Genomic DNA, 72,089 nt, shown 5'->3' with positions numbered 1-72,089 from the left:
TTCCCATTTGAATTGCTAATTGGATAAGCATGTCACTAGCTTGATATTTGCATCCCTTTATCCTCACAAGCCACTGGTTAACATTAGCAAAACAGTGGATTGTGTAGTGTTCCAAATGAAGACATCACCCCTGGAGACACAGGTGGATGTTTCTACCAGCTGAAAGGTGACAGCACATCATTAGTGTACCATCTGGTCTACCATAGCAACTGCTGAGCAGCAGTTTTGGTGCTGTCCCATGCTGATGTGCTGTTGGCATCCTTTAATTGATGCAGTTCACCTAGGATATCTAAGATTATGTTGAGTTCCACAATCAGCCTGTTGAACTTAGTTTCCTACTTCGTCTGGGTACATGCGCAGTTTGCTCCAAAAAGTGAGCAGACAAATGCTGCAACTTGCAGAAAAACTTCATTTACATAGTACAATCAACGTAAGCATAAGTGTGACAAGGGCACCTGGGTGCATTTCTAGGGGACTGGTTCTTATCTGGAAGTGTCACTGGAATTGAACAAAAACTAACACTTAAATTACTATTTTTGTTTATGGTTAGCTTATAGTGTTTTGTTATATCATCCAGGGTGTCATTTTTTTGGCATTAACCATGCACACAACACAGAATTCTCATGTCCCTTTAGGATGGGCCAGTAAGGGGAGATTGTTGTATATATAAACACTGTCATGCCATGAAGCGATTTCTGCTCAATGCTATCTATGTATGAGCCATTGAAATGAAAATGTTATCACATCACCACAAAAGACCCACAGAGTTCATCCTCCAAGTATGTGGCACAGATGGCAAAAGAAGTTTGGACAACTACTGTCAGAGCTTAAGGGTCTTCTGAGTTCTTGTCACAAAGCTAAACAGAGCAGGGCAAATGCCATGCTGTTTGCTCAGTGAAGCCTCTTTTGCTGTTGGCTAAATTTCTGTAAGCTTTCTCATATTTTGTTGTTTGATACTCTTCACTAAATAACTTCTGTGGATAATCGTTGGCTGGCATGTCATTCTGAAGTAGTTGCAAGTATCTGATGGTTGAAACTCAAGTTCTGCTGACTAGTTTAGATTGGGTATGTAGAGGACTTCATATATTCATGGTGAATCTTCTGAGATATTTAGCAGGCTGAGCCTGGCAATCTAAAGTCTGCATCTGAGTCTGTCAAGCTAGCAGGTGGAAAGCTAGATGTTCACTGCCTCAAAGCTATTAGTTTAGAAGGACTTAAGTATTTTTTTTTAAATTTGCTTATCCCTATTGCTAACATCAATAGACTGTTTCCTTCAGAAGGCCAGGTTTTAAATTGTTCATAAAGATTCACCATCCAAATCCAGAAACTGTCAGACATGTCTGACTTCTTCCAGAGCAAAGTAAAAGTCTGCCTGGCGGGCGGTGTTCCCGTCCCATTCAGTAGGACCAAAAGTGGTTGCCAACAACTCACTGCCAGATCCCATCCCACAGCTCCTTCTGGCAATGGGACTGGAATGTCCTTTTCTGCTTGCTTGTGATCCTTCAGATCATAAGGCCACTTTGTGTCCAAGACTAGATATAATTTGCTAGCTTTGATTTACATATTTGAGCATACATCATACTTTTCAGCCCTTCCCCACTGAAAAAAGGATGGGAAGGTGAAGTAAAGGATGGGTAAAGGAGAAAATGGTTCTGTCCCTCTTTTAAAAATTTTAATTTATGAATTTTTATCAAAAAATGAAACCCCATTTATTTACAGAAAATTTCGACTGGATTTAGTGATGGCAGCTAGTATCAACCTAAAGTCCCAGAAAGCTTCAGTGGTGGGGCATTTATTTATGGCAGAAATCCAATCACATGCATCAAATTCCGTACAAATTTCAGTGCAGTTTTAATGGTGTATTTCTGTGGGGGGAAATGTATAGGTTACTTTCCCATAGCAAGAAAACGAACTGAATATATAGCATGAGCTCTAAAATGAGCTCACCACAAGCCATGTTTGAGTGGGTTATCCTTACAGTATTAGATGTGGGGATATCCTACTTCATGTTGAGTGAGCTAGATTCTAAAGATTACCTTTAGGACCTACTCCTGTTGAAATTCATGAGAATTTTGCAATTAATGGGAGGAGGCTTTTCATACCGCCTTCAAAATGGGGTGTTTTTATGCCTCAGGATGACCTGTGCGGAAAAGAAGATACCTGGGCAACTTTTCTTTCAGGCTGCTCAAATAAAGACTTTAGGGTAACTACTATCTCCTGTTCATCAGTGTCATAGTAATCTGCTTCAAACATTATCTGGATGGAATTTGGGTGCTGAATCTTTGTAGTCTACATGACCTCTGGGAAGTTCCCTTCACCTAATGCTTTATAAATTCAAGAGAAGTCAGTGTCTGGGGGGGAAACGTCACTGTGCACCTGGCACAATAATTCCTTTTCTAAATAAGCTGCTCGCAAGCACCGCTCCCACAGCTCCCATTGGCTGCAGTTCCTGGCCAATGGGAGCTGCAGAGTCAGCGCTCAGGGCAGGGGCAATGGGTGGAGACATCCCTCCCCCCTAGGGGCCGCAGGGACATGCCAGCTGCTTCCGGAAGCAGCACAGCGCAGAGGGAGGGAGGCAGAGCGGGCAGGGAGCTGCCTTAGCCCTGCTGCACTGCTTCTGGCATGTCTCTGCAGGCCCCTTGGGGGGAGGGGGACAGCGGGTCTCCGTGCGCTGCCTGGGGGGGGGGGGCAGCGTGTGGAGCCACCTCCCCCTACCCCCACCAGGGGCGCGCAGAGACATGCCAGCAGCCAGCCGCTTCTGAGAGCGGCACGGGGCCACCAGCCACTGCACGCAGGCAGCCTGCCTGCCTGAGCCCAGCTGTGCTGCAGTATTTGGGGGGGCCTCCTGTTGTTGGGGATCCCGCGCCACCTCACGGTGTGTTTACTGGTAAATCCACTCCTGGCTCTGTGTATCTGATCAGTCTCTGTAGGGACTAATGTGGCAACTTATCTGACAATACCCTCCTAGAGAAGCTCTCCGTTTTTTAGTGTGCAATGCATATCAATGAATACAGGAGTAAACAATCCATGCAGCAGTGGCAAATTGTTTATGCATCATCACATCAATCTGTTCAGAAATGGGTCCTGAATTACAAACCAAGAATCAGTATTGCTTGTATTTTTGCTCCTGGGGAGGAAAAACTTGGGGGAAGGTCAAATTTCAAGTCAGAAGGGCTCTCTTTCTTCCATCAATATACGCAAAGAACTGGTGCAGCTAGAGCAGCATTTGTTGGCAAATACCCAGAGGTACTTCACAGAAATCAATCTTTGAGAAAAATTGCATAAAATATAAAAACTACCAAACCGAAAGACAGGCCTTATTACTCTGCGGGGGGCGGAGGTCCTGAATTTTGCAGAGTATTTCTCATACAAATGTACTTTCCAAGCCCTAAGAACCATACCAGTTACAGATATGTTCAGTCAAATTCAAGGACAGGCGAGATTGCAAAAAGGAAAACAAGTGAAATTGGCTACAAGCTACAGAAATACGTATCTAACAAGAATTTCCATATTGGGGCAAACTGGGAGGAGAATATTTCTACAAAAAGCAAATGACTTGGCTGGTAATTTTCCATGCTCCTTTTGGCTACATCTGCACTGCCGCTGGGTACATGCTTCCCAGCATGTGTAGACAGACACACACTACTTCTGCTTGAGCTAGTGCTCTAAAAATAGCAGCATAGCCAGGGATAGCATGGGCCGTGGCTCAGGATACCTCCAGGAATCTGGGCCAGTTTGTACTCAAGCAGTTGGCCCAAGCTGCTGCCAGTGCTACCTCTAGCTACACTGTGATTTGTGGAGTGCTATCTTGAGCAAAGCTAGGACATGTCTATTTACCTGCAGTAGGAAGCATGCTCCCTGCTGCAATGTAGATGTACCCTTTGCAACTGTGATAGACATCTTTGTGCATCTCAGATGCTCACTCCCATTGCCACTTAGCTAAGCCACTCTTCTCGAGTGATTGGTGAAATCCTAATGCTGGGTCTATGATGTCACACAGCATCTTGCCATGGAAAGGACAGTGATAATATAATTTAGCATGATGCCTTCATTGTGGGACAGGGCAGAGGACAACAGAGGCCGTGAATAAATACTGTATTCATTAATGTTGCATTTGATTATGATAATTTGCATACCTATTTTGCGTACTGTTATCTTTGGCAGTGAATTTTTTTAGAAAGCATGTTAAGGGCTGAGTGGGTTTAAATTTAATATGTAAACAACACTGAAGTTTCTATGTCACATCTTCAGGATTGCACAACTCCAACTTTTACCACCTCTCTGCTTTCACCTCCTCCTATAGCTCCCCAAGTCCCCAACACTGCTCCCCAGCCGCTCTGCTCACTCCATCTCCTTCTGCCACTCTTAGCTTCACCCCTTCTGAGGAAGTATGGTCTACAGGTCAGAGCACAGGACTGGGAATCTGGAATCCTGTCTTCTGTTCCTAGCTGTTCCACAGACTTGCTGTGGGACTTGCCCAAGATCACACAGTAACTATCTGGCAAAGCCTGGAACAGAATCCAGATCGCCTTACTCCCTGTCCCTGCACTTTACACACAGAACCATTCTTCTCCTCAAAAAATGGTTGGAGAGTTAATGTTTGAAAAAAAGCTTTGAGATGTCTGGATGGAAGGCACTGTAGAAATGTAAATTACCATTTCATGCCACCTGTTGTGCTACTGGCTGTGTGTCCTACACCCTCCACGTCCACCTTCAAATCCTTCCTTAAAACCCACTATCACAAAACCTTGACATTTTGATCCCATTGTCAGGGATATCTATGAGTCTTTACAAGCTAGAGTTGTTTTCTGTTATAACTTATTTGAATTATATATTATATTTGAATTATATATTACTTGGGGTCTGGTGTAACCAAATTTTATTCCACTCAGAGTGGAATCAAGTAGAATCTGAAGTGAGCAGGACAATAAAAAGTCTTAAGGTGAGAGGAAAATTCCATTTAGACTGAGAGACGGTTGAACATCAGAATATCTAGAGGTTGAGTTCAGAGGAATGAGTTGATGTTTGATTGTTCACCCAAATCTTCAAGTCTGCAAAACTGGGATGGAATTTCTATCTCATGAGATTTCAGGTACTTCCTCTTCCTGGTTATTCCAGAAATAGCACAAGAACAGACTCTCTCAAGATGTCTTATTTGGGTTATTCCTGCTTCTGGTGCTGGCCAGAATCCAGAAACATGGAGATGCACAAAGATAAAAAAGAAGGGCAAAAAAAGATAATTTAACAGACTCTCCTTTCAAATTTCAAAAATGTTTCAATTCCAATTATGGGTGAAGGTTCGAGTTGTTTTATTGATTAAAAATTGAGTGTTGGGTGGAATTCATAGTAGAAAGGATGTGAGATTTTTGCAGAGGCTTTTGGTAACGATTGATTCATATCACTAAGCTTTAGAACGCTAAAGGAAATCCACACAAAGGATGTGGAAGGTTTTCCAGGTCTCAGAGACCATCAAGGCCATAAATGCCCTCATTCCTTTTAGGAAGTGATAAACAGGATGTTTTAAGGCAACCTGATGTTCCAGCATGTTTTATTGTTAAGTAAACTGTAGCTTTCAGTGTAGAGTTTAGCTTTCTTTTGTAATATCTATTTCACATTTGGTCTCTCTTTTCACCACTGTTTGGGGGTAGTAGGAAGTTGGAACAGAAGAAGCTCAGAAGCTACTGTTCTGCAGTTTAGAGCTGTTTGTGGCATGAGAGCCACGAATGGGAGAGTGTGTGCATAGTGTGTGTGTGTACACACACACACAAAATTCCAATCAACATTTCATATGGAGGAAACTAGACAAGACAGTCTTCTCACCCATCCATTCCCATTACCTACATCAGATTTGTACCAGTAAATGACTCAGTGGAATTCTTTGTATTCTATTATCAGTCTCCCGAGCAATCCACTCTCCTGATCAGAGCCAGTTTTAAACCAATTAAAACACCCAACAGGTGACGTTTCCTTCCTTTTTTTCTCAGGGTTTTTTTTTTTTAACTCTAGGTGTTAAAAAGCAGCAAGAGAAAATTCTTCAATGTGCCAGGAGCACTGCATTTTTCTCCCACACTCACACATAACAGGAGTAACTCCACCAATACCCACGGAGCTACAGCAGAGTAAACTGCTACCAGCAAGAAACTATACTATAGAAACTACTATAGTTACTATAGAAAATTCTTTCCTGGGTATCTGGCTGGTGAATCTTGCCCATATGCTCAGGGTTTAGCCGATTGCCATATTTGGGGTTGGGAAGGAATTTTCCTCCAGGGCAGATTGGAGAGGCCCTGGAGGTTTTTCGCCTTCCTCTGTAGCATGGGGCATGGTTGACTTGAGGGAGGCTTCTCTGCTCCTTGAAGTCTTTGAACCATGATTTAAGGACTTCAATAGCTCAGACATGGGTGAGGTTTTTCATAGGAGTGGGTGGGTGAGATTCTGTGGCCTGCGCTGTGCAGGAGGTCGGACTAGATGATCAGAATGGTCCCTTCTGACCTTAGTATCTATGAATCTATAAGAAGAGACTTAAGCCCCCCGTTGTTTGTTAAAAAGACACAATGGAGCTGTCTTAGATTTCTTTTCCTCTGACAAATTTTACAGACACAAGGTGCAATTAAATTTTCTCCAAGCATGCTATTTGGCCAGCCTTCCTGCCCCTGCGCCTTCTGCCCCATCCAATGTGTGTGCCGAAGTCACTTATAACGAGGTAGCAAACAAGGATATACTGAGCATGAGAAAATGTTTCTTAGTGGTGCCTCATGGAACCAGTTTCATGGCTCAGTTCCATGGTTCCTTAGCAGTTCAAGTTCTCTAAAATGTGGTAATTAAACCAAGATAAAAATACAGTTTATAGAGTGGAACAATTCCTGGGGGAAGAGGGACTATCCAGATGGGCTTGGTTCCAGCTAACGTGGACAGTAATCTGCAAAATAATTTCTGATCTAGGCAGATGGCATTTGTGTAGTTTGTCACTTGTGGCATGTGGAACCAATTTCTAATGGCAAGCATTGAGTTTGGCTTGGTTGAGAGTTGTAGCATTAGGCTTCCAGAAGAGGGTGTGCCACCAAGGACAGTTTTATTAACTTGCTTTTATAATGATAATTTCTGTTATCTCTAAGGTTCCCAAACCATTTCACAAGCCTTGCCAAATGATTGGACAACATGTTTCCACTACCCTGCTGCCCTTTCACTTTCACAAGCAACAACTCAAGCAACAAAAGAAGACAGAAGACGGTGATATCCATTTGAAAAGAGGTGACACCATGTAGCATTTGCTGTGCAACTTTTATCCACTTCCCTATGCCATATCCTCCAGGACTACTTCTAACACTCCACCAACTCAAAACACTGCAGTTTTTTAAAACACCATTTGTCCGAAAAAAAGGTTGATAAACACAAATGGGTATCTTAAATACTGGTTATGAATAAGAACTTATTGATACTTGTATGGAATGTTAATAATGAACAAATACAAAGTTTAAAAAAAGTTTCCTCCCTTCCAATAATTGTGGCATTTCTACCTCTACTATGGAACTGACGTGGTCTGAGGTGCACAGCAAGCAATATGTGGCCAAGATGCAAGACCCTAAGTCCCATCAGGGCTAGAATTAGGCAGTGTATGCCTCTGGGGAGCTGGAATCCTTCTCTCCACACTGTTCCAGTGGTGTGGGGAGTTAGTGAGATCTTGGATCTTAAATTCATCACATTCGGGTTTAGAAGAAAGCTATTTGGGATTATGCACTTTTAAACAAGTATTAGTTATCATTTCCCCCTCCCACTGAGGCCTGTACCCGGGGGTCATGGTATTAAGGCAGTCTGGCTTTACAGACTAAGAAATGAAAAACTGTACCAATAAAAACATTAATTCTCTCACACATTTCTAAAAAGATTTGTTTGATGGTTTTTCCTGGTACTATATCCGTGTAAATATGGATTAAAGGCATTTTGGGCTTGAGGGGTATGAGACTGATGGAGCATGGGGTTGGAGCAAGCAAAGTGGACTCCAAGTTTAGAAGAGGTAAGGGAAACCTGTGGTTGGAATGAAAAGGAGATATGGGGGACTTGACCACCACTCAGGAAAGGTGCAGAATAAAGGAGAGACCAAAGTTATGGGAGAGAATGTACACAGAAATAAAATAGCTAATTACTTTAATTATTAAACTATTTAATGAAAAAAAATGGGAGGAGTGTATTTTAGGCATTCTTTCTAGCCACGTGTTCTTTTTATTATTGTTTCTTCTGTTTCCCCCTGCGTCTTTTTCTTTTGCTCTCCTTCCCTCCTCCTGTGTGTGGGAGTGATTAAGATATGGCTATTCAGTGTGTGACTTTCTGGCCCTTTGCACCACCTTTCTATACTGTGTATTCATTTGTATAACATCATCTGCTGGCGTTTGACATAAACATGGTTGAAGCAGAACCACAGAGTACCAAAGTTCTAAAATGGAACATTCCTAATGTTTTGTGGGACAATGTTTTGCAGATTCCCTCCTGCCTGGCAGAAAGGCGTTATCAGAGTTGTTCACATACTCTCAGGTATTGCTAAGCTTCACTCTTTGCTTCTTACCTTTCACAGTAATAATCATGGCTTTATAACATTCCCCAGCCCTGACCCTTTAAAGTTAGCCAAGATTTTCATTATTAAAATCTAGTTATAGAAATGATTTAACTATTTTGCTTTTAATGCAGCTCCAATAGAAGAAAAAAGCCTTTTCCTCTTTAGACATGGCAGGAAATTAGCAGTTAAATAAGTGAATATTATAAGATGAAAATCTTAAAATGATTACAACTATGAAAGGAGAGAATACCAAATTGAAAGAACCATTTAATCAAGCTGAAGTATCAAAATCCAGCCCTTGACTAGTTTCCATGATCTAGTGGAGGTGCATGGAAGCGGTAGCTTAGTGTAGCACTTATGGTACAAGTCAAGTTCTGCTGAATATCAATACCTCAATCTTTACAGCATTTAACATGCAAAATATCTTCACTTGTGGGTTACACTTTGTATTAAATGGTTGTAATTATACTGCAACTAAAATAAAAAATGAATAAGTAATTACGATTTTAATTGCTCTGGTAATGGCAGGAAGTTCAAATGACTTAAGTATTGCAAAGTTAGCAGCAAGACTAAGTTTGGTAAAAGGCCATTCCTCAGTTAGAAAGTTTCATGGAGGATAGTTCCATCAATGGCTATTAGCCGATATGGTCAGGGACACAACCCCATGCGCTGGGCGTCCCCAAGCCTTCAACTGCCAGAAACTGGGACTAGATAACAGGTGACAGATCACTTGAAACTGCCCTGTTCTGTTTATTCCCTAGGCAGCATCTGTCACTGGCTACTGGGAGAGATGGACCATTCATCTGACCTAGTATGGCTATTCTTATGTTATATTCTCTAGAGAGGGAGGGGAAACCATCTTCTACACTCTTTTTCCCCTTAGCAACCATACCAACACATACCAACTCCTAAAATAATGAGACTGTTTGGCTTTATGAGATAGTGACATATTAAAACTGAAGCATTTTAGCCATAAGCAGTTTTATGGTTAAGAGATTTTCTTGTAATTTATTGGGCTTTTGTGCAGTTCATCAACTTGAAATGTTTGCTTACCCTAAATGTCTGTGGCATATGCAATAATAATCCCTTGAAGACTGGCTCTGAGAGATTCCCACAATACAGTGGGAGGTTTTGGTGATGGTGGCTATTATACAGGGAATATAATATTGTTTAATTGGCATCGCCTGCTGGCTAATGTACAGCCTAGTACAGCTCTGCAAAGGGGAGAACTTGATTTAGGTGCCCCATCATGTATAATCAGCATTCTTTCTTTTCATCCATTCTGGCTGATTATGGAAACAAGCATTTCAGAGCAGTGAGCAAATGGAAAGGATTTTTCCCCCCCTCTTTGCATTTAATGTGTTCATTACACTAAAGGGTAGGTGGAGGCTGCTCACCAGAACTGGCATTGGCTGTGATAAGTAGTGACACTGTGCAATCATTTATATTTGAGGGAAGTTTCAAAACCTTAAATAGGTTGTCATTAATGCCACCTGGGGAATTATGATGAAACCCATTACATGTTAGTGCGAATGTATCACCCCTGTAATTCTCAATCATCACAGTGCTGGTCCTTTTAATTTGCTACTGGAATGGACTCATGTTGTGCTTTTTTCAGTATCTGTTACCATCTCTATTACAGTGGGGGTTTTAATCCTTCACACAGATGACACTACAAAATAAGATTAAATTCTCACAACTGGTATGCAACTTCTCCTGTTCCTATACCACCTAACAATGTACAAGGCAGAAAGAATTAGTCAGGAAAAAGACAAGAGTCAACAGAAATGCAGAATGAGGCTACTGACTCATTTCCAGATGTGAGGTGAACAATAATAAAAGAGTTCAGACTAGATCATAAATGTCCCTTCTGGCCTTAAAATCTATGGCTCTGTGAATGCCAATTGTAACATTACAATCCGTACTCAGAGGCAATACATAGCTTCATCCCTCAAAGAACAGACCAAGGAGGGATTTGAGCCACTATACTCTCCTTGGTTGCTGCCCGGCTTGCTCCTGAGTGTCTGTGGCCAAGGTGCCAGCTATTTCCCACTTCTGCCCATCCATATAAGTGAAAGAAGGTGTCACAGCTCCAGGGAGTCTTCACTCCAGTTGACCCTGTGGTTTGCAATATGGGTAGCCTGTGCAAAGGGTGGCATAAAGGTGCATCTTGCATCCTTTTACTCCCCTACTCACTGCTAAGGGTAGCTCAGAACAGATTGTCAGAAGCCCCAAGAAATGATTAGCCCATCCAATCACTAGACACTAGGCCTTTCCTCCTAAACTATATGCACCACACTTCAGAAATGCAGCCCCACCTGAGGTGCAGGGTGGTAATTAACTAGTGCCTAGCTCTAAGCACAACAGTGGGAACAAAAAAATTGTGATCAAAGGGTCTCCTTATGAGAAGTGCCATGGGAATCCACACAGAGCAGACAGGAAAGGAAACTTACTTACCATGTGCAGAAATTAGCATTCTTCAGGTTGTGTTGTCCACATGCACTTTCCACTGATGGTACACATGGACTTCATGGGTAGGGATCGGAGTTTTGGGGGCTAGCAGAATCTGTAGGTACTGTAGGGTGTGCATGTGCTTTTCAGTCCTCATGCTCTGCCACAAGGGTATAAAAGGCCGAGGCATGCCTGCTGCCATATACTAGAACCTCTAGGAGAAGATTCAGTGTTAGAGGGGATGGAAAGATGAGATGTGGAATATGCATATGGACATCACATCTCAAAGAACTCCAGTTACTGTACACAGTAAGTAACTTTTCTTTCTCCTTCAATTGATTGTCTATATGCTCATTCTACTGATGGTGCCTACCAAGCAGTTATCATACAAAGGAGGTGAGAGCTCAGAATAATTAACAAAATAATGATTGAAGGACAGCTTGCCAAATGCAGAATCTCATCGAAAGGCTTCTGTCAAGGCGTTATGCCAAGTAAATGTATGAACTGATGCCGAAGTAGCTGCATTACAAAAGTCTGATAGTGTATGATTTGGATGGACTATCCACATGTTAAATGGAGAAAGGACTTGCAGGTCTTCCATACAGCTCAGCGTTCTAGGAGGCTGATATGCATTCACCTCTCCATCCGAGACCATAGACCTTGAACTGTTAGTTCTCACACTGGGCTCCCCAACCCTGAAGAGATATGTCTGAGACTATGGCTTTGGAAGGCAGAGGTGCTCTGAATGGGACCCCTTTGCATGTATTTGATGGTTCTTCCACCATTTCAGTGTTGAGGGGAACAACAACAGGCTGGTGAGGGGGGTGTCTGTGTGATGTTTGGAGAGTATGTAGACTGACTGCAGCCAACAGCGGTGAAGTATGGCACACCCTTGCATAAAATGTAGCATTTAAACCTGGGTGAACCGGATGATGTCATAACTAGTAAAGATTGCAACACAACTGAACTACTAACAAACTACTAACTATTCAAACACTAAAATTCTAGCTGTGTAACTAAAGGATAACAAGAAAACATTCTACAAATACATTAGAAGCAAGAGGAAGACCAAGGACACGGTAGGCCCATTACTCAACTGGAGGTTTGGGGGGGGGAGGAATCACAGAAAATGTGGAAATGGCAGAGGTGCTTAATGAGTTCTTTGTTTTGGTTTTCACTAAGAAGGTTGGTGGTGATTGGACGTCTAACATAGTGAATACCAGTGAAAATGAGGTAGGATCAGAAGAGGCTAAAATAGGGAAAGAACAAGTTAAAAATTACTTAGACAAATTAGATGTTTTCAAGTCACCAGGGCCTGATTAAATGCATCCTAGAATACTCTCGGAGCTGACTGAGGAGATATTTGAGCCATTAGCAATTATCTTTGAAAAGTAATAGAAAACTGGAGAGATTCCAGAAGACTGGAAAAGGGCAAATATAGTGCCAATCTATAAAAAAGGAAATAAGGACAACCTGGAGAATTACAGACCAGTCAGCTTAACTTCTGTACCCAGAAAGATAATGGAGCAAATAATTAAGCAATCAATTTGCAAACACCTAGAAGATAATAAGGTGATAAGTGACAGTCAGCATGGATTTGTCAAAAACAAATCATGTCCAACCTGGTAGCTTTCTTTAGCAGAGTAACAAGCCTTGTGGATGTGGGGAAAGTGGTAGATGTGGTATATCTTGACTTTAGTAAAGCTTTTGATACTGTCTCACACGACCTTCTCATAAAAAAAACTAGAGAAAGGCAACCTAGATGGAGCTACTATAAGATGGGTGCAAATCTGTTTGGACAACCATTCCCAGAGAGTAGTTATCAGTGGTTCACAGTCATGCTGGAAGGACATAATGAGGGGGTCCCGCAGGGATCATTTCTGGCGCCGGTTCTGTTCAATGTCTTTATCAATGATTTAGATAATGGCATAGAGAGTACACTTATAAAGTTTGTAGACGATACCAAGCTGGGAGGGGATGCAAGTGTTTTGGAGGATAGGATTAAAATTCAAAATGATCTGGACAAACTGGAGAAATGGTCTGAAGAAAATAGGATGAAATTCAAATGCAAAGTACTCCACTTAGGCAGGAACAATCAGTTGCATACATACAAAATGGGAAATGATTGCCTAGGAAGGAGTATTGTGGAAAGGGATCTGGGAGTCATAGTCGACCACAAGCTAAATGAGTCAACAGTGTAACGCTGTTGCAAAAAAAAAAGCAAACATCATTCTGGGATGTATTAGCAGGAGTGTTGTAAGCAAAACACGAGAAGTAATTCATTCTTCCACTCTACTCCGTGCTGATTAGGCCTCAACTGGGCGCCAACTGTGTCCAATTCTGGGCGCCACATTTCAGAAAGGATGTGGACAAACTGGAGAGAATCCAGAGAAGAGCCACAAAAATTATTAAAGGTCTAGAAAACATGACATATGAGGTAAGGTATAGGATAAAGGGGTATGTCAAGGTTCCTTCCCCACTCTGAATTCTAGGGTACAGATGTGGGTAAAATTTCCCCAAGGTACAAACTATTTTTCCTTTTGCCCTTGGACTTTCACTGCCACCAAACATCTAACTGGTATTATATTATTAGGAAAGTCTGTTTGGAAATGTCTTTCCCCAAAAAATCCTCCCAAACGTTACCCCCCCCTTTCATGGGGAAGATTTGATAAAAATCCTCACCAATTTGCATAGGTGATCACAGACCCAAACCCTTGGATCTTAAGAACAATGAAAAGCATTCAGTTTCTTAAAAGAAGAATTTTAATAGAAGTAAAAAGAATCACCTCTGTAAAATCAGGATGGTAATTACCTTACAGGGTAATTAGATTCAAAACAGAGAATCCCTCTAGGCAAAACCTTAAGTTACAAAAAGACACAAAAACAGGAATATCCATTCCATTCAGCACAGCTTATTTTCTCAGCCATTTAAAGAAATCAGAATCTAACGCATATCTAGCTAGATTACTTACTAAGTTCTAACACTCCATTCCTGTTCTGTCCCCGGCAAAAGCATCACACAGACAGAGAGAGAGGCTTTGCTTCTCCCTCCCCCCAGCTTTTGAAAATATCTTTTCTCCTCATTGGTCATTTTGGTCAGTTGCCAGCGAAGTTATCCTAGCTTCTTAACCCTTTACAGGTGAAAGGGTTTTTTCTCTGGCCAGGAGGGATTTTAAAGGTATTTACCCTTCCCTTTATATTTATGACAGGGTGTCTTTTGTCTTCCCCTTATATACCCCAAAATTACTTGTTTGCCTCCAGAGACAGGGTAACCCCCTGTGATTCATTCTCTAGTATGCTCCTTTCCTGTTGACTCAGTATGTAAATGGGTTGTCGATTGTGATGATTAACAGTGTTTAATTTGACAGAGATTCACATCTTACCTCCCATCAGAAAGAAACTGTTTTTCTCTTTAGTTGGGGACAGACAAAAGTATTTTTAGTACATATACACAACTCTTAAATATTGTCCATCCATACACCTGGCAATAATTGTGAGGGTCAGTATGACATGAGTTTTTGTTTATGGATAAATACCATGAACGCAGTGTTCCGGGCAAAGTGCGTGTGTCAGGATTGTTAGGAGTTGCTGTTAGACAATAGTGCACCCTTTGATGATTGCTGTTTTTAATGGAACCCTCAGTGCCAATGAGATGAAACAATAGACATGGAAGAACATGTGGCCTAAAGTAGTAATGTGTTGATGGTGCCACTTCAGGTTGGCCCCATTGTGAGGTGGGTGATAGGCTCTCTTGGGAAACTGGGATTTGTCTCAAATTTCTTCCTTTCATGAGGTGATTTATTACAGAATATTGCTCCAAGCTTTACAATAATGAGCCAACCAATGGCTCACTTACTCCACTGCAGCCCAATTAAAGTCTTGACAGTGGTAAAGATTCACAACTCCTCTTCCTTTCCAGACAACTACATAATTCACACTTTGGTCCTCACCAGGATAATTACTGGACACCTGGTGGTATTTCAGTTTCATTATTACTGAGTGTGACAGATTCAGACCAGAAGAATATAAGAGAGTGCTGGAAGGCAGGTATATCAGCCTTCTGAAGGAGCAGACCCTTGTTCCCTGTGTGACAAGGTTGGGACTCACCATCTTGTGCTGTTCAGTCCAGGAATTAGCTCAGTTCATGCAGAGCACCCTCTACCGGTGGTGTCCCATCCATCTTTCACCCTTAGTTGGCATTTAGACCCACACTGCTCCCAGTGTCCTCTTCAGGACACTGCCCACCAACAGTACCCCCAAGTCCACACTCACCCCCTTCCAGAGAACAGGGGGGTTAACAGCAGTCCTTCCAGTTCGCTCCTGCTGCAGTGGCCAACCACAACCTCTTAAGTCTAGCCCCTCTGTTCAAGGGCTGATTGCAGTCTGTCACGGCCACCCTTCCACAGCCAGGTGCTGTATAAGGAGGGCAACCAGACCCACCCACTACTCTGGGTCCTGACCCAGGGACCCTCTAATGGCAGCCTCCCTGCCCTCCTTTTCTCCCCTTATCTAACTGTCCCTGGGCCACTTCCCCTCTGGCCCTTCGCACCCTCTAGGCCCTTTCTATTAGGGCCCACAGTCTGGCAGGTATTGGGCCAGAGCCCTTCTATACTCACCCAAGCCTACCACAAAGGTCTGGGACAGACTACCTGCTCCCTTCCTGGTCAGCCTTTATATAGGCCCTATCCTAGCCCTGATTGGCTGGCTGTAATACTGGCCCTGATTGGCTCCTAGAGGCCTTTTCCTGATTGGCTGCCCTTCTGCACAGCTGCTCTGGTCTACTCTAGCCCTATCTCTCATAGGGGTTGGGCAGCCACCCCACCACACCCTGGATAGCCAAACAAAGGCTACTCCAGGCCAATTAAGACACCCAATGCCAATTAACCAGTTAAGGCCATTAGGCTAATGGAGACAGCTGGAATCAATCAAGGTCCCACTTATATTGTTTAAAAGCTCTCCTTCTAGGGCCCTCCAGGAGGCTGAGGTGAAAGGACCTGGAGGGGAGGAAGCATTGCTAAATCCTGAGGTAAGGGTGAAGCTAGGAAAAAGGGACCATGGGGGAATTGACCAAAGGAATCAAAGCAGTGTTAGTAGTGAAGGGAAAGCCACCAACAGCTGCTACCATTAGGGTCCTTGGGCTGGAACCTGGAATAGAAGGTGGGCCTGGGTCCCCTCTAAAACACCCCCCCCCATACTCTACAGAGATCCCCTGGAGAAGGGAAACTGGACTTCCTCCAGGCAGGAGGCTGAACTGCACATACTGAGCTCTATGGAGCAACAGAGACTGTGGGGTATTCCCTCTTCCCATTTCCATACTGGCTGGTGATGAAAGTAACTCAATAGGCTGTGACTCTTGTTGCTACACTGAGAAAGGAAGTGGGGTGTTATTGAGTTTCTGAGGCTACTGAAACCGACCAGAAGCATGGGACCCACCAATACAGGCTCGGGACTTTGTCATACTAGACAGAGCTGCAAAGCTGATCTTAGCGCTGACCAAATCCTGAAAAAAAAAAATGGGAGACCAATCCTATTTCCCCAGAAGCTGAAAACACCTACCAGAGCTGAAAATAACAACACTGCTCCACCTAACACAGATCCATCTTTAGTTCAGAACCAGCCTTAAAAAGGGTATGGAGATGCTAATGTGTTCAGCTAAGTATTTAGAAGTGTGGATGTTTGTTGGAACCAGCTAAATCACCTACAACTATGACATTGTGCTTGCAATGTCACAAAAAGTCATTTTATTGCAAGATGGCTGTACTTTCTGCTTCCATTTCACAGGGAATTGCAATAAACATCTTATTATTATCATGAAAATACTCAGCACCTATTTTAAACAAGCCATCAAACTTACTATAAATAAAGTGCTAACATATTCTAGGGTAATGATCCAAACGCTGCATGATACAACAGGGATACTTCATTGTGCTCAGCTATTGTTGTAGGATAGTGTAATTATTTTTCACATGGGACATTACTATATTTGACTACCATCAATACAAAACAGAACATAGCAAATACATCATATCTATAATTCCATTAGATATAGTGCCTAGAAAGTTTTCTGATCACTAGTCAGAAGCTTAAAAAAATAACTATACCCATGCTATCCCCACAGGAAGATCCAAAGGCAATCTATATTAATGGAAAAACTTAATCTGAATGTGTGGAAACATACACTACAGAGATTTTTCCACCTTGCACTTTGTTGTTTGGGTTAACTTGTTCAGTGAATACTAAAACTCGTATTCAAAGAAAAAATAACTTTGCATAGTTACATTGTGCAAAGCACTGTGCAAACAATAACTGGAAGGGGAAACATTATCAACTAAGAACATGGCAATTTGATTTACAAGTAAATAGACAGGAAAATGTGACAGGAAGCGAACAAAGAATGGTTCTTACTGGGTGAAGCCACCTGTATGGTACATTGGTAACATGGGTTAATTTCATAGGCATTACAAAATATCCTGAGGGGCACACTGTGTAAAACTGTGGTCCCTGTCACTTGCAGAGGAAACAATAGAATGTGGCAGAGTAGATCTCAGGTTATGACAGATGTGACATTTATTGCTGTGACTTAATCAGTTTCTTGGCACAGTTTGGATAAGGCTGCCCAACTACCTAGGTAAGGACCGCAGTAATAGAGGGTGAAACTCAAATTGTGCAGTTTGGATTAGCATTGAAATGTTTGAATACCATTCATCTGCAACTTTAGTGCCCTCCCTTAAGCCTTGGGACTAACCCTCCCTAATCCCAGCACAACAATCCCACCAACCAAATTTACGACCCTTCCTGTAGATTTCCCAATCTCATGGGCTCAGTTTCTCAATTACCCAGTAAATCATCTCCTTAGGAAGGGAGCCCTTGAAACTATCTCTCTAAGGTTATGTCTACACTATGAAATTAGCTCGAATTTATAGAAGTTGGTTTTGTAGAAAGCGTTTTTATACAGTCAATTGTGTGTGTGTCCACTCAAATGCTCTAAGTGCATGTAGTCAGCAGAGTGTGTCCACAGTACCGAGGCAACCGTCAACTTCCGGAGCATTGCACTGTGGGTAGCTATCCCACAGTCTCCGCCGCCCATTTGAATTCTGGGTAGAAATCCCAGTGCCTGATGGGGCTAAAACATTGTCACGGGTGGTTCTAGGTACATATTGTCAGGCCCCCCTTCCCTCCCTCCTTCCATGAAAGCAAGAGAAGAAAATTGTTTTGCACCTTTTTTTCTTGAGTTACCTGTGCAGATGCCATACCACGGCAAGCATGGAGCCGCTCAGCTAACTGTCATCATATGTCTCTTGGGTGCTGGCAGATGTGGTACTGCATTGCTACACAGCAGCAATTTATTGCCTTTTGGCAGCAGACAGTGCAGTATGACTGGTAGCAGTCATCGACATAGTCCTGGGTGCTCTTTTAACAGACCTCAGTGAGGTCAGGGGCACCTGGGCAAACATGGGAGTGACTCAGCTAGGTCATTTCCCTTTTAAGTTTCGTCTCATGGCGATTCAGTACTACTGGCAGTGCACTGTCTTTTAATCAGCATCCAGCAGAAGACAATGGCCAGTAGTCATACTACACCGTCTTCCGCCGAGCACCCAGGAGATGACAATGAATAACAGTCGTACTGCACAATCTGCTGCCAGCAAGATGTATAAAGATAGAGGAAGTGGCTCAAAACAAGAAATAGACCAGATTTGTTTTGTATTCATTTTCTCCAGCCTCCCTCCTTGAAACCAACAGCCCGCTAAACCCAGTTTTGAGTTCTATCCTTGAGGGGGCCATTCTATTTCTCGCAAAGCCACCCGTTTTGTTGATTTTAATTCCCTGTAAGCCAACCCTGTAAGCCATGTCATCAGTCACCACTCCCTCCATCAGAGCAACGGCAGACAATTGTTCCGTGCCTTTTTTCTGTACAGACACCATACCATGGCAAGCATGGAGCCCGCTCAGATCACTTTGGCAATTAGGAGCACATTAAACACCACGCACATTATCCAGCAGTATATGTAGCACCAGAACCTGCCAAAGCGAAACCAGGCAAGTAGGCAACGTCAGTGCGGTGATGGGAGTTATGAGGACATGGACACGGACTTCTCTCAAAACATGGACCCTGGCAATGTGGGCATCATGATGCTAATGGGGCAGTTTCATGCAGTGGAACGCCAATTCTGGGCTCAGGAAACAAGCACAGACTGGTGGGACCACATAATGTTGCAGGTCTGGGACGATTTCCAGTGGCTGCGAACCTTCGCATGCATAAGGGCACTTTCATGGGACTTTGTGACTTGCTTTCCCCTGCCCTGAGGTACAAAAATACCAAGATGAGAGCAGCCCTCACAGTTGAGAAATGAGTGGAAATAGCTCTGTGGAAGCTTGCAACGCCAGACAGCTACCGGTCAGTCGGGAATCAATTTGGAGTGGGCAAATCTACTGTGGGGGCTGCTGTGATGCAAGTAACCAACACAATCAAAGATCTGCTGATATCAAGGGTAGTGACCCTGGGAAATCTGCAGTCATAGTGGATGGCTTTGCTGCAATGGGATTCCCTAACTGCGGTGGGGCCATAGACGGAACCCATATCCCTATCTTGGCATTGAAGCACCAAGCCAGCGAGTACATAAACCGCAAGGGGTACTTTTCAATAGTGCTGCAAGCACTGGTGGATCATAAGGGACATTTCACCAACATCAACATGGGATGGCCGGGAAAGGTACATGACGCTCGCATTTTCAGGAACTCTGGTCTGTTTCAAAAGCTATTCCCAGACCAGAAAATAACTGTTGGGGATGTTGAAATGCCTATAGTTATCCTTGGGGACCCAGCCTACCCCTTAATGGCATGGCTCATGAAGCCATACACAGGCAGCCTGGAGAGTAGTCAGGAGCTGCTCAACTACAGGCTGAGCAAGTGCAGAATGGTGGTAGAATGTGCATTTGGACATTTAAAAGTGCGCTGGTGCAGTTTACTGACTCAGTTAGACCTCAGCAAAACCAATATTCCCACTATTATTACTGCTTGCTGTGCGCTCCACAATATCTGTGAGAGTAAGGGTGAGACGTTTATGGCAAGGTGGGAGGTTGAGGCAAATCGCCTGGCTGCTGGTTATGCACAGCCAGACACCAGGACAGTTAGAAGAGCACAGGAGGGTGCGGTGCGCATCAGAGAAGCTTTGAAAACCAGTTTCATGACTGGCCAGGCTACAGTGTGAAAGTTCTGTTTTTCTCCTTGATGAAACCCCCTGTTCCTTGGTTCACTCTACTTCCCTGTAAGCTAACCACCCTCCCCTCCTCCCTTTGATCACCGCTTGCAGAGGCAATAAAGTCATTGTTGCTTCACATTCATGCATTCTTTATTCATTCATCACACAAATAGGGGGATAACTACCAAGGTAGCCCAGGAGGGGTGGTTGAGCAGGGGAGGACAAGGCCACACAGCACTTTAATAGTTTAAAACTTATTGAATGCCAGTCTTCTGTTGCTTGGGCAATCCTCTTGGGTGGAGTGGCTGGGTGGCTGGAGGCCCCCCCACCGCGTTCTTGGGCATCTGGGTGAGGAGGCTATGGAACTTGGGGAGGAGGGCAGTAGGTTACACAGGGGCTGTAGCGGCGGTCTGTGCTCCAGCTGCCTTTCCTGCAGCTCACCATACACTGGAGCATATTAGTTTGATCCTCCAGAAGCCTCAACATTGAATCCTGCCTCCTCTCATTACGCTGCTACCACCTTTCAGCTTCAGCCCTTGCTTCAGCCTGCCACTTACTCTCTTCAGCGGGGTAGTGGTGGCTGAACCCCTTAAAATGGCATGCAGCTCATCATAGAAGCGGCATGTTTGGGGCTCTGACCCGAAGCGGCCATTCGCCTCTTAGGTTTTCTGGTAGACTTGCCTCAGCTCCTTAAGTTTCACGTGGCACTGCTTCGGGTCCCTGTTATGGCCTCTGTCCTTCATGCCCTGGGAGATTTTCACAAATGTTTGGCATTCGAAAACTGGAACGTAGTTCTGATAGCATGGATTCCTCTTCCCATACAGCGATCAGATCCCGTACCTCCCGTTCGGTCCATGCTGGAGCTCTTTTGCGATTCTGGGACTCCATCATGGTCACCTCTGCTGATGAGCTCTGCATGGTCACCTGCAGGTTGCCATGCTGGCCAAACAGGAAATTGAAATTCAAAAGTTCGCGGGCCTTTTCCTGTCTACCAGGCCAGTGCATCTGAGTTGAGAGTTCTGTCCAGAGCGGTTACAATGGAGCACTCTGGGATAGCTCCTGGAGGCCAATACCGTCTAATTGTGTCCACAGTACCCCAAATTCGACCCAGCAAGGCCGATTTCAGCGCTAATCCCCTTGTTAGGGGTGGAGTAAGGAAATCGATGTTAAGAGCCCTTTAAGTCGAAAAAAAAGGGCTTCGTTGTGTGGATGGGTGCAGGGTTAAATCAATTTTAACGCTGCTAAATTTGACCTCAACCTCCTAGTGTAGACCAAGGCCTAATCAACTTCTGCTCTTTAAAAGTGACTGGCTGGTCTGCTCTCCTGCTTTTTTATTCAGGGAATGGCCTAACAGCTCGCTACATCCAATCCTTGCCCAATTTTGATTAAGGATATTTGAGGAATCCCTCACTGTTATGGCAGCTGGATCTTTAGTGGCCACTAAAAGCAGACTAAACCTAGGCCTTTATGGTCTCTTTCAAAAGACCTCTGCATTATAAACTGCATGGTATTTACTGTACTTACCTATATAAAAGGATGAGTCAACCATTCTAAAATTTGGACCTATGGTGACTCCACAGTGGATAGATATTTCAAACCTAACGCTCAGGCCATTAACTTCTCCTCTCTGTATTGTAAGCAATGGCTGTCCTGAACAGCAAACATTGCTCCAGGGGATTAATCAAATTTGTTCTTCATTAAGGTCCCAATCCTGAACTGAGAAGCACATTGGTCATTGACGTCACAGGGGTTCCATTCAGGCACAGATGTTTGCTTGAAGATCTCACTGCAGGATCAGCTCTAAGAATCCAGATGGTTTTTTTTTTAAAAAAAGGTTTCATTTTAATTTATATTTTAAATTAATTTTCTGCTCCTGAAAGATGCTGCAGTTCCAGCCTTGAAGACTGACATTTATTTATCCACAGAAGCTTTATTACATAAGAAATGAGTGAAGCAAGCTTCCTCACTCATCTGTGACAATGTGCCGATACCCAAGTTCCAGTGGAAGGATTGCCTCCAAAAAAAAGTAGTTCAGACACCAGGAACATTTCATCCTTGGCTTCCCCCTTGAGCCTGACTGTTAATTCTGGGGTCTGTTATGATTTTCTTTCTTAGAGGTCCTGTGAACACCTCTCCACTACACACTGGATGGAGGCCACCAAGACTTTTCACATTAGCTGCCAAACAAGAGTAAGAGTGCTTACCCTCCCTCCCCCCATCCTCCAAACACTGAGACACAAGCTCAACTTTAAGCATGCGAGGAAGCCCATTGAAGTCAAACAACCTCATGTGTGCTTAAAGCTAAGCATGTGCTTACATGTTTGTGAGAGGGAAGCTTTGGTTTGGAATCCTAGTGACCTAAATAGTGAAAGGCCAATTAACACTCCCCTGATCCATCATCTGGCTCTCTCCAGGGACGCTTCTTGATGTTGTACTATTGAAGAGCCAAGATTAATCCCTGTAATTTATTGCTTGCCATTATTACGGAGTTGCCCATTAGGCTTTTCTGAGGCTGAGGTATTTCAGGTGCTTCCAGACATGTCAGTGATTAAGTGGATCAATACTTTAACATTGGGCAGCTGCCCCTTACCATGTCTGAAAGAGAAAAGAAATCTGTTCCTAGACAAAAGAATTATTTGTTCTATAGCGAAAGGGATTGGGGAGAGAAAGAAGAGGTCAGAAAAATCAGGTATTAATAATATTACAAACAATAATTAATAACAAAACCCAGCAGTATACACAACACTCCATGACTTTCATGGAGAGGAGCTTGTTTGATAGAGAGAGCTTGCTTCAGCCACCACTGAACTGGCTGGGAATATTGATGTGCTTAACAATGGTTTGATCTGGAATCAGTTTGGGGAGATGATCGTTTGCTCTGTCCAGTTTAGCCCATGCAGTACTTGAGGTACTTGCTTCAATATTGGAAGAAATTCAACTCATGCTGGAAGGTTCGGGGGCGGGGGTTGTTTGTTGTTTTATCAGGCATCCATCTTGATTCTAGAGGGTGAAAACTTGAACATTCACTCAAATGTTGTATATGTGTCTATAATAAGCTGAACAAAGGAACAGCTGACAGCTTGTGATCATTTACAGATAGAGCAGTTTCTATTTAGCAATCTTGTGACTGCATTTTCTATCTTTACGTGCAAAGCCTCCTAATTGGTATGTGGATTTTGTTGCAATTTGGTTGCAAATGAAATGCTATGAATCTACAGAAAACCAAACATAAATGCTAACATGCTAGGGAGGATATTAAAATTCACACTCTTATATCATGGAACAGAGATTACACTATCTGAATAAACACAGCCATTAAGAGAGCAGAACTTTTCTTCTAATTCTCAGTATCCACCATGAATACATTAGCAAGAGAGGAGTCTTGTGTAATCACAAGTGACTCCTGCAAAACGCTGATATTAGAAAAGGAGAAATAATTTGGAAAGAATTTCTAAACTTCAGGTTCAGTATGTTTGGCTCCTCTGAGATTCTAGATATGCTCTAGTTCAACCACAACCTATTGAAATTAATGCAGAAATCATTAGGTGGAATTGTATGGCCTGTGTTATGCAGGAGGTCAAAATAAATGATCATAATGGTGTCATGTGGTCTTAAAACTCTATGAATCTAGGATTTCCCAATATGTAAAAAGAAAAGTTCAGTGATTAGTCCTAATACTAACTCAGGGCCCAGATTCTGTTCCTTTTACTCATGTTAAGTCACTGGTGCATTTTTACTCCACAAATAGTCCCAGTGAAATCAACATCTGTGAGGACAGCAGAATCTGGGTCACAATATTTAGCCCTAATGTACAGCCATAGTCTTGTCTATTGGGATTTTCCCTACGAGAAGGAGCAGGACCATCAGCAGTCTAACTCAGAGTTCTCTCTTCATTATTCCATTGTGGATGAAGAGGGCAGGGGTTGCCCCCTGCAACAGGCAATGGAGGTTGGGTCCCTAATTCAGTGGTCCTTCTTTGTCTGTCTGCCTAACCACACCATTGCAACACAGCTCCCTCACTGTTAAATCAAGTGTCAAGATTTCCAGTGTCAAGTCAATGAGGTCTGCAAGGGAGCTATACAAAATGTGGATGCAACACAGTTTCACTCCTTGTACCAGCCACACTTCAACCTCAGTTGGCATCTCCCAGTGTGTACTTCCATTTTGCAGAATTTTCTGACTGGAATCTATTGTGCTGGTGTGGTTTGTGACAAAGCAACATTGAGTTTGTAATGGTGAGAGGTTGAAATACTATAGAGAGGGAAGAAGTGCTGTTTCTCTATCTCTTTACAAACTTCCATGGCAGCACTGATGTATAAACCCAAATAATGGCCACAATTTACTCTGCTGGTAGAAATGGTGTAAACTGCTTGTAATTTCTGTTCAGCCAGATGGGTTGGAATGAGGCTTCTACAGCCCATACAGTAGGCATGACTGGACAGAGATTTTTGGGATTAGCACATCTCCTAGGCACCCCTCTTCTGCTACAGCTTCTCTCGAACCCTGGATGAAGTTTAAAGCTGCCTTCTCGCTGTGTGAATCCTCCTTGGGTCCAGCTTCTACCAATGCTCAGAAAGTCATCACCCCACCCCACCCCCACCCCACACACACACCCCGCCCCTGGTTCATCTTTTCATCTGCTGGGGCTGGAGCATTTGTTTTGGTCACAAGCCATGTAAGCAATTTCAAACTATGCATCAGTTTGTGATTTCCACTTATCTATTACCAGATGTAATGACTACATATTCTCTGCAATGAACTATGTTTTCCCTTTAAACATCTCAGAAGAGCTGAAATAGCTTCAGACCGAAGGAGGGGGCCAGGATATCAGCTTATACAGGCTGTTGCTGCTTAAAACGGATTAATACATTTTACATACCAGAGCACTGACCTGAAGCACTGAGTTGCTCTATATTTTGACACAGGGTGATACCAATGTAATCTGAAGAAAAGTAGGGGAACAGTCATACAGTGGGAGCTACCATGAGTAGTAGGGCTAACACTGGACCCCAGAAAGTATATCATTAAAATAATTATTCCATTTTGGGTTGTGATCTTGCTTGGCCTCCTGGGCTCAGCGGGGTTGGTCCTTTTTATTCCCTGCCTGGAAGACTGCAAGAAAAATTCTATGTACAGTGGAAAGTAACAGTGATGGGTTGCAGTCATCTCTCTGTGTCATTACTGAAGACCTGCTTAAGCAAGGGGTGTTGTCTTTAGCTGGGATATGAAACTGGTCTTGCTCACATATGATTATTAAAAAACCCAACCTACCATGGAAGTTTCACATCAACAGAAGTAATAGTGCGGGTGAATTGATAAATTCCTACCAGGTAATTAATTCTGAGTGGAGATGTTCATATGGTGTTTTTCACTCACTGTCTATGTATTGCAGGGAAGCAATTTTGCTGCAGATGCCCCCCAAATACTCACACCCACAGGGAACTGGAACGTAAGCCCTTGCCCTTCAAATCCAGAAACCCCAGGCATCTGCCACCTCAGTTAAAGGAGAGCTCCTTTAACCAATAGCAATAGTAGACCCCTTACATAGCTCTTAGAGAACATTACTCTTTCCCTCATGCACACACTGTCTCACTATCAGGGGATAGCCGTGTAGTCTGTATCCACAAAAACAAAAAGGAGTCCGGTGGCACCTTAAAGACTAAGAGATTTATTTGTGCATAAGCTTTCATGGGCTAGAACCCACTTGTGCATTGTGAAACAGCAGTTCTATTCTAGCCCAGCTCTGGCAGTACTTCAGTGGATGGTGTGAATTGTTCCCTTGACATATTTAATAGACTCAACAACTACATACACTTCAGTATCCAAAGATTTTTTCTCCCTTTTTTTTTTCTTCTTCTTAAACTAGTGTTAAAAGTGCTGGACTGAGAGCCCCAGAACCTGGAGTGCTCTAATTAGCTACAAAAAAATGTACATGACAGAACAGTGGAAACTCCTTCTTCGTTACGTTTCAATATGCCCCTCCTTGGAGAGATACTTCCAGGGTCCTTCAGTCTCCATGTCCTGTCCGCTTAGGTTTCTACCACCTGGTGCCAATTAGAAAAGCTGTTTTGTGCAAGGTCAGTACCTGAACCCTAGGGCTGGATTGGAACCACAAAGATGCTTTGCACAGGGCACCACCTGATAACAACTTCCTGCTAACCTACTGATGAAGTCCAAGTTCAGGCTAGCAACCTGCAAATGATTCTGCATCTTATCATCGAGTTCTGAAGCCATCCAGACCCTAAGTTTTTCCAGCTAGTCTGGCCCATTTTCAGTTGATTCCCTCCGAGTTAAAAAGTAATACCACCACCTGAGAAACAATCTCTCAGCTATATCAAAACTGTGTGTGTGAAGTAACACTACATAGGTTCTTGGCTTGATGGCTAAGGTGTTTGCCCTGTTGTTCCTAATAATATCAGCACTGCTGAAGTAAAATCCAAGTGATGCATTTTAATGAACCTGGAGTGCGTGTTTGACTTCCCAAGTAGCTTTGCAATCAGCCGTATGAAAGCACACTACACACCGCAGAAAACCAAGCATCTTCTGAAGGAAGAAACGTTGAGAGATTCATCTGAGCCATCTTCTGTGCAAACAGCCAATCCTTGAAGCAAAGGTGACTGGCAGAGCTATTTGATTAAACAACCCAGGATCACACTATGAATATCTTCTGCTGCTGAGTCCAGGTGGGAAATGAAACAAATTCCCAGCGTTGGTCAGTACAATCAGTGATTTTGGAAGCACCCTTCTCCCCTTCCCCCCCCATGGTCAGTGGATTCAACGGATCTTGTAAACTTACTGCTAAAAATAATATTTTTAAGAGGAACAGCTTGTCCCTGCATAAATCCTATCTACAGAATAAGCTGCCAAAGCCTTCAGTCCCTTCTTTCCCCTTAGAATGCCTGTCTGGTTGCTTAGCATCATATTTTCCCGACTGCCCCTGTTTTGATATATGCTCCCCTTCCTTTCTTTCTCCATCTAAAACTCTGTAAGACCCTTATTTTAAAAACAAAAATGCACCAACACCAATTTGAATTCAAAATGTACAGCCTGTGCAGTCGGAGTCCAGGTCTGTGATCTGTTCTGAACAGGCTGCTGTCATAGTGTTCTGTCGATCCATAATTACCTCTCCCTCACTGACTGACATTCTTGCAGGCACTCACCAGTGACATTTCACACAGGTTCTTTGCTGTTACATTTCTGCCCTCTCGTGGAAAGTAGCATTGCTGCTTGTCGCTTTATTCTGAGGGGAGGAAAAAACAAAACAGAAAACGATTTAACAGTAGAATTGTATTGTCTAAATTGCACTAAGCATTTAGAATGGATACTCATCCACCCAAACTAGAAAAGAGCCAAAATTGGTTGGAAACATTTCAAAACCTCTGGAAACAGGGAAGCCAGGTGGTGATAAAGATCTTTAAAAGCTCAGATAAATATTTGTTCTGTGTAGATAAATATCCACAATTTCAGCCAAAAATAACTGGTTTCAAAATCATGAGAGAAACAGGTTTCATCACAAGATTTCTGTACTTCTAAAAGGCTTTTTTATGGACTGGGCTTATTTTGGAAGAGTTTCAGGAAATGTTTTCTTTCTATAAGAATCCAGCTAGCTTTGTCACGGGGAAAAGGGAAGAGCCCTTAAGGAAAGGAAAAATAAAATGGGGGGGGAGAAGAAAAGTAGAAATGTGGGGTTTGGTCTTCATATAGTGGAAATCATCATAGCGCCCTAGATGGCCACCAAGGATGTGGAAATAGAACTTTAAAGGTCAACTGAGAAGATTATGGGTAAGCTTTTCAAAGTTGACTAGGGGATCTACAACTCCCTTTAAATAATGGGAATGATGGGTCTAAACCCCTCCGACAGCTTTGAAAATCGCAACCCATGTATTTTTTTAAAATATAAAATCTGCTTAAGTGCTTACTCTAGCAGCCACACCCCATTGTACTGTCAGCCCACCAGATCATAAAAATTTGAGTAGGTCAAGTCATTGGATGGATGACCTCCAGCGAAAATGTAGGCAATGGGATGATGCAGTACTTTCATGACACAGAGAAAAGAAAAAAATAACCTCCATAAACTGTAGTTTATATCTATACAGTCACTTAGCTTATTCCCTGCAAGCATAAGGTTTTATTAGAGCTGATTACAAACTTTTGATCCAAAAATTTCCTGCCAGAAAAAGCTGTTTAGTAGAAAACTTATTTTATTTTATTTTTGCTGAAAAAATGTCTTTTGTGATTAAAATATTTTGATTTTTCAATGGGAAACGTTGAACAAAATGCATATTTGTTTCATTTCAAATTGCATTTTTCATTTAGTTTTGGTGTTTGAAAAACCAATTTGAATCCAAAGAACATTTTTTAACTGTTATTTCTAAAAGACTGAAATGTTTTGAACAAGAAATGGTTGTTGGATGAAGAGATAGGAGATGCTGTATCACTGAGCAGTTGGAAGGTTGGCAGGCTGAAGAAGACAAAGGCAGTCTACTGAAACTGGTGCTTGGAGGAGAAAGGACAACACAGCAGGGAGAGCTGCACACAAGTTTTTCCGCTTAACCAAGCTGCTGAACAGCCAAAGGTTGTGTATCACCCTGGACCTTGGCTAATTAAGTTTGACCTATATAACCTGTTTACATCACAGGGCAGTTGTGAGGCTTACTTCATTCAAGTTTGTAAAGCTATTTGAGATGCATCAGATGATGGGTGTTGCAAACTGCAGTTTTATTATTTGTTACATCAGTATGTTTATGGATAGGCTAGACCAGGGGTTCTCAAACTGGGGGTCAGGATCCCTCAGCGGGTCATGAGGTTATTATATGGGGGGGTTGCAAGCTGTCAGCCTCCACCCTAAACCCTGCAGCATTTATAATGGTGTTAAATATATAAAAAAGTGTTTTAATTTATAAGGGGGGGGGGGTTGCACTCAGAGGCTTGCTATGTAAAAGGAGTCACCAGTACAAAAGTTTGAGAACCACTGGGCTAGACTGTGGTCTGTGAACTTCTCAGTCAGACTTCTATAGGCCAGTTCCACCTTTATACTCAGTAGTTGAGCTAACAGTTGCAACTTCAAGTTAACTTGTAAAACTATTTCCCCATGTTATTTCTCCCCCCACCCCACCCCCCACTCTTCCTCAGATGTTCTTGTTAACTGCTGGAAATGGCCCACCTTGCTTGTCACCATGAAAGGTTTTCCTCCTTTCCGCCCCCCCCCCCCCCCGGTGATAGCTCATCTTAAGTGATCACTCTCCTTACAGTGTGTATGATAAAACCCATTGTTTCATGTTCTGTGTGTGTGTATATAAATCTCCCCACTGTATTTTCCACCGAATGCATCGGATGAAGTGAGCTGTAGCTCACGAAAGCTTATGCTCAAATAAATTTGTTAGTCTTTAAGGTGCCACAAGTACTCCTTTTCTTTTAACTTCAAATTAAGTTAGCACAAGGTGTTTTGTTTTGATGTTTTTTCGCAGGCAAGTATATTGCCAGAGCAAGCCACAGAGAAAGCTATGTATTAATTATTTTGTGATGGAGATACAAGTTCATTTTATTCCTTTGCTGATCGTGCGGGAGGGGGCTCAGGGCTGGAGGCAGAGGGTTGGGGTGCAGGAGGGTTTGGGGTGTAGACTCTGGGGTGGGGCCAGGGATGAGGGTTTCAAGGTGTGGGAGGAGACTCAGGTCTGGAGCAGAGAGTTGGGGTGCAGGGGGGTGAGGGCTGGGGATGTGGGCTCTGGGGTGGGCTGGGGATGAGGCGTTTGGGGTGCAGGTTGCTCTGGGGCTGCAGCAGGGAGAAAGGACTCCCCCCAGCCCTCATCCAGCTGCATCATAGAAACAGTAACACATCCAGAGAGCCATCTTGTCAGTCTCTGTAAAGAGACTATGGACCACTTCACTCTTTCTATGATGGAGACAAAGGGATTTCCAAAATTGCGTGGTCCTATCCAGATAAAAGGCCAATGCTTATTGTACATGTAAGATATGAAGGGAAGTCTCCCACTGAGATTTATGTGGCTTAGACAAAACCACCAGTAGAGGAATAAATTGGTTAAGATGGAAATCTGACAGCACTATAGGTAAGAACTTTGGGTGTGGCTGTAGGGAGACCTTGCCCTTGAAAAATATTGTAAATGGGGGGTCTGCCACCAAGGCTCCAATTTGTCCTACACTGTGGGCTGACATGATAGCTGCTAGAAGGTCCTTCTTCATAGATAAGCAAAGCAAGGAGCAGGTCACTAGGTTCAGACAGAGGGCCCATAAGGTATTTAAGTACCAGGTTGAGATTCCAAGTCAGGATAGAATCCTTAACCCAGGGATAAAGATTCCACTGGCCCTTAATAAATCTGGAAGACATAGGGGGCACAAAATAGAAAACCCCTTTAATAGGGAATGAAAAGCTGATATCATGGTAAGATGAACCTTAATAGAGCTAATTAATAAACCCAATTTTTTTAAATCCAGCAGATAATTCAAGATGGCTGACAGCAGAGACGATTCAGGCACAAAGTGGTGATTGTGACATCTGTGGTTTAATCTTTTTCCATTTCTGAAGGTAAGTAGTCTGAGATGTCTCCCTTCACCTGTTCAGTAATACTTGTACTTTTGTCAGGTGTGTGGAATCTAATCCTCTGAACCATCTAGGAGCCACACTTGGAGAAATTAACTTTGTTGCAAGCATGTCCATTTGCTCCCCTTGAAAAAGCCAAAATCTATGTGCACATACCAGATAAGTGCATGTGCAAATGGTCAAGTGCGCACCTAGCTACCTACTTTCATGTGTAATTATCCTGCTTGCATGAGCAAGTGCAGGGTTTGAGACATGCAACTGGAGGTGTCTGACAGTTTTGCAGACACAAGTGAGGCCTGATCCAAACCTCATTGAAGTCAATGGGAGTTGGATCAGACCCTTAAGGAGACCTTTCTAAATATAGCCCTTATTGCTTGAGAGGTCAAAGTATGTTTGAGAGTTCAGTTCACGTCAGATCTACCTACAAGACAAAAGATGGTCAGCCACTATAGCCCATTTTAAAATCAGCAGTCCTCCAGAGGTAGCTAGATCAGGTCATGCATTGATCAGAGAAGGAGCAGCAATCATTTGGAAGGGGAAGTGAGATCCCAGATTCTCATAGAGCTGAAGCAGGCATGAGAAACTTTAAAAAAAATCATCCCGGGCACAAGCCCAGACAGTTTAAACCTGACCCTAAAATTAATGACACTTTGATAAGCCCATTTAAATGGAACATTTTCATTAAAAATGCACAAAGGCTAAGGGATCATAAATATCCTATTAAGAAACTTTAGCTTCTGCTTCTGTTTTAAATTTTAAATTGAAATACTCTGCATGCAGGTTGCCATGGTTACAGGCATTTTTTAAAATAACTGCATTTCATCAAAACAGCTGCAATAGCATCATATACAACCAGGGATGAATGGGGAGTCAGGAGAAGATTAGAGGCCTGGAATTGTTCAATCAAAGGATGGAGTCAGCTTCATGGATGTATTTGAGAACTTCTAATACATTTTTGGGGGGCGGGAAATTGGCTTTCAGTCCTTGGCAATGACCCAGAACATGCCTACACTGCACACTGTCTAAGACAAGAGAAGAGCTTTTTGTTCATGATGCAGCGGATAAAAATTTTTATTGACAACCATCTAAAATGGTTTCATTGCCCAAAATGTTGACTGTTAAGTGATGTTCTTTGGCCTTAGTTCCCTCTCTTCAGGACTTCTTATTTGAATCTGTTGATTTGCAGTGTTGGGCCAAAAATACCACAAGAGCAGCCTTTATGGTGGTATTCAGGTATATCTCTTTCCAGTCTGAGCTAGAGCTAGAAAGCCCAGAGATGAGCCAACATGAAACATAATTACAGTTGTAAAAAGTTTTCTGGAGTCTTTTGCACAAGGGACATAAATTAGGAGATCTAGGTTCTATTCAACTCACTGACTCAATCACCACTAGCATTTTTCTTAAAATCTCCCACCATTACAAATGCACTGGTTGGAGCACTAGCTTAGGCATAGCATGGGAATTTCTACTCCATGTTATCTATACCTGTTCAGAGCAAATTTAACCACATGGTGGTTAAAATGCTGGTCACCAGTCTACACTAGCCCTTTGACTGGTGAAATTTCCCACACTGCCCATCCAGTGACCTTTTTGTGACTGAGGCCAAGCAACCTGCTTCCTAATAGGTACTTCTGCTTCCTAATCAAAAAATAGTGTAACAATGCCCAGCTCAAGGAGTGCTAAGAGGCTTAATTAATATGTGTAAAATGTTCTGGATCAGTGTAGGAAACTCACTATAGAAGTGGAAAGTTTACAAACAAACTAATTATTATTGATGAAAGTTTGGTTCAGTTCTTACCCAAACTGGTTCAGTTACCTATCACCCACCACCAAGTACCAAATGTTATGACTAACCTGAGCCATTGCTTCCAGGGCTGCTGCTGAGCCTATTTGGGAGCAATATATTAAGACCCATGCATGGACTGTCAGTGGTCTCTGCTGTACCTAGATTACTGTGTACAGGTAAAGGGTAACATATAAGCAAGTCAAGAGTGAAGTATTCTTGTTCACAGAGCTGGTTGGAAATGTCCTACCACATTTTGACAGAAAATGGCCTTTTTTTCCCTAAATGAAATTTTGTTTTAAAACCTATTGATTTCTCAATAAAATAGTGGGAAAGAAATAATGTTTCTAGGGGAAAGGAGGGAAAAAATAGTGGTTATTTTTTTTGCTGAAACTGAAAAAAAAAACTTCATTTTTTAAAAATTTTCATTTATTTCAACATTCTCTCCTTCCCCTTCCCCCCCCCATTTTTGACCAGCTCCATTTCTTATTATTGACTTAGGGTGCTGTAATGCTCCAGATCCCTGCACAGAGAAGGGCTAAAGCTAGAACAAGCCATTCTGCACTATAGAGACCACATGCAGAGCTTTTTCTTGGCAACCAGTGATGTTTGAATGTTTAAATGAGGTAATGAATACAACCTGTTTTTGTTGAGTGTCTATGATATTCCTGGGTGCAATCCAGACCAGTGAGGAGCTATGTCACCACCTGCCCTGAAAACTTGGATGCCTCACAATGCATTGCTGCTGTAGCTCCCACCTGGGCCACGCACAAACAACCGAACAGCATGGAGGTCATACCCTAAGTATCTGTGTACAGCTTCAGACTGCCAGCCACACATCAATTACACTCTGGCTTCCACCAGCCTTGATTACCACTTGCAGGGTGACCCCAGCACACTGCCCGTCTTGGGTTTTCCCCACAAACATGTGTTCTGCACTTCTGGAGAGTCCTGATAATTAGGTCCAGTTTGCCTGGTAAGGGAGTCAACATACAACAGTTTGCTTCCCTAAATGGAGTTATCCACACAGTTCACAATGCTGGATTAACTTTGATTAAAGAATAAAACAAGTTTATTTAACTACAAGGAGCTAGATTTTAAGTGAGTACAAGTATAAGGCATTAAAGTCAGGAATGGTTATAAGAGAAATAAAGATAAAACACTTCCTAGTACTAAAATGTAACAAACTAGACTAGGTTCAAGGCGAAATCCCTTACCACATATTTCCAGTAACTTGCTGACCAAATTCTCAGATCCCAAAGTCCAACAGCTGTTTCTTTTGTCTTCTTAGGTGAGAGATGGTTAGGGAGAGATAACTCGGGATGTTTTGCCCCTCACTTGATAGTTCAGCCACCTCTGAAATGTATTTTCCTAAGGATTACCCCTAGATAAAGTTCATTTCCTCTGTGAGGACAGAGACAACTCTGGTGATGAAAAGGTTCTATGCTGTTGTTTGCTAAAAATGCATATCAATCTGTTCCTACCTCACTTCTTGCCAAAGAATGGCCAGTTGGCAGGTGATTGCCATAAGCTTTGATGACACCTGGCTAGAAGCATCAGCTTGTCCTTATCTTTGAGAAACAGGATTACCCACTATAAACCTGGTCTAGTAAACACACTTCAGTCATGGCTGCAGCTTATGTCATGACTTTATGGAGAATGTTTTACATACATTTCACCATGATATTATTCACCAGCAAGTTATTAGTTCTCAAATGATACCTCACAAGGTATATTTGTACAAAGATTATTGCAATAGCGTATAGGGTGTGACTATAGGAGTGTATTGGTCACAATCTGAGCCAACAGTCCTTTAGGAAGAGAAAGTAGGGGGCTGTGAGCTTTCAGACAAGGGAGGGAGAAGATGGCATTCAGGGTGCAAAGCTAGCTAAGCTCCTCAGAATGAACATGATTTACGTAAATTAAAATATGCTGTTTTTTACAGTACAAAGATCCACTGGTACAACAAATCCGGTTAGGGCTGTACCAATAAGAGAATTCTACAGCTCAGTACACGTACAATGTCAAATAGAGGGAATCGTGAGATCTTCCAAGATGTAGCTAGGAATTAGCATTTCTGACAGACTATTTTTAAAGAAACAAAACAAGTCCAACATGTTCTATAGTTGGGTTGCCAGAAAGACAGATTGCAAGTCACTGAAAGCTGGTGACCTCAGTCAGCAAACTGTGACTCGATAGCTGTAAAACCCTGCTGTTTCTTTTCCAAGGCAGATGCCCAGACTTGTCAATGCTGTGGTTCCATTAATAAGAAATATATCGATGAACATGCCCTAAAGTGCTATTTCTCTCGATTTTACAGGCGAATCTGAAATAAACTCACCATTTCCTGGAAAGCAAAAAGTATCTGAAAAGATGGACATCGGGCAAAAGGCATGCTGCCCTAGGATACTGATGGGTAATAAAATGCAGCCCTGTCTAGGAATTACCCAATGCACAAATATTAACTTTAAGGGCTCAAGACATTTTGCCTAAAACAGCTGCCTGCCTGCACCAATATTGTCTTATAGCACTCACTGGGCAACACTGGCACAACATGGAGGAGAAAAAACACAGGCATAAGGAGGAGAGAACTACGGGGCATGAGACAGAGAAGGAATGTCCTCACCTCACTCTCCTGCAGTGCAAAAAAAAAAAAGTGCCTGGAGGTCTGTATTATTGCTGTTATATCAACTCCTCCTCATCCAACTGGCTTTGCTCACTCACCCATTACATTTCCTTCCTCCTTCTCCTTATTATCTATCTATCTATCTCGGTACTTATATGGGCCCCATTCCTGCAGTGTCCAAGCCCTTCCAATCCCTTATGTTGGTTTGTTTTCATCAAATTCAAGCACTGTCCATCTTGCACTGAAAAGTGAACTAAAAACATGAACCGTGATGCTGTTGTCAAGTGAGTAGCTGTCCCTCAGCCCCACCACTCGTTGCCTGTGGCATTGGCAGTGGATAAAGAATGGGAACACACCACCTTACTATGAGTAGGAAATTATCCCTGGTCTGTTTGGAAGAACACATGAGCTTTTCCAAAGCTCTTCACGTTCCTCTCATTTCTATTCTTCTTTAAATTTCTTCCTACAATGGCTGAATGAGTACATTCTGAAGAGAACTCCTAACTTTTTCCAGCCGTATACTATATCACACTTTTTTAGTCTTCAGAAAGTTTAGTTGGCAAGACAGGGGAGGGGAGCTACAGGAGCTGGTGACCGAAGGGGAGAAACAGAGCTACACAAGGCAGGGGAGAGAAGCATGAGCGATGGAGAGGCAGAGCAGGTTATGGGGAAGGAGCCTACCGAGAGGGCAAAGGGAGATGCAAAATGGGGAGAGAAGAGACAAAGACACAAAATATGGGGAGAAAGCCATTTATAATGAAAATAGCAAGTATATAATTGACCTTAACAAAGCTCTCTGCTCCATCTTGGGTTTACTGTGGCATTTGCTCTGCTCAGATTCCTTGGTTTTTATAGCCCTTCAATAGATTATGAACCCATAGCAACTTTGTCTAATGGTTAGATATTTGGATTCTTCTCCCAGACCAGCCATTGACTTGCTGACCTTAGGCAAGTCACTTAATCCATCTCTCTCAGTTTGCCTATCTGTAAAGAGTGGACAATCGTACTTGGCCTGTCTATCACGGAGCTGTTGGGAGGATTAGTTAAAGAGCTTTGTATGTGTAGAGCACTATGTAAGCAGATCCTCTGTAGTTGTTAGTAAACATCAGCAAGTAGCACGCATGAGCTTGAATAACACATATACAGGTTAACCTTCCCTTTCCTCATAGGTGTAAGGGAGTGGCCATTACCAATATTTAAGTGTACTTTCCAAGGACAATTCTTCAAAAGTGCTGCAGGTTTGAAGGCCATAAATCCCTTGGCTGCTGGCTGTTTAGTGCTTTGTGTACAGAGTGGGTGAATTGTTATTTTAAATTAATACACACACTCCAACAATAACTTTGTTTGCCACACACATAATATATCTGGCACAAACCTATGGAAATTAAAAGGTATGCCACTTTACAGGGCATATCCTGTATTACTCCCCCCCACTGATATGTACCTTAACACTGCAAGCTGATGGAAGGCTGGTATCTCTGTGCGGCAGACATAATGTTGTGGTGCATGGTCTGTTGTAGATAGTACTCTTGGTAGTAGTAAGGTCATGGTGTGGGTGCAGGAGTAAAGGGAGTGTACTATAAGGTGAGTACACTACTAGAGTGTGATGCCTGATAGTGAGTTTTAATCTGTATGATCCTATCCAGCAATACTTCACTTTAACATCTGTAAAGTAGATGGAGGCCCTTTGGTAGGAAGGGGCTATACAAATGTTATTGTACCCTCCTTCAGGAAACGATCCCAATTTTTGGTGGCTGTATCCCACTTAGAATTTGCTAAATCCTTAATGTACAGTTTGGGCTAATTTCCATAGTGTCATCTTTAATCCAGGCACTTACTTTTTGTTTTCTGGTGAAAACAATGTCACTTAAGCCACACACCAGGAAATGCATTTGAAGAAACATGACTGCAACAACTTTTTTGCATCAAAGACTATCTTGACTTCGTCAACCAGCCTGCGTGGCTTAGCATTACACAGTACGTCAGCTGATCTGGCTCGGCACTCAAAGCTGTGCCTATTAGTGAAGGAAGTCCAGTCATTTTGTGCCTTCAGCTTTAAAAAAAAAAGTTTAATTTAAGTGTTGCCTGCATATTAGATATTGAGTTAATAATTTCTTTCCTCCTCTGCTTTTGTAGAATCTTCTCATACCACTGACCTAAAATTTCAGCTCCTCTGCCAGGCAGGAAATGAAACTTCAGTGTGTGTGTGTGTGTCTTTAAACTGGTAACTACGGTACACTTCAGTCACTGAGAAACACATCCATCCTTGGAATATAAATCTCTGTGAAAAGGGCATCAGTTAGAATTCATGTATGTTTCCGGGTCAGCAGTTACAGCGGGGGTGGGCAAACTTTTTGGCCCGAGAGCCATATTGAGGTTGCGCAACTGTATGGATGGCTGGGTAGGGAAGGCTGTGCCTCCCCAAACAGCCTGGCCCCACCCCTTATCCATCCCGGCCCACTTCCCGGCCCCCTCAGAACTCCTGACCCATCCAACCCCGCTCCTGCTCCTTGACCCCCTGACCGCCCCCTCCCAGGACCCCTACCCCTAACCTCCCCCAGGGACCCCACCCCCATCCAATCCCCACTTCTCCCTGTCCCATGACTGCCCCCACCCCAGAAACTCCGCCCCCTGCTCCCTGACTGCCCCTCAGGACCCCCTACCCCTTATCCAACCACCCTGCCCCCCGCCCCCTTATCATGCTGGAGCCAGGCACGCCACCACGCTGCCTGACAGGAGCGGAGGGCCAGAGTGCTGCCCGCATGGCAGCGTGGCTTCAGGGGAGGGGGGACAGAAGAGGAGGGGCCGGGAGCTCAGGGGCCGGGTCGGACGGTCCTACAGGCCCCATGTGGCCTGCAGGCCGTAGTTTGCCCACCTCTGAGTTACAGCCTCTTTTCATTTTTAATGTAAATATGATCCATTAAAAGAAAAAGAATGCAACTGGATAGTTTTTTAATATGCTTTAGGATGCTTATCTAAACCTATCCCAAATTCTGAACATTTAGGTTTCTGACACCACTGACTTTATGCATCTGTACTTTTAAGGATGTTGCATCATAGTGACAAAAGGAATGCCATGATCCACTGCAGGGCAAGTATAAATTTGGTGGGGGTGGAGGGAGAGCTGCAAGATAGATTTGGAGCAGGCTACCAAATTCATTTTCACTTGTGATCAAAATCATAATCTGAGCTCACATCTCCAGAGAGGAAAGGCCATGAGCAATGGCATCCAACCCAGTGACTTCAGTGGAGCTGTTTGTAAGGAAGTGGTTGCAGTACCAAGCCTGTACATGCTATACATTCATTGACTTCACCACAGAAAGGCTGCCACTTCTCATGCAGAACATGGTAGCTGTTTTAAAGAGCACAACACCCTAATCCACATTTTAAGACATGAAGTAAGGACTATAATAGAATCAATCAGAAAGATAACATAGATCTCTAAATAAGATGGAGTGGGGGTGAAATGGTGAACAGCAATAAAGAGGCAATGAGGTAGAGATTCTTTTGGAAGATTCTCCCTTTACATAATTATTTAACATAAAAGAAACTGGCCCCTGAAATGAAACCTCTCTGACAAAAAGTGTCACATCATTTATTCTTTTTCTTTCCCGTTTTCTGCTATTGCCATCCAGAAGAGTCAATGAATGATCAAGTGGTTCTTTGATTTCCTGTGTATGTGAAGACACAGATATCCAAGCTGAAGAACTGAGCCCCATGGGTCTGACAGAGATTCAATTACAACCCATGGAATTCAGTTCTCAAAGCTGAGAATACATGATGTTCATTTTAAGGATGTCCTGATGCACAGTAGTATTTCTCACTCCTGTTTTCTCTCTCTGCTGCCTGGCAGTCTTCCAAGGGCTGTAAAATATAAGAGTGAAATCTTCACTGTGGCCAAAGCAACTCCATCCAGACTATGGGTCACAAATTCAATTATGGCTGTGGGACATATGTACTGGGAAAAGGGCTAGTTTACATTTTTTTTTTACACAAGAGCGGGCCTCACCCATTCACAAGAGGAGCCTCAATTTGCATTATTATTCACAGTAATAAAAAGTAATACAGTCATTACAATACTTGCACTTATATCCTATCTTTCATCAGAGGATTTCAAAAACCTGGGCAGTCATTACTATTCCCATTTTTAGATGGGGACACCTAGACACAGAGGTTCTAATCCTCAAAGGTACTTAGGTTCCTTACTCCTATTGAAATCAATGGGAGTTAGGCTCCTAAATATCTTTGAGGATCTACGCCACAGAGGTTGTGTCTTGTCCAAGTGACACCCAATTAGGCCTTTACAGACATAGGAGAAGACACTACCTTCTTTAGGGTTCATATCCAGGAGCCTGGGCTCTTTGAAAGCATCCTCTTCCTACAGGGAAAGGAAATTATATAAGCACCTGTTCAGAGTCAGTGGATTAGGTATTGTGTCTGGACAGAACTTCTTGCAAGAAGGCCCTTCTCTTGACTGGGGCCCCTAAGCACCACTATCAATTACATGGCACATAGTAATCTGCCCATCTGTCAGCGTTCAAAGCTCGCTCATGAGGATATAAGCACTGACGAGGAAAACTGAAGGCGATGCTATCAGGAAACATTGTGAAGGGAACCCCATTTAAGCACCCACAGAACCATTATGGGATGGAGTGGACATAGAATCATAGAATATCAGAGTTGGAAGGGACCTCAGGAGGTCATCTAATCCAACCCCCTGCTCAAAAAAGGACCAATCCCCAACTAAATCATCCCAGCCAGGGCTTTGTCAAGCCTGACCTTAAAAACTTCTAAGAAAGGAGATTCCACCACCTCCGTAGGCAACGCATTCCAGTGTTTCACCACCCTCCTAGTGAAAACGTTTTTCCTACTATCCAACCTAAACCTTCCCCACTGCAACTTGAGACCATTATGCCTCATTCTGTCATCTGCTACCACTGAGAACAGTCTAGATCCATCCTCTTTGGAACCCCCTTTCAGGTATTGAAAGCAGCTATCAGATCCCGCCTCATTCTTCTCTTCCGCAGACTAAACAATCCCAGTTCCCTCAGCCACTCCTCATAAGTCATGTGTTCCAGTCCCCTAATCATTTTTGTTGCCCTCCGCTGGACATTTTCATTTTTCCACATCCTTCTTGTAGTGTGGGGCCCAAAACTGGACATGGCAATAGAGTCGATTGTACATCCTATTATATATCGGTAGCAATTATAGGATGTTTTCTAATTAACTTTATTTAGCTGGAGATATCATTTAAAGTTGCTTTCTAACACCTGAACCTCAAATCAACAACTAATACCATATGAATAGTAAAATATACTGTATTTAATAGCAGTCACTGTAATTTGCAACTTAATTAGCAAAGCATGCAGCCTAATCAGTGAAGTATGCAGCACAGAATGCATTATTTGGCACTCTGTCCAACAGCTCAACTGCTATAGTATCCAACAATGTATTTGTGTCTTTATTGCGGTAATTTTTATTTTGGGCTGTTGAACCAGTCAAGCTAATAACAGAATTTAAAAATATACTTCTTTCACAATCTGTCTTGCTGTGAAGCAGACTTCAGAACGTACAACCTTGCAAAATAATAGCCCTGAGGTACCCAGTACTAACTCCGCGCTGCTGATCTGTCTGCTGACTCTGTAAGATTCGTATGCAAGGAAAATAAAAAAAAGGGGGCATAATAAAATTCCTTTTAACAACCTCCCTTCTTCATTTGTCAGTTTTAAAGGCAGCATTTGCCACTGCTTGAGTCTCTCAAGCAAATATCTTTCAAAAACTGTGGTTTCTGTCAATCAATAACCAACTGAACACTTTATCAAGAACTTTATTAGAACCTTGTTTTTCAAATGGGAAACTGATCCTTGAAAAGAACCACCCCCTAAGACACATCTATGTATGTTGATTTAATCGGTGTTGTATTGGTCACTGAGAAGATCGGTGTTCTTTTTTAGTAAAACAGCATGGTCTCCAGTTGCCAGGAATGTGCTCCTTTCGGGGCTTCCCCCCCACCCCGCACCCCCATCATGGCCTTTTTTCCCCTATTAAGAGCAGAAAAAATAAAACAAATTCTCTTCAATGAGGGCATGATATGATGACATGGACACAGGCTTTACTGGGGAAGAGTGCACTGACTGGTTTCTAATAAGTGCAGCTCTTGCTTTAAGTGTGAAATTCCTTAAGGGCAAATATTGACTGGTGTTTCTTTGCAGCCCCACACTTATTTTCTTGCACTTGGAGGTTTCTAAACCAAATGCAAGGAAAGGCCAAAATGTTTCCTTCAATTTGTTGGCTGAGTCTTTGTGCATTAGTTCTCATTTGTCTTAAAGATGTATTATGTAGTCACCCTCCACATGCACTACCCCTTGAATGCATTCTCAGTATCTCCTTTTCCTTATAGTGCTCATTTATTAAACGCTCAGACTTGTGCATTTGCTAACAAGAAAAAAAAGCAATAAAATAATATTGTCCTGCCTTTGCAAGATCCATAAGGAGGTGAATCTTTCTTTGCAGTCTTCAACAGGCTGTGAAACCATAAATCTACTCTCTGTAGACATATTTTTTATATTCCACCAGGGCCACTTCGTAACTTATAGCTTAGAGATCTTATTACACTGAAAATAACTATACCTACAGGACAGATACTTAACAGGCAATCATCCTATAAAATTTAACAGTTTTACATAAACTGCTACATCAAAAGGCAAATCTTTTTTAGAGTGACTAAGTAATGGTAAGGGTCTGAAGACTATTCTTCCATAAGACTCCTTTTGAATTAAAATATGATTATATGTTTTAATAGTAAATGAACTTAATGATCCCAAAGCCATCCAGTTAATGATGCATGTAAATTCTCAGCATTTTCCTTGTCACCCCATCTTTTTATCCACTGTGCTGTCATCATTACTACTTGGCTTTTGGATATATATTGGATATATATTTATCTACTGCTGAACATATAGCGAGGAGTGAGATTATAAATGAAATCCTTCCTAACTAACCTGTTTATTGTTCTACCGCAACTTCATGTAAGATTCAGACGCTATCTAAATGAGCTCATTTGGTGGTAATTAATTAGCAGTGATGGGACACTTGCAATAAAATATGGCTACATCCCATTAGGAACATAATTTAACTTCTTCACACATCTTTATTTAAATGCATTGTTCTCACAGTAGGTGGGGAAAAAAAATATCCAACTATAAGGACATCTGCTCAGTGGAAGCTGGAGGATAAAATGAAACAAAGTCATTGTACAGCTCTTGATTGTTAGCAAAGGAAAGTTGGCTTCAGACAGGAGCACAGCATGAAAAAGATGAGAAGAGGCAGCTGGACATTTGTACCTTTTCAACCTGTTTAAAGTTTGTGGATTTAAAGCATGACCACTGCATGGAACGGTTATAGGCCCTGGGAACTGGACTAGCTGAGTTTTTAGAAGTGACACCATGCTGTACTGTACGGTTTACAGCAGTGTTTTTCAAAAAAATTTTTCTGGGGACCCAGTTGAAGAAAATTGTTGATGCCTGCAATGCAACGGAGCTGGGGATGAGGGGTTTGGGGTGTAGGAGGGGCTCAGGGCTGGGGTAGAGGGTTGGAGTGCGGGGGTGAGGGCTGCAGGGTGGGGCCGGGAATGACGGGGAAGGCTGTGGGAGGGGGCTGGGGCAGGGGTTTAGGGTGAGGGAGGGGGTCAGGGCTCTGGGCTGGGAGTGCAGGCTCTGGGGGGGGGGCTGGGGATGAGGGATTTGGGGTGCAGGAAGGGGTTCCAGGTTTGGGGGGACTCAGGGCAGAGGCAGGGAATTGGGGCATAGGGTTGGGATGCGGACTTACCTCCGGCGGCTCCTGGTCAGCGGTGTAGCTCTGTCTGTCTTGGCACCACAAACTGCACTGCACCCTGGAAGCAGCCAGCAGCAGGTCCAGCTCCTTGGCGGAAGCGTGCAAGTGGCTTCCTTCAACTCTTGCCCACAGGCACCACCTCCACCCCCCACCCCATTCCCATTGGCTGGTGCTCGGGGCAGGGGCAGCACGCGGAGCTCCATGATCCCCCTGCCTAGAAGCCGGACCCGCTGCTGGCTTTTAACATCCCGGTCGTCAGTGCTAACCAGAACAAAGTTACCTAGTGCCTAACATGCTGCGACCCACTACTAGGTTGTGACCCATGGTTTGAAAAACACTGGAATAGTCTGCATGTTTTGCTAGCTGCGCGCATCTCATTAAATTATCAGATGGATTACTACTGAAAGGTGACACCACAGAATAGAACACATTATCGGGCTGATATGGCTGTCTAGTGATCAGCAAAGTGCTGCCGATATTTTAACACAGAGTTCTCACTCATGTACTTATTTATTTAAGCCAGTGATAACCCCCATGTTGTGGCCAACGGGGTGTGCTTGCAGAGAACAACTAGGAAATCTATTAATTTCTTTTCCTATTTAAACAAAAATGCTTTTTCATAACCAACAAAGGAGGCAACACCACTTGGCAAACAAAATAAGATCAAGGTTTGAACTGGGGAGAAATGGTACTCCCAAGCTCCACCCACTTGTAATGTCTCCTCTGGCTCAGACCAGAGTTAGACAACATGGTGCTAAAACTGCCTACGCCCCCACCTACATTACATCTCCCACTGGATTACTTATCTGCTTTTGCCAGTGTAGAAACAGCCTTTAGGTACCCTCCCACCTCAACTCTCCGAGAAACTTAACATGCTACCTCCATAACACACCTAGCCCAGGAACTAAGTAAAACCTTTCAACAGTCTTGGGGGAGGTGGCGGGGGAAGACAGAAATATATTATTTGCATCTGAAAAACTCATCATACCCCATGATCCGTCACTGATGGTTCAAGCACTAATTTTGGACATGGCATAGATGACTGTTTATTCGCACTATGTTATATGCAAAATCAGTCAAAGCACTCAAGCACGCTGGCCATTTATTTCCAATGGGCAATTCTATTTTTACTGCCAATGTCACCTACAGTGAAGGTTCAATTTCCTCCCATGTAATATTTTCTACTCTGTTTACCAGGAGGCTCAAAATCCTTATGATCCCATTTTTAATCACATTTTTGTAATAATATATTTTGTGCAACAGTTTATTTTTCTTCAGTAGAGATTAAGAAATTGCAAATAGTGTTTGATTTTTGTTCCACCTAAGACTTTTTGGTATTTTTTGTTTTTCACTGGGTATTGCACATTATTAATAAAATCATGCAGAGATATACAGCCTGCATACTTAAATTAATAGGTAGCACACAAAGATATTTGTACATAGACGCATATGCCTATACATTACAGCATATGCCTATACATTACAGCTGGTTGAAAATGGGGGTGGGAGAATGGAGTTGTCAAAAAAATCTTTAAAAAGTTTCATTTTTCATCAGTATTTAGTTTTCATCAGAATGTTCTGACCAGCTGTAATATACATGCTACACATTGCAGGTCTAGCAATAGTCCCAAAGGCCTCTAGTAATATTCATTTTTAGAGCATTGTGTGTAGACTCATTCATTTACATTAAGTCACAATATTATATTAAGTCAATAGAAAATCTGGAGAGGCAACTTTAGCAGGCAGTTTCTTATGCACTCATTCAGGTATCTATGCACTGCTGATATATGTTATACATGTTCGGGTGGCAGGATATAATCCAGCCGCCACACACAAAGGTATGTGAACACATTTTAGGTAGTCTAAAAGACAAGGATTTTGAATCTTGAAACACTCACAGAAACAGTTAGCTGTGTTAATGCTGATGCTGCAAGAAACAGCAAGGAGAATTGGTAGACTAATTTTCAAAGTGCTAATAAAGGATTTAGCAAGCAATTCCCATTAAAGTTAATGAAAGTTGAGAAGCCAAAAAAGCCCATACAATTCTATGAAAATGCACTTCTCAGTTTTTCTTATATTTTCAGCAATAAACTTCTAATCTAACTAAACAAAAAAAATCTCATGTCAACTGACTGTAAAAATATACAACAAGGAAAAGATTTACCTGGTAGAATATAGAGTAGTTTGCAGTTCTAGTGAAACCTTCTCACTCACTCGAACCTCTGATCACAACATACGCATATATACTAAAAATGGTATATGTACTCTCTATTATTATGTAATGATATAGAATGGTAAGATTAACCACAATTTGAACCAACTTCCGATAAAGATGGAATCAAAAGCCCTCAAAATCATTGTTTGATGAGTATATATCAGAACTGATCTAAATATATTAGAATACAGGAAGGAAAAACTGCCCAACAATCCAGGCTAGATGATGTCCTTTTCTGCCTCCCTTCTAGCTTCCAATATTTCTTTTATAATTCAGAAGAACTGTTAGTTTTTTCCTTGTTGAAAGTCACAAAATAATTACAGTACTCATCATTGCAGTTTTACTGCATTCTATCTCATTAGCTGTTAAAATTATTAAGTTCAATATGTTTAGTTTAAACAAACAAACAAACCATAGTTTAATAACTGATTCCAGCCCTCTCATTATTTTAAACTTGAATTTACTTTAATCCAGGAAGTATTTTATTTTAACCAGCACCATATAGTAAATAACTGTAGAATTATTAGAATTCTAACTGTAGAATTCATCACAGGACAGAGAAATAGTTTTCTTAAAACAGGTTCAAAATGTGCTTATTAAAAATATATATAGATGACTCCTTTATAAATAAACCTCTGTGTGTGTGTGTGTGTGTCTATTTGTTTTACACAATGTACGCACGCGTGCGCACACACATGCAGCTTGTTTAATTCTTTGAGCTCAAGTACTGGGGAAACTGTAGTGAATTCAGATATAGTTAAACTCCATTCAGTGAAGTGGAGTTAAAATGATAAGTTGTAATTCATATGAAGGGACCTGCTAGTCATTCCAAATCATGTAGGCAGACTAAGGTGGGGCCTGCAGCAGGATTCCACTGAGGCAGACTTTCCTGTCACTAGGAAATATAACTTTAAAGGGCAGCTTCCCCCTTTTGCAGATCAGGCGTTGAAGCTTATCAGTTTAGCCAAATGTTGTGAATAAGTATGGCCTAATTTAGAGTCCAGTAAAGTATGCTTCTAAGTAGGAAAACTTAGCTGTCTTTGATGACAAGAAGCAAATATGCCCATTGACACGTGCATATTTGACTATATGCAGACATCAGAGTAGCAGCTGTGTTAGTCTGTATTCACAAAAAAGAAAGGAGTACTTGTGGCACCTTAGAGACTAACAAATTTATTGAGCATAAGCTTTCGTGAGCTACAGCTCACTTCCAATGAGCTCACGAAAGCTTATGCTCAAATAAATTTGTTAGTCTCTAAGGTGCCACAAGTACTCCTTTTCTTATATGCAGACAGACATTTCATAGAGATTTTCAAAGCTTTGAAAAGCCCACTCTTACTCTATATATACTCATACGAAAACTGTGGGCCTTCGCACACTAGTTTTACTGGGACTGTACATCTAGCTCCAATGTCCTTACTAACACAGGAGGCATTGCTTCTCTGCATACAGTAACAGCTGGGTGCCTACACCACAGTTCCAGTTTGTACGGATCTTGCCAGTTCTATCAGTGTAAATTCAGCATACATTGACATAGTCAACAAAGTGCTCTCCACCAAGTCAAGAATCCAAAATTTGATCCACATCCTAAGTTAGTCTCTTCACCGAGGGCACAGAAAGCTATTGTCAGAATCAAAATCTTTACTTTACATGAAGATTTCATTTTGCGGTCCTAAGACCCAGTCCTGCGTTCCTGAAAACCCCAGGAGTTCACAGCCCTACTTTTCTTAGAACTATAGCCCTATTACTACTCCTCCCCATTTTGAGGCACAGAAAGGCAACTCGGAATAAAATGGGGTGGGGAAGACTTGAAGGTGGCAGAAGAGGGAGAGCAGAGGCAGTGAAGCACCAGGAAAGTAGAGTGGGTCCAAAAAAAAATTTTTAAACTTTCATTTTGATTAAAAAATGACTTTTTTGATTAAATGGAAATTTTCCTAGAAAAATCTTAGCTGGGGGGAGGGTGTTAAAAGGATGGAAATACTTAGTTTTCTGACAACAAAAATGAAAATAGAGTTGGTATTTGAATTTTTGACAAAACTTTAAAAAAAATCTGACAATCAAAATAATTTTAATTTTCTTCTACATTTTCTGCAGAAAATAAATTACATTATTTACCAGGTCTCCAGGGGATCACTTCTGTATGTAATTCCACAGTGTGTGAGGTCTGTGAAGGGCCAGATAGCAACCACTGTACACGATATGCTCCCCTCCAGTTCCTGTGGACATCTATGCAGAATTTAATGCTACTCCCGGCAATATTAACTTCCACACCATGGATGAAATTCTGGTCTCACTGAAGTCAATGGAAGTTTTGCCATTGACTTCAATAGGCCCAGTATTCCATCACATCTTGACAGTGAAAGAGGTGTGTACGTAGGGGGCTGCCTCCCCATCAAAAAGAGGAGGTTAATAAGCAGGCTTGGACCCAAGATCCAGTGGCAACACGTCTTCTAAGGGATCTGTACTACTGAGGAAGACTGGTGCTGCCTGGACAGTTGCACTGGGTCAGCACCCTGCAGGGCAAGGCTGCAGCTTCCTGATGCCCCAGACCCCCAGAAGATGTATCCTTTGTCTCCTTCCTGGCCTACTAGAGATGTGTTAGAAATGCCACAAGGTGAACTTTGTGGATTTTCCTGAGATCCCTGACCTCCTCTTGCCAGCTTTGTTGCTCATTTCATAACTTAAGACAAATTTTTAGATGTCAGTACAACCACCCTAGAAACCAGAGAAAGAACAAACAAATGAATCGACTCCAAACAATAGCAAGTCCGATGACAAAGAAAACCCTGTAAAACCAGCTATGACCCACTGGTTGCAACTATTCTGTACCCCTTCAAAAATCAGTGGCATTTGTTGGAGAGGCAAAATTAAAATGCCATAGGTAAATACCTAGCAATCATTAACTAATGTCACTTCACTGCTCTTAATTATAAATCATAAGAAAAAGGAATGAAAGGCAAAAACGTTTGCTACGTTAATAAATGTCCCTCAAATGCATAAAGAAATGTTTAAATATTAGTGAAATATTTAAACATTTCTTTATGCATTTGAGGGACATTATACCCACACATTATACACACATATATATACACACTTTAGACTTACATTGCTATTGAAGATATAATTTTAATATCTAAATGAATGCACATAAATCACATCTCAAGGAAAATATTCAAGCTAATAATTTATCACCTAGCCTTGCTTATACTATAATTGTAGGCAAGAAAAAAATAATCATTGTATCATTGTGACTATGCAGCCAACTCATACATCGTGACAGAGGTACTATAAAATGTGCAGCTTCCCTGACTTATTTATATTTATAAAATCAGTCCAAAAGCCTTATCTGCTTTAGCTCAAATAAAATTCAGTGTGTCTTAAACCTCTTCGGATTGAATTTCTTTCCATTTAAACAAGTTTAAATCCAGTGAAACCAATAGATTTACACCAGTTTAAACTGGTAGAATTGAGAGGACAATCAGGCTTCTTGATTCTATCTTTAATGTGCAATTTACTCTTCAATTTTCTTATATACAACTCTTCCTGACTCTCAGATAGAAGATAAGCATGTAATAAATCAGCTTAGAATTTTTTCCAGATCTTACTCACAGTGGAATCCTAATATTCATATTACTTTATCTTTTCCCCACTCTTCAGCTTTTTCGCTTTCATTTTCTTTCCTCCTCTTCAGTGCATTTCTTATTTTCTATTTGACACCACTCCACTCTGTGCTGTACAACACAGCCTGACAAAGAAAGAAAGAAAGAAAGAAAGAAAGAAAGAAAGAAAGAAAGAAAGAAAGAAAGAAAGAAAGAAAGAAAGAAAGAAAGAAAGAAAGATGTCCCAGGTAAAAATCTCAAATATCCACATTCCGGAGGATCTGTTTCACTCTCAAACACATTTTAACTTTGTAAAGGGAAGAGAATCAAAACTCATTTGCATAAGGGTTCATTCCATTTATTCATCTCATGTGTTTATAGCTCTGGAAAGTCCCTTTTTGATTCCTTGGTTGATAAAGAGCCAGGAAGGTGACACAAACAAGGGGGAGAGGTGAGAAATGTTCTCCTGATCTTACAAATGGAGCTAAACTAAACTGTTCCATTCGCTGTCTATCCAAGATCCAACTAGGAGGCTAGGGTGCTTTTTTTCCTGCAGATTTCAGGGTTCAGACCATGCATTCAGAGCTAAAAATTCAAGTTAGAGAAAGCCCCACTTTTGCACAGGAGGAAGGTCTGGTCAGGAGCTCGATACTTCAGCTTCCTGTCTGTACACTCCGCGGTCTAATCTGGGGAAATCCTGAAAACATCAGATGCCTGATAAGCTCCTTAGCTTTCAAGTACCTAGTAATTCAGTTTCGGCCAAAACCTCATTTGAATAAGTTTAAACAAATAAATAAAAAGTTAGACTCTGATCAGGAAGAGATTAGACGTTGAGTCTAATACAGTTGGTCACCAAAACAATTCACTTGTTATTTAAAATTGACATAAAAAATTATTTTTCCATACCAGAATTCATTGCTCTGTGTGCATGTGTGTGAATTTAATGCTTGTAAAAGATGCTGCATTAACAACCCTGCTTAAATAAAGGCCTTTATTTATCAGGTATAGTATAAGCAGTAGTAGTGTACTTTCCTTACTGCACTCTGACAGCACTGACTTGGGAGAGATCATTTCTAGAGAAAAGAGATTACTTGAGCCTCTGTGGCCTGTCCTCACCAGTCTTTCTGCTATGGCTCACAATTGTGGTGGTGCTGATTTGAGTGATGTGGACACTTGTCTACTGGACAAAGTCCACCAAGTCTATTTCACATACATTTCATATGGTAACAATTGTAGTTACTACTGACATGGATTTGACCCAGAGATCTAGAGTGAAAGATTATATATCCCTAGTATTGATCCCATGAGCTATCTAGTCCCTCACCAAAACTGCCTATTTGAAATCAGTATGAAATCAATGATAATGCATAGGATATTTCTCTTAATCCATAGTCAGTGGCTCCTCTAGATCTTACCAGGTCAGGGACTTTTTCACTGATGTTTCACAGCACATTCACTTGTTAGTACAAATGGTAGAAAACCTCAGAAAAGGTTCAGAGAGGCACCCAAAAGTTTGGACACATCTGGGAACATATTCTAAACCCTTCAGCCTGCAAAGTCAAGCAGTAATGGCTTGATTTTTAAAGGTACTGAGCCCCCGCAGCTCCCAGGTCATAAACAATACAAAAATGAGCTCTCTCTCACCAGAACTCTGCTCTTTCCTACATTGGTTGGGTCTAGGTTTACCACAAGAACAAGCTTACGCACAGTATTTTAAAAACACTTCTGGTCCTGAATGATTCAGGCACTTCAGAGAGAAGGGAAAATTAAGAGAAAATGTTTTAAAAGTTGACCAAATTCTTTTGAATTCAGTTCAGTTTGGTTCATATTTTGGACAAAGGTTTGTGTTGTCTCTTGCTTTATCATAGCTGGTTTATACATAGCTGCACATTGCAGAGACACAACAGAGAGTGCAGACAAATCACCAGTCCAAACTCAGATGCTTATAATGGTCTGTATTAAAATACATACATAACAACAATAATTAATATTAATTAGAGATGATCCCAATGCCTTAAAATTCAAATCCAGATCTGAAGTGTCCCAAGCAACAAGCCTGCAGCATAATAGGCTTCCCTGGGCTGCACAAAGCTACCAGGAGTGCTCTAAGGTAAGCATATGATACATGTTGGAGGCAAGTTAGGGGAAGGAAATGCATGCCCATGGCCCACAAAGTGTTAATGCAGCTCTCAGACTGCTCTGACTTATACAGATCATTTTGATAAGGGAACAATATGAGTTCTCGTGCTTCAGGACATAAAAGTACCACCAGCTGGGTCAGGAAGAAATTCCCACTACAGTGTAGAGCTCCATAATTAAATGCAGTTCGATGCACTGTCATAAAGGATTTACAACTTCCATGGAAGCATCCAGCACTAGCTGCTGTGTTAGAAACAGGATGAAGAATCATTAGCCTGCTCTATTCAATATAGCAAATATTACATTGCAGTATATAAAAAATATTAAATGCTTTGCAGTTCTCTAGTATCATTAATTTTATCTGCTTTAAAAATACTGATTATTTAAGTCTCGTGGCAACCCTCTGAGTCAGGTATTATCATCATCCCCATTTGACAAATGGATAAACTGAGGCACCAAGTAGTTAAGCCACTCATCCAGGGCATACAGTATGAGAGTCAGAATTCCCCATTTTCCTCCGCTAAGCACACCTACCACCACTATACATGAGCTGGAAAGTACCCAGTAAACCTGAGCATTTTGGCAAGCTCTTAGAAAATAAGGATGACAGCATGAGTTTGCTTCATGCAACTGAGGCAAAGATACAAGGAAAAGAAGAATTGCATGCACAAGATGACTGAGTGGGAAAACAAAAGATAAACATTATGCATTGTTCTCAATAGCTTACATCAGTCAGGATAGTTATTATCAACTTGCCATCTCATCTGGAAAGTTTTGACTTACAGGGTTTATTTTTTGACAGGAAGTCTAGGTTTTACCTTATTCGGAGAATGGAAGCTCTTGAGGCAACATTATGTTATGCAACGCCAAACAAGATAACATTACAGCCCTGTTTGAAGCACTATCAGAAAGACAATGGATGGCCATCCAATGCTTTGCAAAGACAACACATCAAAATCCAAGTGATAATACTTATGTCATCGTCAGCTAATACTAGCTCTGCCAGATTATATACTGCACTCTGTCTGAGCATAATGGATCTGATTCTCCTCTTACTTTTAGGGGAATCTCTCAAGAGTAATGCTACAAAAGCCAATAGAGTTACACAGTGTATAAAATGTGTACAAGCAAAAGGTAAATCAGACCCAATATCTCAAATATCTTTCACAAAAATATATCTCCAGTAAAGAACATGCTGGCAGTTCTTTGGTAGTTTCATAAATCTCCTATTGCTGCTTACAATGTTTTGCTGAGATGTACTGGGAGATAACGCCATGAGATAGAGTTATGAATAGTACTAAGGGCCAAAGCCTGATCCCTGTGAAGTGGATGACAAAATTCCCATTATCTTCAATGCAACTGGAATTTCTCCCTAATCACATTGTTAAAAAAGATTTTCTTGCTTCCTTTCCATAGGAATTGAGCCCTATATCCTTCCATCCTAAGATATGTGATGCCATATGATTATTTAGAGCAGCAGTTCTCAAGCTGTGGGTTGGGACCCCAAAGTGGGTCATGACTCCAGGGCTTGCTTAGCTTTGCTGGAGCCCAGAGCTGAAGCCTGAGCCCCACCACCCAATACCAAAGCCTGAGGGTTTCAGCCCTGCGTGTTGGGACTCAGGTTACAGGCGCCCTGCTTGGGATGAAGCCCTTTGACTTCAGCTTTGCCTTCCCCCCACCCCGGTCAGTCGGGCTTGGGCGGGCTCAGGCTTCGGTCCCCCGTCCTGGAGTCATGTAGTAATTTTTATTGTCAGAAGGGGGTCATGGTGCAATGAAGTTTGAAAAGCCTTGATTTAGAAGTTTATTTACTAGTCAATTTATTTTAGCACTGAATTTATAAACCTCCCTTTTGATTTACAAATCATAAGAGCTCTGTTGTTGATTTATAGGCCATTGCTTTAATATTAAATTTAACCAGCTGATTCAAAAGACATTCTGTTGATTTAGAAGCCTGGGAAATTATTTGCAAATCATGCACCTCCTGCAGATCCTACTGCACAATTAAAAAACCTACAATCAAGTCATAAATCAGTTAAGATTTGATTTGCAAAGTGTTACTTGGCACTTGGCACAGATTTATAAATTAAGACCCAGTGCTCCCATCTCTTAGAAAAGCAGACAGCAGGCGTGTCTGGGGAGCAGAGTGCAGAATTGGAGAGGAAAGTAACCTTGTTGCATACTCCCCTCTCCCTTTTCAGCCCACAAAAGCCCCACTTCATTGCACATAGATATGGATCCATAAATGAGAGGCGGATTATGCCAAGACAGGGGAGGAGAAGCTGGAGAGTAGATGTTCTCTATGGCATCTTCTCCTCCTAAAATGAGAAATGTTTTCATTAGGAAATTACTACAGGATTAATGCAGAAACAGCCTTAACCCTTGTCCAGAGCTTCTACCTTCCCAGGCACGGGTGTATCTCTGGCCAGCCCTAAGGGAAGCATGTTGCCATGGGAAGGAGAGGGTTGCAGCAAGGGGAAGGAAGAGAGGGTGTCAGTTAACACAGATGGTCATGCCAAGGACCATATAATTGTGGTCTGTGGATTTTCCAGCCAAGTTTTGCCCTTTCCATTGGAGGAAAGTCATTTCTCCGGCCCCATGAACTTAAAGCCCTGCCAATGGCATCCTGCTTAGGTTTATAAAAACTATCTCAGTTATTCTACTGTGGAAAAATACATGAGTGGATTTAATATCTATGAAAGCAGTATGTTGCTAATAGCATTGGAATGAACCAGGCATAGTGCAATCTCCGTGCAAGCTACCATGCCCAGAGAGACCTGCCCACACACCTGACTCCTGACCTGCACCTTCGCTATTTCACTCCTGCCTGGAGGCTGCTACTGACTGTGGTGTGCATTGGTTTGTGAGGTTGAAAAATGGCTCTTTGAAATAGAGACTAATACAGTAGGTCAAGTAGTGCACAAAATAGATCCATGAATTCATCTATCCCCCTTTCTTAGCCAGCATGAGTGAAACACAGTTTTTTGCAATGGGCAGCACATTTCTGCTAGCACAATATAATTTATAGGACATTCTTCAGACATGGCTTCACTGAATATTTTATAGTCATAAGCTAAAGAAAACAGGAAGGTTGAAAAGCGAAGACAGGAAGTGACTCAGTGGAAAGCAGTTCTAAGTAGAGGGGGCAGCTAACTGGAACCCCTTCAACTGCATAGAGTCAAGGGGGAAGAGAAGGAAGAGGACACCAGGACTGGAGGAATGTAATGAGTGGGCTGTTGAAGTGAATAGATGGAGATCAGATAAAAGAGGCATTGTAAAGTGTATCGTTGGGAGAGGAAATTGGAGGGAAAGGGGAATTCTTAATTAGACAGGACCTAAATAGTGGTTGCAGAGGAGTGTCTTTCTGGAAGCTCCGCACAAGCAGGTGCTCATATTGCCTGGGTGCAAACAGAAGTGCACTGTTGCCAACTCACATGGATCTCTCAATTTGGTGTTTTTCTTAAAGCTCCAGCTGCCAGAAACAAGAGTTTGCATGAGAATCTCATCTCACGTTGTTAAAAAATGCAAATTTCTCACCCTAAAGGTTGCAGAGAAAAGCTTGAACACATGATCCCAGTACCCTAAGGGCTCAGATATCAGAACACAAAACAAAAGGGCCCAACATTTACTATGTTATACAAATCTCATGATTTTTAAGCCCATCTCATGATTTTGGGTGGTCTGATTCATGATTGTTGAATGCTTGGGGTTGGAAATGCTGAAAGAGATCCCATTCCACTACAAGCTTGTTCTTGCTACAACTACAGTCATGTTCTAGCCCAGTTCTCTACTACAGTTAGAGAGGCCTGTGTTCTATAAACATGTATATTTATTCCTGATGTGGATGGGACACAATTCTGTAACAGTTAGACCCTAGGGATAACATTTTCAAGAGAGCCCAAGTGACTTAGCAGTCTAACTCCCATTGAAAGACTTAAGGTGGCCAGCAATGCTTTATTTAACCTGAGATCTCCCCTACTTCAACCACCTGGCATCTTCCTGTAGCCCAGAAACATAGAAACCAATGGAAGTTAGGTGCCTCAATACCTTTGAGGATCTGGACCTAAGTCACTTTTTAAAATGGACTTAAATCCTACGTCACACAGACTCACTTGAAAATTTTACCTGAGAAAAATATTGCCTGACACATAGAGCTGTTGTGGAACCACGTTGTTCTCTCCAAATGAACAATAAAAAGAACACATTAGAACACAGACATCCCTAAGCATGGTAGACAACCATGTCAGCACATAGATGGGCCGTAAATTATTGACATCCCCCACTCCCTACTATAGGCTCCTTGGTGGGAGAAAACAATTAAAACAGTGAAAGCGTATTAACCACTGCTACAAGTACTATACTGAGCTCCTCAGGCTCTGATGCACCATGCTGTTAAGGCTCAGGCAGTAGGTCGCACAGCTGCTAATCTGGCTGTATTTATCGATCAGGAGAACTGGAGGGTGTTAGTTCTGTTGACAGTCTGAACAAATGTGGTCTAGATAAAATTAGTATAAAGTGGGTGTACACCTGGTTGAAAGACCGTACTGAAAGACCGTAGTAATCATATCAATGGTTCACTGTCGAACTGGAAGGATGTATCTAGTGGGGTCCCACAGGAATCAGTTCTGAGTTTGGTACTAGTCAATATTTTCATTAATGACTTGAATAATGGAGTAGAGAATATGCAAAGCAAAAGCAATACCAATGCTGAACACCTGCAAGGGCCCACAAACCCTGAAAGTACAGCCAAAGTTGAAGCCAATGTGGGGGTGGCAGCTGCCTACTACTGCACAAGAGTTTAGGACAGGAAATAAAGGAAAATATTGTACCCAACTGAAACTGCAGAGGGATTTTAAGAAGGGAGGATTTACCTGCAAAGAATACCAGGGCTAACATCCCTATGTTTCTGACAAATCTCATGTGATCTTTAATTATAGAATCATAGAAGTGTAGGGCTGGATGGGAGGTCTAGTTCCCTGCACTGAGGCAGGACCAAGTAAACCTTGACTATCCATGACAGGTGTTTGTCTAACCTGTTCGTAAAAACCTCCAGCAATGGGGATTCTACAACCTCCCTTTAGAAGTCTATTCCAGAGCTTAATTACCCTTTTAGTTTGAAAGCTTTTCCTAATATCTAACTTAAATCCCCCTTGCTGCAGATTAAGCCCATTACTTCTTCACCTACTTTCAGGTGACATGCCATGGGTCTTCAGCTTTCTGCCATTCTACCCATCACAGTCCTCCTTATAACATATTGGAAGATTATTATCAGGTCCCCCATCAGTCTTATTTTCTAAAAACTAAACATGCCCAGTTTGTTTGTTTTCTTTTCTCATAGGTCAGGTTTTCTAAAGCTTTTATCATTTTTGTTGCTCTCCTCTGGACTCTCTCTCCAGTTTATCAACATATTTCCTAAAGTGTGATACCCGCAGTTGAACAGAGTACTACAGCTAAGGCCTCACCAGTGTTGAGTAGTGCAGAACAATTATCCCCCATCTCTTACACACACCAGAATGATATTAGCCTTTTTTGCAACTGCATCACATTGTTGACATGTTTAATTTGTGATCCACTATAACCCCCAAATCCTTTTCAGCAGTACACATAGGCCATTTTGTAGTTATGTATCTGATTTTTTCTTCCACGATATAGTACTTTGCACTTGTCTTTATTGACTTTCATCTTGTTGATTTCAAACCAATTATTTAAGTTATCAAGGTTGTTTTAAATTCTACTCTTGTCCTCCAAAGTGCTTGCAACCCCTCCTAGCTTGGTGTCATCCGCAAATTATATAAACATACTGTTTACTCCATTATTCAAGTCATTAATGAAAATATTGACTAGTACCAAACTCTGAACTGATTCCTGTGGGACCCCACTAGATACGTCCTTCCAGTTCGACAGTGAACCATTGATATGATAACTACTCTTTCAGTACGGTCTTTCAACCAGTTGTACTTTATACTAATTTTATCTAGACAACATTTCTGTAGTTTGCTTATGAAAATGTCTCATAGGACAATGTCAAAAGCCTTATTAAAATCAAGATCTATCATAGGTTTCAGAGTAGCAGCCGTGTTTGTCTCTTATGCTCTAATAAATTTGTTAGTCTCTAAGGTGCCACAAATACTCCTTTTCTTTTTAAGATCTATCATGTCTACTTTTTCTCCCTATTCACTAGTCCAGCAACCCCATCAAAGAAAGAATTAGTTTGGTAGGTGTCATTTGTTCTTGACAAATCCATGCTGGCTACCCTATTCCTCTAGGTCAGCGGTCTCCAACCTTTGTATGCCCAAGATCACTTTTTGAATCTAAGGGCAACCCAGGATCTATCCCGCCTCTTCCCCAAGGCCCTGCCCCACTCACTCCATCCCCCCCCCGTTGCTCGCTCTCCCCCACCCTCATTCACTTTCACCAGGCTTGGGCAAGGGTTTGGAGTTTGGGAGGGGGTGTGGGATCTAGGCTGGGGCTGAGGGTTCGTATTGTGGGAGTGGGTTCTAGGCTGAGCCTGGGTTGGGGTGCAGGAGGGGGTGAGGGGTGCAAGCTGTAGGAGGGAGTCTGGGTGTAGGAGGGGGCACAGGGTGCTGGCTCTGGGAGTGAGGTCAGGGCTGGGGATGGGGTACTGGCTCTGGGAGGGGGGTCAGGGCTGGGACAGAGTGTTGGGGTGCAATAGGGGATATGTGGTGCTGGCTCTGGGAGAGGGCTCAGGGTGGGGCTTGGGGTGCAGGCGGGGATATGGGGTACTAGCATTCTACAAGGCTCAGAACCTTAGAATGCCCTTCAACTCCTCACACTTCATTGTCCCACACAGTATGCAAGCTCGCTCTATGTCCTGCCTCACTGCTAAAACCCTGGGCCATGTCTCTCCCCTATTAGAGTGCCCTTGTCACCTCAGGCCTCCTTGCTTCTCACCTTTCTCCACTCCAGTCTTTCCAAAATACCACCACTAGAGTCGTCCTGCCCACGACACTGAATACATTATTGCTCTCTCTGAATACCTTCACTTGATTCCTCCATCCAATATTCAAGCTCCTTGGGCCTGCTAACCCCCCCCCCACACACACACGTGCAAACTCCCCGCACTGATTAACCAGTGTTACACTGATGTAATTCCATTGACTGTCCTGGAATAAGAGAGTAAAGAATCAGGCCCCTTTTCCTCCATCTTCCAGGTCCTTGGCTTCTTCTGTCTCTTTCAAAGTCTGATCCTGAAAGCATCTGTTTGCTCTCATCTCCCATTTGCTCTAATGAAAGTTGAGGATGCTCGACACTTGGCAAGATGAAGCCCCTAGACTGCAAGCCCTTTGAGGAAGGAAACATGTCCTTTCTTACGCTTTGTAAAGTGCTAGGCAACTGTGCAGCATTATAAATATTATGAGCACAACGAACAAACATATGCACAATTCAAACCACCTTGGACCACAACCTCTTTGGGGCAAGGACTGCTATTTTGTGCATCTTCTACAGCGCCAAGCACATTCTCCATGCTTAAAGAAATAGTACTGATGACTGTACAGCAATATAAATGCTATTTACAAAACTGCAGTTATAGAAAAAAGTGTAGTTCCTTTCCAGTATGTTCCACTGTATTATATGCTGGGTATTTTGCAACATCATTCAGCATTATCTTTTGATCATGAAACAAAAGACCCTGCTAATGCATACATACACACAAGAAGCAAAGTTAAAGCTGCTGTGGGAACATTAGGGATTCTCAACCTTTTTCTCTCTGAGCCCCCCACCACCAACAACATACTATAAAAACATCACAGCTCACCTCTGCCACAACAATTGTTCTTCTGCATATAAAAGCCAGGGCCAATGTTAGGGGGTAGCAAGCAGGGCAACTGCCCAGGCCCCATGGCATATGGGGCCCTGAGAAGCTACATTGCTCAGGCTTTGGCTTCAGCCCTGGGTGATGGGGCTCAGGGCTCTGGGCTTCAGCCCAGTGCTATGGGTCTTCAGCTTTCTGTCCTGGGCCCCAGCAAATCTAATGCTGGCCCTGCTCACGGGTCCCCCAGGGGGGCCCAGACTCCTGGTTGAGAACCACTGCCTTAGCTCATCCTGGTTTTTGTAACACTACAAGTCATTTTTGCCTATTATTTCCATTGCTTTGTTAATTTTTAAAGGAAAAACAAATGGTGAAAAATTTCCTGAAAAAGTTACAAGCACCTAAAAACCAAGGTTTTGAATGGAAGTGTCATCTCAGCTTTAAGTAGGACATTGCTGCCAGGAGGCTCTGCAGCCCTATGTTCCAGGTAATAGAATTTAAGTACATTCAATTATAACAGAAATGACCGTATTATCAAAGGGAATGTGGGAATGTGACCTTGGCTATTTAGAAATCTATAATGTGTGCAGAAAAATTCTGATATTTTATGTACAGTTAGAGTGATGCTCCAACTGACCAAGACTTGGACCTATGTAAATATCCCCCAACGTCAGTATCATGTCATGCTTAGGACACCCTCCAACATCTCTTGCAGCAGAGTCCCTCTCTTTCCTGCTTTGAAATTCCGCAAGTAAAATTATTTTTTTGTGTAAAGCTCCCCAAACTCTGATCTTATCACTGAGGAGATGCCTTTCCTTTGCAGTGCTAGCCTCTGTATCACACATTGCAGATGCTCAGGATGGAACTCTTGAACCTGTTCTTGCCTCATCTCTATCATCTATGCTCCCCAAGTACTATTTCAAGGTGAGGACAGTCAGCAGCTCCCCAGAGTTGCTTAGCATCTCACAGAATTGGGCAAATTGGACACAGTTACAGATGTAACTAAACAGTCATTGTTAATAGCAGCAATGGGGCCAAGCTGCAAAGCTCAGATCCAGATCCCAATTTAAACTTCCACCAAGTTGTTCATATTTGGGATTTTGACTCAGATCATCCCAAAGAAAAGCATAAGATACAGAGTTCAGATCTGGATCTGATCATAACTTCCTGAATGATCTGGGTCATTCAGTTCTACTACAGTAACACCAATCCTGAGAAATATTTGAACTTAACAAGATCTTTTACTCTCCTCCAGCAGCACCCTTCTTCCCCAGCATGGTGAGGTTCTATTTCTTGTTGAGTTATCCCTATAGCCCTAGGACAAATTTGTTTGGATTTTATTATATTCTTTGCAGTTTAATTGTGAGAAAATAAAAATCAACATTTTATGTTCATTCGTACAGATTTTCCCCTCATTTGTGTGCAGCACCTTGCACAAAAAGCTCCTTATCCTTGATTGTGGTCATTATGCGCTACCAAATACAAATTAGAAATGATAGTGCTTGTCTCATTTGCTCTTTACACAACAAAAATACTATGGTGTAACCATACTGGCATCTCTGGGTTCCAAATAAGCGTATTTACTGAATATGTACAAGGTGCCAGGCCTACCTACATGCATACTATTGCTCATGGCTGTTTTAGTGTGCCTTCTAGAATACAGTGAGTCCCACTAGAGCAGTGGTTCCCAAACTAGGGATGCCGCTTGTTCAGGGAAAGCCCCTGGCAGGCCTGCCCGGTTTGTTTACCTGCCGCGTCCACAGGTTCAGCTGATTGCAGCTCCCAGTGGCCGTGGTTCACCACTCCTTGGCCCGCACCACTTCCCGCAGCCCCCATTGGCTGAGAACGGCAAACTGCAGCCACTGGGAACCGCAATCAGCTGAACCTGAGGACGCGGCAGGTAAACAAACCGGCCCGGCCCACCAGGGGCTTTTGCTGAACAAGCGGCGCCCCTAGTTTGGGAACCACTGCACTAGAGCACTCTCAAACTATTCAAAGGGATATTATCATATTCCTATATATTAGTACTAACACTAATGATTCTACAGTGAAACTAAAGCCTTCAAGATTCAGTGCCTCACTAACCCTAAAGAGACCTATTGCCTCTAGCAATTAAATTTATGCTCCTCTGTTTCACTATGAAGAGACATAAATGCCTTTGCCTGGTATACTGTTCACTGTAGCCAGTGGGTGAAAGTAGAATGCATTCCTAAGTGCTGACAGTTATCATCATCCACCATCCCACACTAATGAAGCACTGAAACCCATTACAGACGCCTGTAATGTGCATGACATACAAAGGCAGATGATCACACCACAGTAGTTTGACTGGGGGAGTGAAAAGTCATAGCACATGCTGTTACCATGGTGCTTTTCCTCCCACTATCCAGAACATTACAAGTTAGAGGAGTTATGTGATGTACAATGGGGCAATTTTATTGAGTCCCCAAGAGAGACTGTTTTTGTATGCAGTTGTGGATTCCTGGTAGAGAAATCGTGGTAATTACTTAAAGTGATTCTTGCTGTCAAAAATACTGTCAGATGTAGACACTTTACACGTAGTTAACTAAGAAAGCATGTGGCATATGTACTTATGTTACAATCAAGCATCCATGGACTTCCTAGCCTCACCAAACTTTATCAGAGGCCTTTATCAGAGAGATGTCAATGGAAAGAGAAAACATTTAACCAACAGCTTGAACTATCAGATTCATGTTCTTAAATGTTTAACAGCCAGAAGCTGTATTTTTAAAGGGGTTGGATCATATTTTCTAAAGGAAAACATAAAAAAAGTGATCAAGCAATCAGAACAAAAATAGAAACCAAGAGAATGCTGATCTGAGATCGAATTGTGGTAGTTGGGGAATAGCCACCCTTTACAACCAAGCAACACCCACATGAGACATTACTAACAGTAGACTAATTGGAGCTTCCTAATATGATAATCACTCTTTATTGTGTGCTTTTCAGCAGTGAATAAAGCTTGGAAACTTGACATTTTAACATCCTTAGGATTCAGAGTTAACACTCAATTTACAATATATGGGAGTTCTCTCTGCAAACTCAGGGAGAAAATACTGTATCTGTTTACACTCAGTTTCAAGCTACAGTTTATCTTTGCAGCCATACATGCAGTAGCAGATTTAGAGTTAGTGGGGCCCTGTTCGTAGCTTCATTTTCGCCCTCCCCCCAAGACCCAGCCAAGAAAAAGAACATTCTCTCTTCTCTCTCCATTTTTCATTCTTTTTTTCTTCCTCCTCCTCCTATATTATAAGCAATGGAAAGTAAATGAAAATAAAGTGAGGTACCTTGACTGAGGCAGGAGGTTGGGGTGCAGGAGGGGGTGTGAGCAGCAGGCTCTGGGAGGGAGTTTGGGTGCTGGGTGTAGGCTCTGGACTGAGGCAGGGAGTTGGAGTGTGGCAGGGGGGACGGGTCGGGCTCTGGGAGGAAGTTTGGGTGTGGGTTGCAGGCTCTGGGCTAGGGCAGGGGTTGGGATGCGGGAGGAGTGCAGGGGGGCAGCGCTAACCTCAGGCAGTGCGGCTCCCAAAGTGACTGGCACACACACCCCTCTGGCAGCAGCTCCTAAGCTGGGGGAGCTAGGGGGTCTCTGTGCGTCGCTGCCCGCAGGCACCGCCCCTGCAGCTCCTATTGGCGGCAGTTCCCAGCCAATAGGAGCTGCGGAGTCAGAGCTCAGGGCGGGGGCAGCCCATGGAGATACTGCCCCCCTCAAGGGCTGCAGGGACATGCTGACCGCTTCCAGAAGCAGCGCAGCGTGGAGGGAGGGAGGCAGAGCGGACAGGGAGCTGCCTTAGCCCTGCCACTGGTATGTCTCTGCGCACCCCTAGGAGGGAGGGAGGCAGGCAGTGCGCAGAGCCGCCTCCCCCCCACCAGGGGTTGTAGAGACATGCCAACAGCCGGCCGTTTCTGGGAGCGGTGTGGGGCCATTGGCCACGGCATACAGGCAGCCTGCCTGAGCCCTGCTGCACCACCAGCCAGGACTCAGGGGCAGGTTGTCAGATGAGATTTGCCCTGCATTTTGGGGGGGGTCCTGTTGTTGGGGCCCCTTTGCCACTGCACAGTTTGTTTCATGGGAAATCCACTTCTACATAGATGCTAGAGATTTTGGGGTGTGGTTTTTAAGTGAAAAAGTTGATGCTGAAGCACAAGAAGGCAGTCTCCAGGAAAGTACCTTCTAACCAAGTCACCAGAAGATAGCTCAGTACAACCCATTATTATAATCAGATCTAGCTCCTAACTTGCTCTGTGACCTTGGGCAAACAACTGATCTCTTTTACCTCAGCCAACCCAGATGAAAATTGGATAAAATTCAGGGAGGGGGCAATAGTTTTAAAATGAACATTTTTTGTCAAAATTTTGGAAAAGCAAAACATTTTGACCAGATCTAGCAGAAACTTCAGTGAAAACTTGAAGTTGCATTGGAGGTAAAATTCCCTAGGGAAGATCATGCTAAAGAAAATTTGAATTACCTTGAACTTGGCTTTGATAATATAACCATTACAAATCAGCTGATGACATCTAAACTGAAAAGAACTTCCTTTTCATTTGTTGTAGAATGTTGCCTCTAAGGATGGGTAGTGGAAGATATCTTGACCGAAAATAGTCATGACTAAGATTAAAAAAGCTAATGATTAGGAATTGCCAATCATTATTAATAATAAGTCTCATTTTGCATCAGGTGTGCTACTGAATGTCAATTTAAACTCCATATCTGAATTATATTGCAACACTCCATAGCGTTTGTGGCTACATAATATAATACGCCTTTTTCATCTCTAATTTCTATGGGCAAAATCCTAAAATCCTTTGTTGCATTTTACTCAATCATTACTCTCACAAAACTATATATCCTGCAGACAGCTGTAGGGTGACAGCATTTCCAGAAAAACAGGGTGAAAAATCCAGAAAGGAATCCCAGAGGAAAAGTTCCTTTGCAATAATTCCAGACCAACTATGCCTTTTGAGAAAGTTTCAGGGATGAAATTCCTAGAAAGGTGGGAACAATCACCAGAATTTACAAAATAGATTCTGGTTTCTCTCACTGCTGGTCTACTAGGTAATTAAATTCTTCCTAAATGACCAGAGAAATTGCACCAGTTTAAACACATTGGCTCCAGTCTAGACTTGCTGACTCATATTCTGAAATGCTGCTGTTTTGCCCCACACATCCACCTCAGCAATGTATCTAATCATTGCCCTTGCAATGCTCTCTGGTACCCCAGTTTCCAGAAGCAGTGGCTTCTGGAAGATTTCAAAGGTGCACCGTGGGACAGTAACAAAAGACCTATCAGAATCATCTATACGAGCATTAAGCAGATTCAGGCTGAACTGCTTCCAATTAAATCAGTATTGAGTTCTGCTGAAAGCAAAGTCTAGTCCAATGCTGAAAAGCACATGGTAAACTAACAGGAGCATGGGTGTGTATGGACATGAAGTCAATTGGATTTGTGGGTGCTCAGCACCTCTGAAACTCAGGCCTCATAACTCATGAGTTTTTCAATCATTTTAAGACCACTGTTTTTAGAAGGATAAGTTGATTTAGGGTGTCCAAGGTCCTGGTAGATGAGTTTCAATGAGACAAATCTGATTGGACCTGCTAGTCTGTGACACTAATTTATTTTTTGTATAAATAGTAAATATTGGGCTGGTTGTTCATATGACATCCTGGCACAATTACATGTCACTCTTGATACTGATTATATGAAAACCAGGAAGCTGTAATGCACAAACATGGCCACATGATGGTACTGTGTAACTAGCTTCTAAGTTAAATACATTAAGGTTGGACGTTTTGTTTTTTTTTAAATGTATAAAGAAGGCATTAAAAGTTTTTCCCTTCTCATACCTTCTGCAAAAAAAAGGGGGGGGGGGGCGGGGAGACGGGGAATAATAATCTACTTGTTTGTTTCCTTAGAAATATCCACCTTATAATCAGCCTTTCCAACCACACATGAGATCACAGCCACCAAACTGAGATCTCGAGTGGACTGCCCACATCTTTATAGAAAGTAATTCCCATAAATTAATAAGAGTTAAGATCAGAGGCTAGACCCCTTGTGCCATCTTCTATGATCTAATTCAGCATGTGCACATTGGAAGACAGCTCCTGTTCCCTAACTTCAGATCTGCAAATCCATATTCCTCAAGTTTCAGAGTAGCAGCCGTGTTAGTCTGTATTCGCAAAAAGAAAAGGAGTACTTGTGGCACCTTAAAGACTAACAAATTTATTTGAGCATAAGCTTTCGTGAGCTCACTTCATCCGATGTTGAATTTCACTCTGTAACAAATGCAAGGCCAAAGTGCTAATTATGTCAGGCCAGTACAGGACAAAGAGTCTGTGCTAGAAAGTGATGAGAACTTTGAGGAAACAATGCTGTTCTTTAAAACAACACCCTGATGCTCTTCCCCCACGGGGGCCCCTTGTCATGCCTATGTAAATCTTGGTATCCAAAGAGAGAAAAATAGATAGTGGGATAAAACTTGTTAAATGAATCAAGAGTCATAGATTGCATTGTTAAGCAAAAGAATGAATAATGAGTGCATGGAATTAAGAGCCTGAAGCAGGGAAATAATTGGTTAGTAAATGGTGTCAGCCTAATCCTAAGAATTTCAACCTTGGTATCGAGGGGCCCAAGAATATGCAAAGTAGAGATAAGTGGATGACCCCCGGAGGGCGAACCGGAATCCGCCCAAAACGTATCAAGGAAGAACAAGATAATACCTAGCCATCATGGATGTACCACCTGCTGATTGATGGTCATCTCAATTGTAAATTCAGCATGACGAAGCAACTTCCATAGACTTGTATTGAACCAGAGACCTATAAAAATTGGGTCCAGGGACTGTGTTCTTTGAGTCTGGTTCTACGACTACCCTCCAGGAGCATCGGATGCGCATCTGACAACGACTCGACTCCACTCTGGTATCTAGGCCACCTGGCCAGTGACTTGGCAAGAGCAACATCTAGGCTGGTAACTATAACAACCTTTGTATAGAGCCTGTGTGTGAATGTCTGTGTGTGTGAGAATGGATCTATATAGAAATTGCATATAGGAATATTTTGCTGTATTTACAATAAACATGGCAATTTGCCTTGTCCCTCTTAAAAATGATACCAACAGGATCTTGTATTAGTGTAACACATGCTCCACCCCTTGTCCCTCTCAGATTTTAGAAGGCACTTCAAGTTCTTAAACCTTGGGTCTAGTGTTGTAGCTATCTTTAGAAATCTCAGTTGGGTACCTTCTTTGCAATTTGTCAAATCTGCAGTGAAAGTATTCTTAAAATGAACAATATGTGCTCTCTCATCATCTGACACTAATATAACATGAAATATATGGCAGAATACAGATAAAACAGAGCAGGGACATACAATACTCCCCCAAGGAGTTCAGTCACAAATTTAATGAATGCATTATTTTTTAATGAGCATCATCAGCATGGAAGCATGTCCTCTGGAACGATGGTTGAAGCATAAAGGGGCATACCAATGTTTAGCAGATCTGGCACACAAATACCTTGCAATACCAGCTACAAAAATGGCATGCAAATGCCTGTTCTCGCTTTCTGGTGACTTTGCAAATAAGAGGGCAGCATTATCTCCTGTAAAATGTAGACAAGTGTTTGTCTTAGCGATTGGTTGAACAAGTAGTAGGACTGAGTAGACTTGCAGGCTCTAAAATGTTACATTATTTTGTTTTTGAGTACAGTTATGTAACCCAAAAAAAACCCAAACTCCATTTGTAAGTTGCACTTTCACAACAAAGAGATTGCACTGCAGTACTTGTATGAGGTGAATTGAAAAATACTATTTCTTTTGTTTATCATTTTTACAGTGCAAATATTTTTAATAAAAAATATATACACTTCTGTGCTGTAATTGAAATCAATATATATGAAAATGTAGAAAAACATCCAAAATATTTAATATATTTCATTTGGTAATCTATTGGTTAACAGTACAATTAAAACTGCGATTAATCAAGATTAATTTTTAAGTTAATTGCATGAGTTAACTGCGATTAATCGACAGCTCTAATAATAAGTAGAACAGCATGCAGAAAAAACAAACATGGCAAAACCACTCTTTGGGGAGGTTGGTGACCATGGAGAAGACTGGAAGAGTGACTTCATGCACCAGCCTGTGGATTAGTGACTTTCCTAGTAGTTGCACAAAATCCAGTGTGAAGGTTGGGTTGTGGAGCCAGCCTGTGGAAGGAGCAGAACACCTGAGTTCATAATTACGTGTATTCAGTGGCCAATACACAGAGGCGCACAGTATGTGGTTCTGATTCTAGCCTAGAGGCTGGAATACCAGCCAAGGATCAACCCTATGCCTTCCTGCAGGTGGAGCTGGGTTCCAATTCAAAAGCTCCACAACGTTCCTTGCACAAGGCAAATTTTCTCAGGAGCAGATATGAAGTTCACTTTACAGGAAAATCTGAACTCATCAGGTGCTGCTGCTCTGCTACTAGTCCTTTAGCAAACCCAACACCAACGTCACTGAGTTCAAGCCCATGACAGCTGAACCCAGCAGAAAGATTCACTAAACCTGAGAACCTCTACTGACACAGTTTGCACTGCTTATTGATCATACATCATACACACGCTATCATTCAATCTCTTACCTTGGCTTTTACTAGCTATTTATCTCTCTTCACCCCACATCTCACAAAGGGAGAAAATATTTTCTTTTTACTTGACAAAAACTTGTCTACTTATCAAAACCATCACAACATTAGCACAACGGATTGAATCTGTAAAAGCAATTGGGCAGGGGTGTGTCTCCTACGAAATGTTTCCCCTCAAGCCTCCTGTTCACCTCTAGGAGCTAAGTCATTGTGTTCTGTGCTTGCATCCTAAGGGCCATGGATTGTGAGCAGACAGTCTGAAAACAATTCACTATCCTAGAATAAAAGAGAGAGATGTGAAGGCTGGGGGTGAGGGGCAAGAGTTAAGAAGAGATTTAGAGAATCAGAAAAAGGTAAGAGATAACAGACCTCTTCTTTTGACCCAGATGGGGGGGGGGGGGGAGTAAATTAAAAAGAGAATAGATTCTTTGCAGAGGTCACCAATACCAGATCCAACTCACCTTTTGACAGAGTTAGAATTCACAGGAAATGATTATTTAATCATGAACACAAGGTTCTGGGGTTTGACTTCTCACATGGGGCTTAACAAATCAAACTCAATCTATGGCTTTAGATAGTAAATGATTATTTTTGTTCTGCAGCCAGGAAGTTTCAACTTTATTACTCTGAACAATGAAATGACCTCAGGAAGTCAGGTTCATCCTATCAGAAACAAGTAGGTTCACTCAGTGACACCACCCTGTTTCAAACACTGAATTCATAAGTACAGAACTTCATACCAGATGTAAGATATCGCACAGAAAATCCTTTGTTCTACTTGTGATGGATCATAAACTTCTTACATGCAGACAGAGAAGAATCCTGTAGGAAGATTTAGATTTCAAAGGCTAAATTCTGAAGAAGGTGTTTTAGAAAGTAAGTTTTATAAGTAGCAGAATTGAAAACAACAATGTGCTGTATGGTATTGAGTTATGGCATGGCTACACTTGCAGATGTAAAGCGCTTTGAATTAAACTCGCCTTTGGAGAACGCAATAAGGAAATCGCTGCAGTCTGTCCACACTGACAGGAACAAGCACATGGGCGTGGCCACATTTGTGGCACTTGCAGTGGCATTGGGAGCAGTGCATTATGGGCAGCTATCCCACAGAGCACCTCTTCCCATTCTGGCGCTGTGGCTTGTGGGAGCTGAGAATTCTGGGTCCTGTCCCAATGCCCCATGATGCATCGGTTCGCATCCTAGCAATCCCCGTGCATCCGTCCACATCTGGCACCATCTTTCAACATTTTTTCTACTGCGCGCTCTGTCTTCCCTTTCGGTCTGCGGGAATGGAGCCCAAACTGCTGAGGAGTATGCCGATGACTCTCGCCAGCATGTCATGTCTGACAGTCAAGTTATTCCTTATGATCTAAAGTGACAGTGATGGCTCAGACGATGGTATCGACTTGAGTAATGCATATGACACAAGTTTGCTTGTGCCATTCAGAGACATGTTCACCACCATGGAACACTGCTTTTGGGCTCGGGAAACATGCACCGAGTGATGGGATCACATAATCATGCAAGTCTGGGATGACTAGCAGTGGTTGCAGAACTTTTGGATGAGAAAAGCCAGTTTCATGGGACTGTGCGAGGAGCTCACCCCCACCCTGTGGCAGAAGAACACGACACTGAGAGCTGCCATAATGGTGGAGAAGTGGGTGGCTATTGCAATCTGGAAGCTGGCAACTCCAGACAGCTACCGAGCAGTTGCTAACCAGTTTGGAGTGGGAAAATCGACCGTTGGAATCGTGTTGATGTAGGGCCATTAATCGCATCCTGCTCAGAAGAACCATGACTCCAGGTAACATGCATGACATTGTGAATGGCTTTGCACAAATGGGTTTCCCTAACTGTGAAGGGGCGACAGATGAGACATTCTAATTCTGGCACCAGCCCACCTAGCCTATGAGTATGTTAATCTGAAGTGGTATTTCTCTGTGGTTCTTCAGGCGCTTGTGGATTACTGTGGGCATTTCACTGACATTAATGCAGGCTGGCTTGGAAAGGTGCACGATGCATCTTTCAGAACACTGGTCTGTTCAGGAAGCTGCAAGCCGGGACTTTTTTCCCCAGACCAGATCACCGTAGGAGAAGTTGAAATGCCAATTGTGATCCTTGGAGACCCCGCTTACCCTTTAATGCTGTGGCTCATGAAACCCTACACAGGGAGCCTTGACAGCAGCAAGGAGCAGTTCAACAACAGGCTGAGCAGATGCAGAATGACTAAATGGTCAAAAGCCATTTACAAAGGGCTGCTGGTACTCTCTGCATGGGAAGCTGGACCTGGCCAACGACAGCATCCCTGAGGTTATATCCGCGTTCTGTACCCTCCATAACATTTGTTAAGGGAACAGTGAACGATTCACTCAGGCTTGGAACTTGGAGGTTCAACACCTGGAGGCTGAATTTGAACAGCCCGAGAGCAGGGCTATTAGAGGGGGTCAGCACAGGGCTGCAAGGATTATGGATGCCTTGAGGGAGCAATTTAATGCTGAAAGCCACCAGTAATGTTTGGTGCCCTGCACGGGAGCGAAGTGCAGTGGTTCCAATGTTAGTAGGAATCTGTGTTTGCTATGCTGACTTGCAGTGCCTGTTCCTTTCCTGGGCTAAGGTATCTTTTAGTTTATGCAATAATAAAGAACGTTTTCAAAGCCAAAAAATTCGTTTATTGAAAAGAAAAATTTTATTCAACTGCTTGGGAAACAGAAAGGGCAAGGGTGGGGAACGATACAATCACAGATTTGCTCATGTCCTGATATCATACTCAGCCTTCCTGTCTGGAGTGCTGTTCAATGAGTGGTGCACTTCAGGATTGCTATACTGCATGGTGATGGGGGTTGAGTGCAGGGGGTAAGGGTTGTAGTTTTCAGGGCTGGGTGGTGAAGCTACAGGTGTTGGAGGCAGCTGGTGGCAGTAAGGACCCAGATGTTGGGGAAAGTGGGTTGAAGGTGACATGGGGGCACAAGGGAAAGTTTTTGGACAAGGGCTGCAGGGGGAGTCGGGCACAGTAGTGCTATGCCTGCATTGCGTCCACTTGGCGCTCCATTATGCTTATCAGCCAATCTGTGCTTTGCTTATGGAGCACTGCACTTTTGTGCCGGCGCTCCTCATTCTACTGGCGGATCCTCCTTTCACTGTCCCACCACTCCTGCACTTCTTGATTTTCATTACTTGAATGCTGTATTACTTCATGCAACATGTCTTCCTTGCTTCTACATGGCCTCTTTCTGATTCTTTGGAGTCTTTCAGCCAGTAACAACATGGATGGCTGAGATCTCAAGATTGCATCTGTAAAGGCAAAATGCAACACTTAACAGAGGCAGCATTGTTCACGCCAGACAGAGACAGGATTCCCCCGTAAATAAGGGCAAGCACAGTCTACACAATAGCATAATTTGCCCATCCCAAAGTGAGTACACACAACCCACGGGAGCCCCAAAATGGTGAGTAAGCACAGGGTCAAGCGTGAACAATTGTTTCACGGCTATACTGTCCTCTGGGTTTCTGTGCCCTGGGAAGAGCCAACAGCGGCAGGGGGCCCCTCTACTGAACACTGTCCCCACAGGAGTTCATCCTGGAAGATCTCACTGCTGAGGGTGACCTGGGAAGCAAGGGAGGGTCTTCTGCAATACGGATTCTGCCCTGGCCCATAGGCAGCTTGCCTGTGTGCAGCAATGGTCCCCCCACTCCTCACAGCACAGTGGCATGGACAAGTTCGCCTTATGGGACAAGGAACACAGTGGCTCTCCCAAGAAACCTGCACAAGCACGTTGCCCAAGTTCTGGATGAGACCTTTGAAGAGATCACCGAGGCCGATTACCGCGACGTGAGAGCTCATATCAACGCCCTATTCTGCATCTAGGCATGCATGCAGACCTAGCCCTCCTCACCCCAAGAGCCTGCACCGAATAACTTCCTTCCCAAAATAAAAGCCACTTACTGGGAACCTCCTCTGGTGTTTGTCCTTCCCCAAGCACTGGCCGCCTTCCTCCTGGAGGACTTCCTCCTGGCTTGAGAGCAGCTCCTGGCTGCATGCATCTAGGGATTTCAGGGTGTCTTCCTCCGCCTCAGCACCTTCACTTCCGCTTTGCTGCTCCTCCTCCTCCTGCCTTGCTGAACTGGGCTCTGAAGTGTCCAGGGTGGTACTCAGAGTGGAGGTGGAGTTCCCCCCCCCCCCCAAGTATTGCATCCAGCTCTTTGTAGAAACAGCAGGTCACAGGGGCAGCACCGGAGTGGCAGTTTGCCTCGTGGGCTTTGCGGTAGACATTCCACAGCTCCTTCACTTTAATCCTGCACTACAGTGCATCCCAGTCATGGTCCCTTAATGTCTGCCTGGAGGTATCGTAATTCCTAAGGCTGGAGAGCAGCTGGGACTGGACAGCTTTCTCCCCGCAAGCACTGATGAGGTCCAGCACCTCGCCATTGCTCCATACTGGGGATCGCCTGGCGTGTGGAGGCATGGTCACCTGGAAAGATTCTCTGAAAGCACTCCATGCCTGGCTGAGCAAACAGGAAGGGGATTTTCAAAATTCCCAGAGAATTTAAAGGGCGGGTCTGACGGTTGGTCACCTGAGGGCAGGGCAGTAGAGTTCAAAGCAATGACCAGAGTGGCTAGAACAGGCATTGTGGGACACTTCTGGAGGCCGATCAGCACACACCAACAGACCAGGGTGTCCACACTGGCGCCATGGCACTCCAGCATGGGCGCACAAAATG

The 72,089-nt window shown here is 42.7% G+C and overlaps 2 long non-coding RNA genes across 2 annotated transcripts; one reads left to right on the top strand and one right to left on the bottom strand.

Moving 5' to 3' along the window:
• Positions 1-15,826: 15,826 nt before the first annotated feature.
• On the top strand, positions 15,827-37,197 carry LOC119860399. Its single transcript, XR_005294522.2, has 4 exons — positions 15,827-16,028; positions 30,654-30,744; positions 33,044-33,168; positions 34,863-37,197. It is a non-coding gene; the product is annotated as an uncharacterized LOC119860399 (long non-coding RNA).
• Positions 37,198-38,746: 1,549 nt separating this feature from the next.
• Positions 38,747-48,983, bottom strand: LOC122455469. The gene is made up of 2 exons (XR_006273688.1): positions 48,826-48,983; positions 38,747-39,032 (listed from the first exon to the last, which is right to left on the bottom strand). It is a non-coding gene; the product is annotated as an uncharacterized LOC122455469 (long non-coding RNA).
• Positions 48,984-72,089: the final 23,106 nt, after the last annotated feature.

Source organism: Dermochelys coriacea, chromosome 8 (assembly GCF_009764565.3).
Source record: "Dermochelys coriacea isolate rDerCor1 chromosome 8, rDerCor1.pri.v4, whole genome shotgun sequence".
In the NCBI taxonomy this organism is placed as follows: domain Eukaryota; kingdom Metazoa; phylum Chordata; order Testudines; family Dermochelyidae; genus Dermochelys; species Dermochelys coriacea.
This window is presented reverse-complemented; position numbering and strand designations above follow the sequence as displayed.